This window comes from Osmerus eperlanus, chromosome 1 (assembly GCF_963692335.1).
Source record: "Osmerus eperlanus chromosome 1, fOsmEpe2.1, whole genome shotgun sequence".
In the NCBI taxonomy this organism is placed as follows: domain Eukaryota; kingdom Metazoa; phylum Chordata; class Actinopteri; order Osmeriformes; family Osmeridae; genus Osmerus; species Osmerus eperlanus.
This window is the reverse complement of record NC_085018.1, coordinates 3857986-3929825: the sequence shown is the minus strand read 5'-3', so window position 1 is coordinate 3929825 and position 71840 is coordinate 3857986. Positions and strand designations below refer to the sequence as shown.

General features: G+C 41.9%; 4 protein-coding genes and 2 long non-coding RNA genes across 6 annotated transcripts; 2 read left to right on the top strand and 4 right to left on the bottom strand.

Annotated features, from left to right (window-relative positions):
• The first annotated feature begins 28391 nt into the window (after positions 1 to 28391).
• LOC134011376 (uncharacterized) lies at positions 28392 to 29412 on the top strand. The gene is made up of 2 exons (XR_009928423.1): positions 28392 to 28779; positions 29289 to 29412. It is a non-coding gene; the product is annotated as an uncharacterized LOC134011376 (long non-coding RNA).
• Positions 29413 to 32138: 2726 nt separating this feature from the next.
• Positions 32139 to 33835, bottom strand: LOC134011441 (uncharacterized). Its single transcript, XR_009928490.1, has 2 exons — positions 33531 to 33835; positions 32139 to 33021 (listed from the first exon to the last, which is right to left on the bottom strand). It is a non-coding gene; the product is annotated as an uncharacterized LOC134011441 (long non-coding RNA).
• Positions 33836 to 36270: 2435 nt separating this feature from the next.
• On the bottom strand, positions 36271 to 40093 carry trim107 (tripartite motif containing 107). The gene is made up of 2 exons (XM_062486443.1): positions 39717 to 40093; positions 36271 to 38572 (listed from the first exon to the last, which is right to left on the bottom strand). Exon 2 carries the CDS (start codon positions 38565 to 38567, stop codon positions 37029 to 37031), a length of 1539 nt encoding a protein of 512 aa, XP_062342427.1. The 5' UTR covers positions 38568 to 38572; positions 39717 to 40093; the 3' UTR covers positions 36271 to 37028.
• A 149-nt stretch (positions 40094 to 40242) lies between these two features.
• Positions 40243 to 55210, bottom strand: LOC134038770 (phosphatidate phosphatase LPIN2-like). Its single transcript, XM_062484372.1, has 20 exons — positions 55093 to 55210; positions 51517 to 51717; positions 51349 to 51444; positions 50983 to 51245; positions 50379 to 50483; positions 50110 to 50221; positions 49111 to 50014; positions 48803 to 48896; positions 47023 to 47210; positions 46094 to 46187; positions 45234 to 45303; positions 44792 to 44884; positions 44567 to 44640; positions 44345 to 44483; positions 43950 to 44098; positions 42954 to 43040; positions 42585 to 42737; positions 42340 to 42454; positions 42108 to 42211; positions 40243 to 41398 (listed from the first exon to the last, which is right to left on the bottom strand). Exons 2-20 carry the CDS (start codon positions 51706 to 51708, stop codon positions 41251 to 41253), a joined length of 3180 nt encoding a protein of 1059 aa, XP_062340356.1. The 5' UTR covers positions 51709 to 51717; positions 55093 to 55210; the 3' UTR covers positions 40243 to 41250.
• Positions 55211 to 56673: 1463 nt separating this feature from the next.
• Positions 56674 to 62330, top strand: myl9b (myosin, light chain 9b, regulatory). Its single transcript, XM_062450056.1, has 4 exons — positions 56674 to 56790; positions 60407 to 60609; positions 60837 to 60998; positions 61316 to 62330. Exons 2-4 carry the CDS (start codon positions 60426 to 60428, stop codon positions 61489 to 61491), a joined length of 522 nt encoding a protein of 173 aa, XP_062306040.1. The 5' UTR covers positions 56674 to 56790; positions 60407 to 60425; the 3' UTR covers positions 61492 to 62330.
• LOC134039909 (homeobox protein SIX5) lies at positions 61703 to 69656 on the bottom strand. The gene is made up of 3 exons (XM_062486117.1): positions 69321 to 69656; positions 67555 to 67808; positions 61703 to 66451 (listed from the first exon to the last, which is right to left on the bottom strand). Exons 1-3 carry the CDS (start codon positions 69337 to 69339, stop codon positions 65078 to 65080), a joined length of 1647 nt encoding a protein of 548 aa, XP_062342101.1. The 5' UTR covers positions 69340 to 69656; the 3' UTR covers positions 61703 to 65077.
• Positions 69657 to 71840: the final 2184 nt, after the last annotated feature.

Genomic DNA, 71840 nt, shown 5'->3' with positions numbered 1-71840 from the left:
TAAGATTGATCTTGTTTTAGGAACACAACCTTCAACCAACCCTTAACAACATCCAGTGATCCACCATAATGTGCCTTTTAACATTTGTTATAACCTACACTTTTAACGCTTATTACCATTTCATTATATAGTCATTCCTATGTCCCACTACCGACAATGTTTTTAGGTATTGGAATCCATAGGTATTGGATGGTAGTTACATGATAGTTAATGTAATCGTGCCAAACCTTTTAGACTAATGTTTTTTATGGATGTGCAAATTCATTTCAAGTATTGGCTCATACTATGTGTGTGTGTGTATATATATGTGTGTGCTACCCTATAACGGAGCCATTGCCATTTTATGTAGCATATTTTTTTAGATACCTTTTGTTTTACTTGTTTTAAAACGTGTTTTAATTTTATCCTATTGACAACAGCTGCTGCTTTTAACGATTGCATGAATCTATGTTGAAGTTAACAGGGAAAAGAGTAACAATGTGGAATAAGTTGTGCATCGTCAGACTAACTATTTCAACAATAAAAAAAATTCTGATATCAGTCTTCAATTTATCGTTGAACAATCGAACTGCCAGGTTGACAAAACTACAAACACTTCAAAGTTGGTAAAGGTTTTTGTCAACCTGTGTTATGGTCTATTTGCAAAGACCTTCAAACCCTTTGCATGTCAACAATTCTAACATGAAAAGATGAAAACTGGTAACTATGTTCCAACTAGGAAAGGTCAAGCAAGGACCTTTTGAGAGCTATTATGAACGCTATTTGTTTATAGAACTATCATTAGGACATTCTAACTAGCATTTAAATTAGTGCTGTCAGTTAAACGCGTTATTAACGGCGTTAACGCAAACCCATTTTAACGGCGTTCATTTTTTTATCGCGAGATTAACGTTCTTTTTGGCCTAGCAAACTTTGTAGGTTTTTTCACATGCTGTTGCAACGACTACTGACGTTAGAAAAACTACAACACCACACCGAATCTAGCTAGACCAGAAACAAAACAACAGGCACGCCGGCTAAAGGCCTGCGAGCCGGCTAAGAAGTAGTGGGGCTAACGTTACGTTTTGAGTGGATAGCGAGCGCGAGACGCCAAAATGGATGCTAATTACATTCTGAATGGAAAGGTTACTTTTAAAAAGTTGTCAAATGGTTCCATTGACAAGACCAAATTGATCTTTGTGTTGTCGTTGTGAACTGAGCTATCATCGCAGCACGTCCAGTCTGAAATACCACTTGATGGCCAAGCACACAGCTGATTGCAACATTGCCAGGCGAGTTAACTATGACATTAATGCGATTAATCGTGATTAAATATTTTAATCGTTTGACAGCACTAATTGAAATACCTTCAAATCACTGCCACTTGAAAAGTTTAGAGGATAGATAAAACCTTGACGTTTAGTGTAATATGTGAAACTGGACAATTTATTGCATTTGTGATTTATGTTGGTCACAACAAGCTGTCAGAACTCTCCTAGACAGCTTTTTAAAATGTATTAATTATTAAATGCTAAAATGATTTGTCAATCATTTAAATTACATTCTCATGTACTCAATGACAGCTGATATGCTGAGGAGGGGACTTCTCACTAATAAATGGTCTTACCTGAAGACTGGGGAGCTAGACAAACTTTGTATTGCGATCAGACTTTGTCTCCTTGCCGGCAAGCATTAAACTATTGTACTTTCTTTGAATCCAACGACTCTGCGCATTACTTGATAAAGAAATTATCCTAACACAGGCTTACAGCGCTTTAGCTTCTGCCTGTATGCAGGAATCAGGTGGACCATGGCGTGGTCAGAGTGAACAAGTGCTGCTCGGGGGACCGCATGGTATGCTTTGCTGATTGTAAAGTAGCAGTGATCCAAGGTGTTTCCTTCTCTGGTAGGGCATTTGATGAATTGTCTGTATTTGGGGAGTTTTTGAGTGAGATTGCCTTTGTTAAAGTCGCCTAGCACAATAACCAAGGAATCCGGATTTTCATGCTCCACACTAAGTATCTGGCTGGCGAGCACACGTTGAGCCTCGTTGAAGCTAACCTGCGGAGGCATGTAGACGCCAACCAGAATGAATGATGCAAACTCTTGTGGCGAGTAAAAAGATCTACAGTTAATAAGAAATGATTCCAGATCAGGAGAACAGTGCTGCAGAATCACTGTCACATCTTCACACCAGCCACTGTTAATGTAAAAACAAATACCACCGCCTTTTGTTTTGCCAGAGAGCACAGGGTCACGATCCGCTCTCAGCAGTTTGAAACCTGCTAGCTGTAGCGCAGAGTCTGGGATCAGTTCACTCAGCCATGTCTCCGTAAAGCACAAAACGGAAGTTTTTTTCCACACCAGTAGCTGAAGTTCATCCAGTTTGTTTCTCAATGAACGCACGTTGGAGAGAAATATCCCCGGTAACGCTGTGCGTGCCCCACGCCGACGGAGTCGCACCAGTGCACTGGCTCGTTTGCCTCTCCTACGATGCTTCGCTGCTAGGACAAAGCCGAGGGTGGCTTTGACTATAATTCCCACTAATTCTGCCGCTGGAAGCAGAAAAGTGGGAAATAAATCCACAGGAGTTGTAGTCCTGATGTTTAGAAGTACTTCTCTTGTTAGAGAACCCTGGAAATCTTTGCAGAACACTGAATTAACAGACAAAACAAGACAAAAAAAACCCTCCCTGAGTCACCACCTTACCGCAGTGGAGGGGTTTGCGTGTCCTAGTGATCCTGGAAGCTATGTTGTCGGGGGCTTTATGCCCCTGGTAGGGTCACCCAAGGCAAACAGGTTCCAGAGGAAGGACCAGACAAAGCGTGGCTCAAAAACCTACCATGAAGAAAACAAACAATGGTTCTCAATTGCCCCTGCCCGGAAGCGGGTCACCGGGGCCCCCCCCCCCCCTGGAGCCAGGCCCGGGGTGGGGCTCGATGGCGAGCGCCTGGTGGCCGGGACTTTTCCCATGGGGCCCGGTCGGGCACAGCCCGAAGAGACAACGTGGGACCCCCTTCCAGTGGGCTCACCATCCGCAGGAGGGGTCATGGGGGTCGGGTGCAGTGTGAGAAGGGCGGCGGCCGAAGGCGGGGGCCTTGGCGGTCCGATCCTCGGCTGCAGAAGCTAGCTCTAGGGACGTAGAACGTCACCTCGCTGGCGGGAAAGGAGCCGGAGCTGGTGCGCGAGGTAGAGAAGTTCCGGCTAGATATAGTCGACCTCGCCTCAACGCACAGCATCGGCTCCGGAACCAGTCTCCTTGAGAGGGGCTGGACTCTCTTCCACTCTGGAGTTGCCCTCGGTGAGAGGCGTCAAGCTGGGGTGGGAATACTTGTTTCCCCTCGGTTCGGCGCATGTACGTTGGGGTTCACCCCGGTGGACGAGAGGGTAGCCTCCCTCCGCCTTCGGGTGGGGGGACGGGTCCTCACTGTTGTTTGTTCTTACGCACCAAACGGCAATGCAGAATACCCACCCTTTTTGGAGTCTCTGGGAGGGGTGCTGGAAAGCGCTCCTCCCGGAGATGCCCTCGTCCTCCTGGGGGACTTCAATGCTCATGTGGGCAACGACAGTGAGACCTGGAGGGGCGTGATTGGGAGGAACGGCCCCCCCGATCTGAACCTGAGCGGTGTTTTGTTGTTGGACTTCTGTGCTAGACACGGCTTGTCCATAACGAACACCATGTTCAAACATAAAGGTGTCCATATGTGCACTTGGCACCAGGACACCCGAGGTCTCAGTTCGATGATAGACTTTGTAGTCGTGTCTTCGGATCTGAGGCCGAATGTCTTGGACACTCGGGTGAGGAGAGGGGCGGAGCTGTCAACTGATCACCACCTGGTGGTGAGTTGGCTACGATGGTGGGGGAAGACACCGGTCAGGCCTGGCAGGCCCAAACGTAATGTGAGGGTCTGCTGGGAACGGCTGGCGGAATCGCCTGTCAGAAGGAGCTTCAACTCCCACCTCCGGGAGAGCTTCGATCATGTCTCGGCGGAGGCCGGGGACATTGAGTCCGAATGGGCCATGTTCCGGGCCTCCATTGTTGAGGCGGACGCAAGGCGGTCGGTGCATGTTGCGGCGGTAACCCTCGGACCCGGTAACTGTGGACCAGCTCTATACCCTCGGCAGGGTTCTGGAGGGTGCATGCGAGTTCGCCCAACCAGTCTACACATGTTTTGTGGATTTGGAAAAGGCGTTCGACCGTGTCCCTCGGGGGCTCATGTGGGGGGTGCTCCGGGAGTACGGGGTACCGGACTCCCTGATCGGGGCTGTTCGGTCCCTGTACGACCGGTGCCCGAGTTTGGTCCGCATTGCCGGTAGTAAGTCGAACTTATTCCCGGTGAGGGTTGGACTCCGCCAAGGCTGCCCTTTGTCACCGATTCTGTTCATAACTTATATGGACAGAATTTCTAGGCGCAGCCAGGACGTTGAGGGGGTCCGGTTCGGTGACCTCAGGATCGGGTCGCTGCTTTTTGCAGATGATGTGGTCCTGTTGACTTCATCGGGCCGTGACCTTCAGCTCTCACTGGAGCTGTTCGCAACCGAATGCGAAGCGGCTGGGATGGGAATCAGCACCTCCAAATCTGAGGCCATGGTTATCGACCGGAAAAGGGTGGAGTGCAATCTCCGGGTCGGGGAGGAGATCTTGTCCCAAGCGGAGGAGTTCAAGTATCTCGGGGTCTTGTTCACGAGTGAGGGAAGGATGGAGCGTGAGATCGACAGGCGGATCGGTGCGGCGTCCGCAGTGATGCGGGCTCTGCATCGGTCTGTCGTGGTGAAGAAGGAGCTGAGTTGAAAGGCGAAGCTCTCTATTTTCCAGTCGATCTACGTTCCTACCCTCACCTATGGTCACGAACTGTGGGTAGTGACCGATAGAACGAGATTGCGAATACAAGCGGCCGAAATGAGTTTTCTCCGCAGGGTGTCCAGGCTCTCCCTTAGAGATAGGGTGAGAAGCTCGGTCATCCAGGAGGGGCTCAGAGTAGAACCGCTGCTCCTCCGCGTCGAGAGGGGCCAGTTGAGGTGGCTCGGGCATCTGATAAGGATGCCTCCTGGACGCCTCCCTGGTGAGGTGTTCTGGGCACGTCCCACTGGGAAGAGGCCCCGGGGAAGACCCAGGACACGCTGGAGGGACTATGTCTCTCGGCTGGCCTGGGAACGCCTCGGGGTTCCCCAGGAAGAGCTGGTGGAAGTGGCCGGGGAGAGGGAAGTCTGGGCCTCCCTGCTTAGGTTGCTGCCCCCGCGACCCTACCCCCGGATAAGCGGAAGATGATGGGGATGGGAAACAAGACAAGAAAGAGCGCACCTAATGACCGAGGCAGCCTTCATCGGCGCCATCTTCATCGGAGCCATCTTGGAGTTATGGTTACTATAAGCTTGAACACCTATGTCAAGGTTTGTGCCTATGGGAGAGGCATCAGTCAGTTTGGGGTTTCACACTGATTTCTAAGTAAGATGTCACATTATACTGCTAATCACACTTACATTTAGTCATTTAGCAGACGCTCTTATCCAGAGCGACTTACAGTAAGTACAGGGACATTCCCCCGAGGCAAGTAGGGTGAAGTGCCTTGCCCAAGGACACAACGTAATTTGGCATGAACGGGAATCGAACTGGCAACCTTCAGATCACTAGCCCGAGTCCCTAACCGCTCAGCCACCTGACGCCCCACACTTGGGGCCCTATCTTGCACCCAGCGCAATTGACTTTGTACAGCGACGCATGTATCATTCCTATTTTGCACTCAACGCACAGCGGACTTTTCCCTCCACAGACGCCAGTCTTGCGCTCCCGGGGGCGGTTCAGCGAAAAGAGGAGGCGTGTTCCAGCGCAAACGTTCCCTGGTGCTATTTTACAGTTTCAGAAAACAATTCCGCCACAGACCTGGGGGGTGTTCCATCAACGTCGCTAACGCAAGTCGCGCTTACCTGAATAAGTCTCACTTTGGTAAACGTCAAGTTAGACTTAAGCCTCAAGCCGTTCCACTAACGTTCCGTTCCACTAACAATCAACGCTAACACAAACCAGACTTGCTTAATCTCAAACTGTGGACGCGCACGTAGTATTTAACCCTCGTGCTGCCTTCGGGTCACATGACCCAAAGGTTCATAACGAACCATCGTTGTGTTTACCCAATTTTACCCAATACAAAAACAAATTAAAATAATTTTCTTTTAACCTTCGCAATGTGGGGGGTCTGAGACAGCCCAACGGTTAAAAGAAAAGGCTTCACTTTGTCTTTGTATGCGGTAAATCTGTCGCAATACGACGGTGGGTCACAATGACTGATGGGTCAGAATGACCCGAAGATAACACAAGGGTTAAGCAGCCCAGAACAGGCGATCGTCAAAAGAAGAGAAATGGTGAAAAGAACGGCAGACAGCCCGAACTGATGTTTTTTCCATTGCAGAGCAGACATTTTTAATGCAACTATATCAGGATTATCGAGACGTCATTGTCAAAAAGGGTAATAAGGCAATTATTAATAAAGCAAGGGAGGTGGCTTGTCAAACCATTGCTGACCGACTTGCTGTAGGCCTAATTATTGGGCTATTCTCAACAGCAGCCACCTGAACACTCAAAAAAGGACTTGGCAGCAAGTCAAAACTAAATATAAGAACATTTTCCAGAGTGGTAAGTATAAGTAGCCTAGTAAATTCAAATGTTAGTGTAAAGTGTTCTGTAAAATTGCACCCTTTATAGCCACTAAAAAGATGGGTGCCACTATTGCGACTGGTGGGGGACCACCTTCAGAGAGCCTCACACCTGCGGAGGAGCTGGCCTTAAGCCTCAACCGGGGGTGCCCTCTAGTAGAGGGAATAGAGGGTGGGACCTCTTCCGACGTCCTTCCCCAAGGTGTTCGGGAGAAATATGTTCAAGGTATTTTGACTGCTATACCTTTCCTCAAAAGGTATCAGTCTCTCTATGGTAAAATTAACAGGCCTATCTTTCAGTGACTGGAGATAAAATATCCCTTTTGGATCCCACTGAAGGGGCCCAAGGCCATTACATTGATCCCGTAAGTAGTCCTTTTATAAAGGCTGTGCATGATTACATTATTATTTGCCTTTTTAACTGCTGTGCTCCATTTGCAGGGAGAAGGTACTAGCATGTGTATGGCCCTTGATGAAGAGACCATTTCTGCCATGACAGAAATGCCAGAGGTAAGAATGCCAGAGGTAAGACCAAATAATGTTATTGGATGTCTATTTTCTTTTAAATTATGTTTAACCATACACCTTGCTGCAGGAAATGGCAAGAACATTGGCAAGGAGCGAAGTAGGTAACTATTAATATTGCTATTGACGACATAATCGGCTACTCTGACGATCTTCTTTTTCACAGGATGTCCGGGCAATATACACGAGGCATTTGCTTCTTGATATTGAGAGCAAAAAACTCGACATGGAGTACAGAAGATAAAAAAAAAAAAAATTGCAGTTGGAGATAGAGTAACTGGAGAAGGATGTATATATACATTTAAAACACTGCAGAAGGTCATGTTTGGACTTTTTAATAACTTTTCTTTTTTGTCTTCACAGCTTGATGAAAATGAATGAATAAATAAAATGAAGTTGCAATGTGTTGTATATTCTGTTTTACATGCAATGTCACAGAGACCTTTACATATGCCCATAGAACTGCACCTAAACCCCCCCTAAACCCTCAAGGAAGACAAGGAAAAACTTCCCTCTTAAATGAATTCAAACCAATTTAACTGAAATTCTGAGCTTTGAAATAAATAAATGAATTGTTAAAACTAATTCAAACAAAGGTGACCGTGACTAAAATGGGTTAACTGAAATAAGTATTCTTGTAAAGATCCCGCACGGTTCTTCCATCTCTGTCCTGAAGGGCTGGTTTCAATTCTTCCCATTGCTCCTCCGGCAACACTCTGGGCAGTCTCTCACGGCGTAGGGTGGTGATGTTGTGCAAGACTGCACAGGCAACTGTTATGTAAGCCCTATAGTAACAGCATGCTCTTGCCTTGTGCAAACCTCTGTGAAAGAGATGATGCTCGAAATATTCGGGAATCGTGGACAGAGCCGGGCCATTTTGCCTCAATGTTGGAGATCAGGCAACTTGCATTGCAGCTCATCTGACAAGATAAGTGTGTTCAATTATGGGGCACACTGCTTTAAAGAACGTTAATTTGAAATCGCTAGGCATGCCTACAGAAATACATAATTAGCTCTATTGTAGAAGGGCACATTTCATCCAATCTAATTAATACTTTTTTTCCCCTCAAGTGTATGGACAACTGTCCTCGGCTGGTACATACCTGTACATTTAGGCTATGGAAAGATTTCCGATTGACAATAGTCTGCCTCCACAGGTTCAGATGGGTCTTGGATTCGCACACGTGTACAGGAGAGGAGTCAATTAATGCTTGTCAACCTGCAGACTTCTTGAAAAATAATACTGTCACATACCTGCAATTGAATAAAAGTCTCTTTGACTCATATCTCACGATGACCAGGAAAACAGACGTAGATATTCAGGTACCGCTTTAGAGCAAGGTATACCGTTCTTATTTCCCGGCATACAGTTGCCTTTGCAAGACGTTCTGTGTCCCCAACACTGTACAAGAATGTCCCACAAGCAAAGAAATGCAGAGCTATGCAGAAGACTGGACAGTGGTCAAAGCCTGGCTGCTGTGTTTTTTTTTCTTTATGTGCGGCTCCAGCAGACTACATAGGTAAACTATGCTGGGCCTGCTGAACCGATACCTCTCCCACAGATAGTCGTCAGGGAAGCACAGTGGATTGTTTCTGAAGACCCGTGGGGCTGGTTGGGTTAACGCTCTTTGAATGACCTGTGTATCTTCGTCCACAGGGTTGTCGATGAATGGACACGCCATGATGGGTCATATTAATAAATTATATTTTGATGCACTGCTTTTATAGTTTAGGCTTATGTCAATTATCCAATGACTTTTGAAAACGGTTTAACCCTCGTGCTGCCTTCGGGTCACATGACCCAAAGGTTCATAACGAACCATCGTTGTGTTTACCCAATTTTACCCAATACAAAAACAAATTAAAATAATTTTCTTTTAACCTTTGCAATGTGGGGGGTCTGAGACAGCCCAACGGTTAAAAGAAAATGCTTCACTTTGTCTTTGTATGCGGTAAATCTGTTGCAATACGACGGTGGGTCACAATGACTGATGGGTCAGAATGACCCGAAGATAACACAAGGGTTAAGTGTCATAATTTCTTAAGTGGTTTATTTCGATCAGCCTAATAATATATCATTATTTATTAAAAGATGAGAGAAACACGGCAATTAGCCTAATTCATACTGGGTCATTGTGAGAAAAAAAGGTTTAAACTTACATTTACATTTAGTCATTTAGCAGACGCTCTTATCCAGAGCGACTTACAGTAAGTACAGGGACATTCCCCCCAAGGCAAGTAGGGTGAAGTGCCTTGCCCAAGGACACAACGTCATTTTGCACAGCCGGGAATCGAACTGGCAACCTTCAGATTACTAGCCCGATTCCCTAACCGCTCAGCCACCTGACCCCCTTATGTATAAAAGGTTCGTCTTGGTAGCGATTGCGTTGCTTCTATTGGAATTTACGTTCCGTTGCATGGTTTGGGCTTAAGTTAAGTTTTTGTGGCGAAAAGTGAAGCTAACGGTGGCTAATTTGCTAGCCACTGTCACTGACGTTACTAACGTCACTACGTCACTAACGTCACGAAAACACGCGTGACTACCAGAACAGAACATTCCTTTCGCATTTGTTAACTTGGGAGATAGCTAGGCTAACTATAGCTTTACTGCAAGGCAGCTGCAGAAACGCCACAAGCAAAGAGGCCAGGGTGATAACTATTTACTCATTTTACTTTGTGATGTGAAACACAATTATGAAATGTAATGTACAATATTAGCTGATATTATTAAGGAAGTAGGCCCACATCTACTTTCGGAAACGGTAGTCTACTATTTCACTGAAGCATTAGCATGACATTAGCCTCTGTTGCCCGGGCAACACATACCACAGTGGTCTATGATGCATCTGTTTTCAATCGTTAAAATAAACATTCCTCACAAATACATTTTCTTTGTAGGATTTATTATGACATTACATTACAAGTAAACGATTTGTGGGTGAAATTATCATTACCTGTCGTTTCAAACCAGTGTAGCTCACTGCAACGCTGTAGCCTACGCGAGACACTACAAAAACATCTACACAGGTGTTTAGAAAGTCAAACGGCAACAGAACATGTTCGGCACTCCCCTTACTTAAATCAAAAGTCTATCTAACTACTAACCTGAACTTCATTGCCACAGCCTAAACTTTGTCAATCTGTTCATGAAAATAATTAATTTCAGCCTAAACCATACAACGGAACGTTAAATCCAATTCAACCAACACAATCGCTACCAAGACAAACACAGCAGTAGTCTAGTACTGTACCGTAGTAGTACAATTTACCGGGGCAGCTTCTCGCATTTTGCGTTGTTACTGACGCTTATTATGAACTTGCGATTTTCCACTAAATAAATGTCAAGCTTATTTACGTTTTGGGGGGCATATTTTCAGTTAGCAGATGGTACTGTTTGAATCGCAATTCCATCTTCTAATCTACAGTACTGCCGGTAACGTCGTAGAATAATATTCAAAGGGGGTTCTTTATTCATGAATTAATGCAATGAGTAGGCTAAATGCATGAAAATATCACGAGAAGGGAAAAACTTAAAAGGACGTTTACGTCATAGAGATTAGGTAAATTTTTACACCGTCTGCCAAATTTATTCGTTTTGATTCAACGATGAGGATGCCATTTGCAGGGGAAATGAGAAGATCTATTTCATTCTACACTTCACTCGTATTTTCAGTTGTAAATGAGCAGCAAAAAAAAAATGCTTTTAAATCTATGTAATCTTTATAAATAATAAGTATGCATTTTTATATAAAATATACAGAAATATCAGTTTTAAAAATGTCATTCAAAAACGGACCCCTGTGCAACCGACGCAAGCAAGCACACCCTACAATTTCTGGGGAAATTGTACCCTCTCTAGTTGTCTATGAATTCGTATCAATTAGATACTCTTTGGCCTTGTTTTTATCTAGCCTACTTATTCTGAAAGAGTTGAGATCATTATTTTCGCTAGCAAGATCTCATTCGATTATTAATTTCCATTAAGCCTATACCAGCAGGCACAATTAAAGAAATGTGATCTGATTGATTGGGGTAATGAGGCACTTAAGATGAGCCTATACATAGGCTCTATATATAATACCTATATATAATTTTTCCCCAAGCTGCTTGTCTTGCTCTGGCAGCGGTGGCGGTGTTTGACTTAGCCATGATAATATGCTTATTGTCTAGAGACTCATTATAATAGTTTGCTCGGATGGCGAGAATAGCCTATCACCGCTCTCTCTTTCGTCTTTTCCGCCATCATACCGTTAGAAAATCACGGTTTTGGTGATTGACCTTTCCTGCCTTTTGAAGTAGGACGTGCACGTGCAATTTCCCTGATAAGTTTAGCCTGATTGAAATTAACCACATGATTTGGATGCGGATCAGCCGTTGACAAACCGATATTTGCTGTTCTCACTCATCTCGCTAATGTTAACGGGCTAAAGGGACAATTGATTAACTTAGCTTCAACCCTTACGACGAACGGGGCCCAGCTGACAGGTTAGGCTCTCCCTGTCAATACACATGCTAGAAAGAGTTTTGGCTTGCTAATGTTGTTGCTAATGTTGCTAATGCTCTGACATTCTGATTCCGCATCGGATGCCATCAAGCGGAAGCTCTGGTCGTAGTCAGTCCTTCACTAACCAATCAGCATTCATTAGCAGAATGCTAGCGTGTTATGGGCAACAACGATTCACCCTGTAAGAAATCAAAAGGACATAAGTACTCGTTCATTCAACTTTCGACCAATAATCCAGGTTGAACATGCAAAAACTACAATTACATCGGAGATTTCTCAACGACAATCAGGCGAAAGAGACAAATTTAGCCGTTTAGCTCCATAGACTCCCATTCAACATGCACTCGCTCGCGATCACCCCCAGTGGAACTCTGGTGGAACTGCAAACAAATTCGGTACAATGGGGCTTAATATGGAGTGGCAAGGCTCTCCTTAAACAGGCTCTGGCTTGACTTTTAGCCTGACACGGATCAGGCTAGTTCCGAAGTATAAGTTACCTTGGTTACGTAGCTAGAACTAGAATAAGCCACCTTAATGGAACGGAACTCTCGCTAAAGTAAGTGAGACTTGGAGAAATAAGTCTTGCTTTTCCTTAATCGACGTTGGTGGAACACCCCCCCAGGAAAAACGTAGTCTAAAGTTGGTGACGCGTTATTCAGATGCTATTTTAAGGGTGCATGCTTGGCCCGTGCGCACTGCTGGCGAGGCCAGGGTCTTCTTCCTGCGAAGCTGCGTTACATTGTTTTGATTTATTGTATGGCTGTGTTACATTTCTTTAATGTCAATGATTAAAAAGATTTTCATGAGAAATCTCTATGTATGTGAACTTGATTTGTAACAATTGTGGCAATTTCCTCCCATGCCTGTTTAACCGAAGCTAATTTGGGTGGGTTTCTTCTCCCATCCCCATACAATGTCACTTCTCTGTCTTTTACGGCCTTGACGAGAACGTCGGTCTCCTCGGCTGTGAACCGCTCTTGGCGTGCGCGTGGCAAATCCGCCACTATAATAGCAATCCGCCATGAAACAAGCGCGCCTGCTCTTAAAGGGAATGTGAGATGGCGCTCTGATTGGTTTATTGCACGTTACGCCCAAACCACACCTATGAGTAATGTAGCTACTTCAGACCAACCCATTTTAGATTTGCGTCAAGCGCAAGAGTCATTTATCCCGCCGGTATAATAGCAACAGCGCCGGAGTCCCGCCTACAAAGTTACTTGCGTTTCAGATCGTTAAAATTGGGCCCTTGAAGTGCAAGTAAAAATATATAAATTGTAGACCAGTCAAGTGTTGAACCTTCTTCCCACACATAATGAGCTGCTGTAGTAAGACATTGCACTAGCAGATGCAAATGAAATAAAAATAAAACATATTGATAAAAATGGATTGTACAGCATACAGCTATAATATGTGTGGCGGCCTGTGGAAACCCTTCACATGGTGAAAATGTGACTTTCTGGGTATTATACATATTTGAAAATTCTCCTGAATACAAATCTGTTTAAATCACTCAGATATCTTTGTCACAACTGAAGTTACATCATTTTAAAGTTGACCTGTGTCAAAAAGTGATAAGGGAGAAAACTGCATTCAAAGATTACACCCCATTTCATAATTAGACTTGACATGACCATAAAATCTTGCTAGCTAACATGTCCAAAACCGTTGAAATTAACTGTTTTTCATAGGTAATCATATACTTGTTGTACATTACAATGAAGTTTAGAGTTTTAACTATACAAAAAATCCAAAATCTCAATTTTGACAGAAGACGATTTTCGATCTTTTATGGCTTATAGCCAACAATGAGCGGCCGCGACATCCGACAGGTTTCCGCAGGCCGCCACACATATAGGCTAGTCGACAACACTTAATTTCCGGAGCATTTAAAATCAATAACCTCGCATTCACAATTAAGAGTAGGAGACTAAGATCACGGATACTGTCAAAACTCAAAAATAAGAGATGAGTCAACACAGTTTGTCCACCAAAAGTACGCTAGGTGAGCTTAAACAAGTTTGTCCAATAAACTGCGCATTATCGCTGTTTCATATAAGTCACCAATGAGATGATAACGAAACAAACTATTAATTGAAAATCAAAGTAAATTGATTATTTGTATTTGTTTTTGAGAATATTCAAAAGCAAAACAATTGAACATGTTGGCGCAGCTGTGACTGAAGTCACTAGTTATCATAGGGGTTGGCCGACCTCTTCTCACAAGATCCAGCTTTTCCTGAAAGGTCTGTCTTGAAAATGGCATGGCAAGTATATCTGCAACCAAATCTATCTCTTCTCCTCCTTCAGCCATCGTGGGTTAAACAAATATAACAGCAATAATAAACAGCGATAGCAGTTGGTAGATAAAAGATCGATCTCTCTCGCTAACGGATTGCCCTCTTTCAGGCTCTCACGAGTGCTTATCCAATCACAGGACGCGTACATGTCAAGTTCAGCATAAGACCAGAGCCCGTTTACGGAGAGCCTGTCGACTCACTATTAAGCCCCATTGTACCGAATTTCATTGCAGTTCCACGGGAGGTGATCGCGAGCGAGTGCAAAATGAATGGGAGTCTATGGAGCTAAACTGCGAAACTTGTCTCTTTCGCCTGATTGTCGTTGAGAAATCTCAGATTTGATTGTAGTTTTTGCATGTTCAACATGGATTATAGGTCGAAAGTTGAATGAACGAGTACTTATGTCCTTTCAATTTCTTACAGGGTGAGTCGTTTTTGCCCATAACACGCTAGCATTCTGCTAATGAATGCTGATTGGTTAGTGAAGGACTGATTACGACCAGAGATCCCGCTTGATGGTATCCGAAGCGGAAACCAGAATGTCAGAGCATTAGCAACATTAGCAACAACATTAGCAAACCAAAACTCGTTCTAGCATGTCTATTGACAGAGAGAGCCTAACCTGTCAGCTGCATTGTCTATGCCTCGAGAGAAAAAAAGAAGTGACCAGAGCTTGCCGTAAAGCAGTATCTCTGGTCGTACGATGTGTATGACGTCATTGACATTTTAAAAGTTTTTTTAATACAAAAAAGCGACTTTAAAAAAATCTGTGCCTCCTCTTTCGAATTCAACATTCAAATTACTAGACAAAAAATTATATCCCGGGAAAAGTGGACTTTGAGGGGTATAGCTCCATAGACTCCATTCATTCTGCACTCGCTCGTTAGCACCCTCATATGGAACTAGAATGGAACTGCAACCTGTTCAGAACCCGGAAGTTTCTCGAGTCGCAGTTCTCCCCATATTAGACATTTTCTGGTAAGACCTTCTAGCTGGCCTTGGTGTCGCAGACTCGAGATCTGATTGGCTATTGGAACTGACTGTCTCCGTTCACTTACAGCACACGGGAGCCTGCTCTGTTCATTCTGAAGGCCTCAGGCAGATTTCATAGAACCTGACAACACAAGCTAGCTGAAATATGATTGGATAAAAACTACCATAATATACAACACTGTCAGCAGCTCAACCAAGTGGATATAATATGACATGAAGAGAACAGACTGTGAAGACTGTTTTGTTTAGTTATTTATGTCAGTGTATTTATTAAATTACATTAAGATGGGGGGAAATTATGAAGAAAACATATATAACCGCAACATATTAATTTAAATAATTAGATTACATATTTACAAAAAACAAATAAAACATTTAATTTAGTTTAGGCCAGCAGAGAAGGCCTTGCTGGCCCTGACGGCCCACCACTGCATGAAGCTCACAAAACAGTATTTTTGCTCAAATGGCAAGGCACAACCTATATTCTCTCTGATTATATATTTATTGGGTGTGCTCAAGCCTTCGGTGAGCACAACCATTGTTCTCTCTCATATATATTATTATTATTACTTTCCCACCCCTAAGGATTCCTCAATATTTGGACAACATAGACAACGTCTGTGAAGACTTTGTTTTGTTTAGTTATTTATGTCAGTGTATTTATTAAATTACATTAAGATGGGGGGAAATTATGAAGAAAACATATATAACCGCAACATATTAATTTAAATAATTAGATTACATATTTACAAAAAACAAATAAAACATTTAATTTACTTTTCCGAGTATGTTTAGGCCAGCAGAGAAGGCCTTGCTGGCCCTGACGGCCCACCACTGCATGAAGCTCACAAAACAGTATTTTTGCTCAAATGGCAAGGCACAACCTATATTCTCTCTGATTATATATTTATTGGGTGTGCTCAAGCCTTCGGTGAGCACAACCATTGTTCTCTCTCATATATATTATTATTATTATTACTTTCCCACCCCTAAGGATTCCTCAATATTTGGACAACATAGACAACGTGGGTGTCAAAATGTTCGTCTTGGCCCCAATTGTGTTCTATAGACCAATTATTTGTTTGTAAACATTCGGGATGCGCACGCAATGTGGTTGCAGAAAACCGGGAAAGGATAGCCTTTATAATGGCTAGAGAAGTACACAGATTATACAAATAGTTTGATTTAAAAACACCAAAAAGGTCAAGGAGGACAGCCTTTAAGAGAGAAAGCGATTCCCCATTGATCTGTCAAATCAGAATTTTGATTTGGGTCACGAAAGTCTTGAAATTTGAGTGAGAATATCGCCCGGTAGACCGCATAGTCTTAGGCAGCAGCCATGTCTTCACGTCATGTCACAAAGTTCATAATTTTACAGTTTTACAGTCAATTCTACACCTAAAAAGTCGAGCAGGGCAGCTTTCAAGAGATATGGGAATTCTGCTTTCAGCCAGCTGGTCCGATTATTTTTGTGATTTGTGTAAAACTGGCAATCTGAGTGAGACTGCGTCCCCGTTACACTGTTTTGACGTTGTTAGCCTCAGTTAGACTCGGGTCGCTCACTGGCAGTGTGCACAATGTTGTATTTCACTCCATTCTACACTTAAAACGTCAGGGAGGACTGCCTTTTATAGATACAAGCCTGCTGAAGATAGCCAGGATCTCAGATTTCTTTAACCGAGCCTGTTTCATTCATCATTTGCCTGAGAAAGCGACCTCCGTTAGCCAGGCTAGTTTTGCCCGATCACTTGGTCAGGCTATTTAAAGGTATCGGGGTCAAGTGACTTTTGTGCATGGACAAATGAAACGTAAATGTACTTGTCCAAAGGACAAGTGCCTCAAAAAGTTAATGTCAAGCCCTGAAATCCAGTGGCCAGAGATATATGATGACCTGATCGACACTCCAAGTGTATTATACCCGGGAAAAGTTCGTCTTTTGCCTCCGACATGCGCAGTTGAGCATGCTTGACAGTTGTGTGACGTAGGGTGATAATTGGTCTACTGGGAATTACGTTCCGTTGCACGGTTTAGGCTTGAATTACGTTTTTGTGGCCAAAAGTGCCTTATGTGCACCAAGGGACCTCAGTGCTAGCCTAACGTCACAACGTCAGCACACGTTAGCCACGACGCATAGATACGCCGTTCTAGTAACACAGACAGCGATATCAGCTGTCGTGGAAGTTTTTGAGAGAATCAATCGTTTAAGCTGAAGTCGGGTGAAGTACAGAGTTAATGTTTATTTGACGTAGATTTGAACATAATAACGTTATCAACATAACATCGACACACAAACATAAGACAATAACACAAAGACAATTCTATACAGCTCCATCTAGCATTCTAGAATGGAACCGGGAGAATCCAGCCCACCAGCACTACCCAGCTGATGGCCCTGAACCCCCCAGAACATTCTTCAACAGACCATTTTATAGATACGACAGTTCTCAAAAGTCATTGGTCCATCCTACAGACATGCAGCTATACCAAATCTCTTCTGTCATTGGTTAAATCCTTAGAACAATACAGTTTCTTTCACACAGCGAGCCCTCAGCATTAGTACCGTAGCTAAAAGTCTAGGAAAGGTGAGGCTACTTTTCGCTAGGTACCTACTATGTCTTATTCTGCTACATTCTTTTGGTGAGCAGTCTCACGAGCACTACTTACCCGGCGTTATGGAGCCGACCAGCTCAATTGTTATTTAGCACTAATTGCTACCTGCATATACCTACAGCTGGCAGCTGTGCTCCGTTTTGCTCCTAGATTCAGACCTAGCCCCAGTAAATTGTAGAGATAGATAACTACTAGACTTCTGCTGTGTGGGAATCGAGCAGGAGCTAACCAGTCCAAGCATACACAAATACAGGGTGTTGATATTCACAGCCTGGAAACATACCCATCTACAACCGACGCACGCAAGCACACCCCACCATTTCACCAGAAATTGTACCCTCTGTAGTTATTGGGTGTGCTTTGCCTTCGGCAAGGGCACAACCTTTGTTCTCCCACATATATATTATTATTATTGTTTGTATTATTCTTTTTGCCCCCCTAAAACTCAGTCAATATTTGGCCTACATAGACAACCTAGGTGTCAAAAGTTTTGTCTTGGTAGCGATTGAGTTGCTTCTATTGGGATTTACGTTCCGTTGCATGGTTTAGGCTCAAGTTAAGTTTTTGTGGCGAAAAGTGAAGCTAACGGTGGCTAATTTGCTAGCCAGTCACTGACGTTACTAACGTCACTAACGTCACGAAAACTCGCGTGACTACCTCTAGCAGAACATTAGTTTAGCAGCTCGTTAACTTCTGGGAGATAGCTAAGCTAACTGCAAGGCAGCTGCAGAAACGCCACAAGCAAAGAGGCCAGGGTGATAACTATTTACTAATTTTACTTTGTGATATGACACACAATTGTGATGTGTAATGTACAATATAAGCTGATATTATTAAGGAAGTACATCTACTTTCGGAAACAGTAGTCTACTATTTCACTGAAGTATTAGCATCATGACATTAGCCTGTATTGCCCGGGCAACACATACTACAGTGGTCTATGACGTATCTGTTTTCAATCGTTAAAATAAACATTCCTCACAAATACATTTTCGTTGTAGGATTTATTATGACATTAGTAAACGATTTGATTGTGAAATTACCATTACCTTGAAGGATTCAAATTCTTTGTGTCTATTCCAATATGTAATGATGGTATTCAATGACACAAATCTGTGTTCTAGAAAGAGTGGTCTGGAGTCTCAGAGGTCCGATAATATCAGCTTTAATGCAGCAGTTGGAAATCAACAAGTACAGAGCTCTGGGGTTGTCTACGTTTCCCTACCCGCAACAGAGTTTGGGCTGGTTCACGAAGTCCAACTGGCTATCTTTCCCTGCCCCAGCATATCATATACAATGCAATTGAAAACACAAGTATCAAAAAAGGGTTGAGCTTGTTCTCTCGTGCATCAGGGAGTTGTTCTTGCCTACGCGTCCCACCTGCTCGGGTGCCGTCTCCACCCGGTTTCAAGGTTGTTTCTGAAAAGAGAGAGAGAGATAGACACAAAGAACAGCCTGCTTCCCACACCCAGTGTGAGACCCAATGTTTAAGCCTGAGCACACTTCTAAGTTCATAACTTTAATAAGCACAATATATTCTTTAACCTGTGGTTTCAAACCAGTGTAGCTCACTGCAACGCTGTAGCCTACCCGAGACACTAGTGAGTAGCTAACAAAAACATCTCCACAGCTGTTTAGGAAGTCAAACGGCGATAGAACATGTTGGGCACTCCCCTTACTTAAATCAAAAGTCTTTCAATAGGTGAAACTATCTGACTACTAACCTGAACTTCATTGCCACAGCCTAAACTTTGTCAATCTGTTCATGAAAATAATTAATTTCAGCCTAAACCGTACAACGGAACGTTCAATCAAATTCAACCAACGCAATCGCTACCAAGACGAACACAGCAGTAGTCTAGTACTGTACCGTAGTAGTACAATTTACCGGGGCAGCTTCTCCACACAGGGCTATATGGCATTTTGCGTTGTTACTGACAATGATCGCTACCAGTGAGCTTTTTATGAATGAGCGATTTTCCACTAAATACATGTCAAGCTTATTTACGTTTTTGGGGGCATATTTTCAGTTAGCAGATGGTACTGTTTGAATCGCGATTCCATCTTCTACTGCCGGTAACATTGTCGTCTTCAAAGGGGGTTCTTTATTAATGAATGAATGCAATATGAGTAGGCTAAATGCCTGAAAATATCACGAGAAGGGAAAAACTTAAAAGGACGTTTAAGTCATAGAGATTAGGTCAATTTTTACTGCCAAATTTATTCGTTTTTATTCAGCTATGAGGCTGCCTCTTGCAGGGGAAATGAGAAGACATCTATTTCATTCTACGCTTCACTCGTATTTTGAGTTGTAAATGAGCAGCAAAAAAAGATGCTTTTAAATCTATGTAATCTTTATAAATAATAAGTATGCATTTTTATATAAAATACACAGGAATATCAGTTGTAAAAATGTAATTAAAAAACTGACCCCTGTGCAACCGACGCAAGCAAGCACACCCTACAATTTCCCCAGAAATTGTACTCTCTCTAGTTATTGTTATTATTTATTTTCCCATCCTAACTTGTCCTTCAGTTTTTGCACTACACAGACAATGTCGGTGTTAAAAGGTTTGTCTTGGTCACGATTGCATTTCTGGTATTGGATTTTACGTTCCGATGCACGGTTTAGATTTTATTTAAGTTTTTGTGGAGAAAAATGAAGCTAACAGTGGCTAACTAGATAGCCACAGTCACTAACGTCATTAATGTCACAACTTCACAAACCCACGTGCGATTACCAATAGTAGAACATTAATTTAGCTAGGCTAGCTACCTAAAACAGCAAGACAGCTGCAGAAATGCTACAGGCAAAGGCCAGAGTAGCTAGCTATGTTTCCAGGCTGTGATATCAACACCCTGTATTTTTGTACTCTCTTCGACTGGTTAGCTCCAGCAATTCCCACACAGCGGTAGTCTAGTAGTTAGCTAGCTCAGCTGTATAACTTACCGGGGGTGAAGTCTGAAACTAGGAGCAAACAGAGCACAGCTGGCTTCTCCAGGCAGGGCTGTAGGGTCTTTTTGTTACTGACAATTATCGCTTTTTATATTAGCCAGTTTTCCAGAACCTTTCAAGCTTAGGCTATATATGTTTTGGGGGGCATATTTTCAGTTTGCAGGTCTTACTAAATTCGCGATTCCAGCGAAGATACTGCCAGGGACAACATTGTTAGAATCAGCTTGTTTCAAAGGGGGTTCTTTATTAAAGATGCTGTAAAGTGGAATTGAAAATTTGGTTTTAAGTTCATCAGACCACAGACGAATGTGTCGTTAACTACCCATCCAAATTCAAATGAAAAAAAACCACAGACAAGTATGTTAAATTCGGCTTTGAAATTGTGAGAAAATCAAGTCCTTTCTGCTTCAAACTGGGGGGGCATGTTGCCTGAAGGAGCTGAAGCTCCGCCCCCTCGACTTTATTGAATTTAGCAACAACAGCAACACTAACTAAAACAATTGCAGATATCAGAACAGACCTAGCTGCAGTCTGAGTGTTTTATGTGTTAATTACTTTGTCTTTGCATCGTACCAGCTGAGTAACAGAATGCTGTGGTCTGACATAGATAGGTCACTGTGACGTAGATAGGTCAGGGTTTTGCCCCGCCTATACTAAACCTGAGCTGAAAACGGGACAGAAACTGTTCAACAGTCTAACTCCACATTTCAGTGCAACAAAGTTTTTTTACTTTGCACATGCTTTCAGGAATTCATTTCACACGTATATAATGTACTGAGAAGCAAATCATGGAATTTGCTTTACAGCTTCTTTAATAAAACACAATATGAGTAAATGTTAAAAAATATCACTAGAAGGAAAAAACTTGAAGGGAAATTTAAGTCATGATATAGGTTAGGACCATTTTTACACAGGATTGCCCAATTTCTTTGTTTAGATGCAACTGTTTCAACTATGTGAGGCTGCCAGAAAGCCTATCACCATTACCTCTTGCACTAAGGAAAATTATAAGAGAACCCCGTTTCATTCTACACTTCACTCAAATTTACACAACTCGGCACTATGTTGTGGATTTTTACATTTAATGTCATTACAATTTACAGCATTTTTAGGCAGCTCAACATTACTCAACGTAGTCCCACACTGTGCAGAATATAAACACATGTCCTTCTCAGTTAAGCTTGACCACATGATTTTCCCTACAGGCAGATCGTTGCTCACAGACATGAAAGATTTACTTATGACAGCCAGCCCAATGCTGCGCTGTTGTAGTGTTGCCCCAGGCTCTGGTACGACGCGCTAGGCGGCTATTGGTTTCTTTGCTCGTCTTTAATAAGTCCAAAGGCCGGCTAAGGAGATAATACCTTTTATTCCAGGATGGCTGGTGAAAACAAGACATATACACGAGACAATACTCCGCCGAAACGGTCAAAACCATTTGCCCTTCCGGGGTCAACACCTGGCTCTACCTGTCTCCCCCTGGCTCATATAGCCGAGCCAAACAGCGCCACCCAGTGTACAGCCATAACCATTACAATACAAATATTTGGCTCTTACACACCGGCCCCTAATTGGCATGGTAAATGACAATTCTCAGTTTACCAAACAAAACAACAAAAAAAGAGACAAAATATGCAGACACAATAAACCTTTAGCACAGTACTGTTAGACCCCATGTACCAAACAAAGCTTGGAAATTGGCCTCTATTACGTTGGATTTAGTTTTTAGTTTTACTGATCTCACCAGGCCATGACTGCCTGGGAACACCTCCAAAAGGATCCCCGTGGAGCAGATGGATCCATAATGGCCACAACATCTCCCACAGCCAGGTTCTTCTTCTTGTCGTTCCATTTCTGTCTTTCTTGAAGCAATGGTAAATATTCTCGCACCCATCTCTTCCAAAAGAGATCAGCAAGGTACTGCACCTGCTTCCATCTCCTCCTCCCATACTGATCCTCTGGATCGAAAACTCCAGGTGGAAATGATGGCTTGCCTCTCAGCAGCAGCAAGTGGTTGGGAGTAAGGGGTTCCAAATCTTGTGGATCTTCTGACAGTTTAGTAATAGGCCTATCATTTAAAATTGCTTCTGCTTCACACAACACTGTGGTCAGCCCATCATCATCCAGAGTTTGTTGGCGGAGCACTGAATTGAGAATCCTTCGCACCAGGCGGATCATCCTCTCCCAAACACCACCAAAATGGGATGCAGGTGGGTTAAATGTCCACTCGACTCCTGCCTGCACCAAATGTCCCTTTATTGCCTCCTGGTCCAGCGTAGCAAGGGCTTCTTTCAATTCCCTTTCCGCTCCAACAAAGTTTGTTCCATTGTCGGACCACAGATGTTTAACTTGTCCTCTCCGGCTCATGAACTGCCTCAATGCATTTATGCTAGCATCTGTATCCAGAGTAGGCGCTACTTCCAGATGAATGGCTTGACTTGCCATGCAGGTGAAGATCACTCCATAGCGTTTACAGCAGGATCTTCCTCGCTTGACTTCAATTGGACCAAAGTAGTCAATGCCAGCGTTGGTAAATGGAGGACTGTCCGGTAAAACTCTAGCTGCGGGTAAGTCGGCCATTTTCTGCTCCAAAGGTCTTGCATTGTAGCGCCTGCAGATGCTGCATTCTCCAATGATATTTCTTACAGCAGAGTTGCCCTTGACAATCCAAACCCTTCTTCTCACAGAGGACAGAGTGTGAGTCCTGCCTGCATGTCCAAGACTTTCGTGGGCGTCCTTCAAAATCAGACTGGATATGTGCTGATCTTTTGTGAGAATCAAGGGATGCTTAGCGTCCTCTGGCATGGCACCTTTATTCAGCCTGCCTCCCACTCTCAGTAGTCCATCTTGCAGAACAGGATCCAACACATGGATGGGACTCAGGCTGCAAATTCTGTTGTTTCCCATCAGGGCTTCAACCTCCTCCGCGAACCTCTGCTGCTGACAATATTGAATGATGGAGAGTTCTGCGGTTCGTAAGTCGTCCAATGTCAAACCACCCTTTCTGGAGTCAGCAGGGGTACTCTGACGGCCTCTGGTGTTGTATGCCACAGGGTGTTTATTCAGCGAAGGGTTCAACAGCTTTTTTCTTTGATATTTCTCTTTCATCCAGAACTTAAATTGCAGATACCAAGCCACTGCTCTCTTGAGCCTTCTCCAGTCTGAATAATATGCGACAAGCTGGTCTGTGGGGGTGAGAGCGTCAATTTTGACAGTGTTAGACGCAACTTCATTTTTCACCTCCTTGTCTCCTGTATCCAATGAGACATCCAATGTGATCTTTGGCCATTTTTCTTCCTCTTTCAATAGAAACTCTTGTCCCTCCAACCATTTTCTGGCACTTAAGAAACCTGCAACCTTCAGCCATCTAGACGCATAATCAGCTGGATTTTCCTTCGTACTGACATGTCTCCACTGTGTAGGGTCTGACAGATCCCTAATGGTGGCTACTCGATTGGCTACGAATGTGTGAAATCGTCGGTCTTCATTGTTCACTTACTTCAACACCGACGTGCTTTCAGTCCAAAACACCGTTTCCTGAAGAGGCACACACATCTCTACCTTAATCATAGCATCCATTTTGGCAGCAAGGACGGCTGCAGATAGCTCGAGTCGAGGAATGGTCACCGACTTTAGAGGCGTTACTCTAGCCTTGCCAAGGAGAAAGGCTACATGGATATGGTCTTCTTGATTCACCATGCGGATGTATGTAACAGTCCCATAGCCTTCTTCGCTAGCATCGGAAAAGTGGTGTAACTGTGCTTGTTTTACTGTTCCGAAGTCAGCAGGTTTGATACACCGATCCACACTAAATGCCGCCAGCAGCCCCAACTCCTCCAACCACTTCTTCCACCTCTGCCAGATGTCCTGTGGCAAGGCATCATCCCATCCACAGCCTCGCTTACACAGTTCTTGCTGCATCATTTTTGCCTGTAATGTCACTGGCGCCAAGAATCCCAATGGGTCATACACAGAACTGTTCACAGACAGCATGCCACGCCTGGTCAGAGCCTGATGCTTTACTTCCATTTTAAACTTAAAAGCATCCGTTTCCACACACCACTGGAGACCAAGAGCCCTTTCCACTGGAAGCTTGTCAATATCCAAATCCAAAATCTTCAGCTCTTTGGGATGGCTTGCAGAACAACCTGACTGTTGCTTGTCCATTTTTCCAACACAAAAGCCTCCCTTTCCACACAGACCGATGAGATCATTTATCAGCTGAATAGCTTCCGTTTCAGAAGCTGAACTCTTCAGACAATCGTCAACATAAAAATTCTGCTTTACAGTTTCACTGACCACGGCTGGGAACTTCGACTCATTTTCTTGTGCTGTTCTTTTCAAGGCATATGCAGCACAACATGGTGATGAAATTGCTCCGAATAAGTGCACTGTCATTCTGTAGGGCACTGGCTCTTGTGCTGTGTCGCCATCTAGCCACCAGAGAAAGCGAAGGAAGTCTCGATCCTCTTCTGGCACACGCACTTGATGAAACATAGCTTGGATGTCACCCATAAAGCCTATTGGCTGTTGTCGAAACCTCATGAGGACACCCAGCAGCGTACTTGTGAGATTTGGCCCCTGTAACAGTTCATTGTTCAGGGACACACCTTTGAACATGGCGCCGCAGTCGAAGACAACGCGCAGTGCCCCTTTCCTAGGATGATGCACCCCATGATGGGGAATATACCACACTCTTCCATTGCTTTTGTTCACTTGATCTTCAGGCAAGCGTTCTGCATAATTACAAGAAACAATGTTTTTCATGTACTTTACATACTCTTGGTGGAACTGTTGGTTGTGCATGAATCTTTTCTTCAAGCTTTGGATTCTCTGTTTGGCCACAGCAAGATTGTTTGGTAAGGAGATCAAATCAAATTAATTTGTATAGCCCTTTTTACACGCAAGCATGTCACAGAGGGCTTGAGATGTTCTTATTTTTGAAAGGCAAGTTCAAACAATACTTAAACAATACACCCTGTAGCTTTGTGGACGTGTCCATAATGCTCAGGAACTTTAGATCTTCTCTTGACATTTCTTGCTTGTCTGCTTGTTTATCCCTGAAATCATGATTGTACTGGTTCATGAGCAGTTCTTCCAGTTTGTTGACAGAAATTATGTTCACTGTTACACTTACAGCTTCTGGATCTGCGTTTCCATCCAGTGGGCCATTTACCACCCAGCCGAGCACAGTTCTGGCCGCATATGGCCCACTTCCTTGACTGTTGATGACCTCCCATGGTTCCAGTAGCTTGGGTGCATTGGTACCGATCAACAAGTCGACCTCAGCACATTTGGATGGCATGTGAACCTTTGACAAGTATGGCCACTTAATAAGATCTTCAGCCTCAGTAGTGACGGGCATTTGTTGTTGTGTGATGACTTCTGGGAGTGGATAAAACTGTGAACTCCCTAGACCGGCAACCTCTAGATCATAGAGAAAAGGCGGAGAACTTCTTTGTTTGACCCATCGTTCGCAGCAAGATTTGTATACGTTTTCCAGTGAGGTTAACTTGCACAGGAAGAACTGATAGCATTGTTCGGTCCTTGCCGTCCGCTGTATGGCCACATGTGGTGTGAGAGACTGGCACTGGTGCAGGAGTTTCTATTTTACGTTCTATAGCACTTGTTTGTCGCTTTATGTGCAACACTGTTGGATGATTTTGGTTACAGATTTCAAATGTAAGCCTTGCTTCGCAGTCACGGCTGATGTGGCCTTGTTGCAGGCAACCAAAACACACTCCCCTTTTTTTCAACAGAAGTACCTTATCCATGTGTTTTTTCATTTTGAATTGCTTACAATGTTCCAGTGAATGTTCCATGGGGCAGCAAACAGTGTTCTTTCTCGTTCTGCTTTGTGTCTGAGCGTAACTGCTCTCTGTCTTCGCCCTGTGCATCCATGGTGGTCACTGTACTTGCCACCACATTTCCCCTCATTCTGCTCCCAGGCTGTGGCTTAGGAGCTTGGCTTGTTGTATTGGTGCTATGTTCATATAAACCACCAAAAAAGGGTTCAGAGAGGATTTTTACATGGCGCTCAATGAACTCCACCATGTCATTGAATCCAGCTCTGTATCCAGTAGATTCCATAATGTCATACGCCCTGCTGCGCCAACGCCTCATGTTTACCGGCATGTCCAGCTCCTGCACGTACACCAGCTCCTCCATGATGTTACAACAGCCGCGCAGAAAGAGGGCATAGCTCTGGAGTGCCTTTGTGTCATCTGTTCGTATTGTTTGCCATGACAGTGCTTTGTTAATATATGCAGTGGCAGTTTTATATGGATTCCCAAAGTGATCCTGCAATAGAGCCTTGGCCACAACATATCCACGGTCTGGGGGCATATGTTGGCAGCTGCGAACCAGTTCACGGGGTTGTCCTTGAGTGAATTGCTCCAGATAGTACAAACTGTCGTCTACAGGTGCTTTTGTTCAAATGCTTTCATAAAGGTTCTGTAGTTCAGAGGATCACCATCAAATATCGGAATGTCTCTTGGTGGGAGTGTCATTGATCGCTGCTGATTCATTAAAGCTGCTGTGATTTCAGTTTGCTTGCTCATGACGTTGAGAAGTTCTCCAGGCCACTGTAAACTGCTCAGTGACCGAGCTTGATTATCATTTTGTTTAGAATGCACTTTCATTTCCACTCTGTTTTGATTGAGTTCCACTTGGCGGTGCTGTTGAATTGATATGCTTTGTACCTTTGGTCTCACGTCCATCGATTTACCATTTATTGCAGTACGTTGGATAGTTTCCCTTTGATTTGTTTGTTTGTCATGAGGGATGAATTCTTGGGCACCATATTTTAAGATGTTAATCCCATTAATTGCACCTTTAATGTCTGTTTCCTTAGCATTTGAATGTGCTTGTGACTGTCGCTCTTCATTGGCATCATAGATTTCCATTTTTGCTTCAGATGCCGCCAGTTCAGCCTCCAAGTCCAACATTTCTCTTCTTCTTCGTAGCCTGGCTTCCTCTTCCTCAATTGCATGTCTCTCCTTTAATATTTTGACACGAGAAAGAACTGCAGCCTTTTCTGCCGCAAATTTTAGCTTAGCTGCTGATACACTGGACCTGCTGCTTCTTTGACTGTAATTGCTTCCTGTATTTGACACACTGTCTGATGGATTAACCTCCTCATTTTCATGTTCAGTTTCAGTTTGAGAGAGCCACTTGTTGACATTAGACAAACACTCATTATTTGAGAGCATTTTAGCCCTAAACCATATTTCATGTTTGTCACCCTCTTCAATTGGCAATAAACCCAACAACGTTTGATGTAAACATTTAGCATCATCACAAACAGTTTTTAATTCATCCAGAGCATTTAACACCTTTGTTTTATCACCATTAAATATCAACTCTTGTATGTCATCTCTAATTTTACCAGCTTTGTTTAATTTAGATTTTCTGGTATTTTGTAAACGGTCAAGCTTTTCAGCCAAACCCTTTTCAGTTAATTTAAGTGCGTTTTTTAATTTCCCCACCAATAGCACCCTGTTCAATATCAATATTGTTGTCCATTTCCAAAACCTGCACATCCATAGCAAGGGTTCAGTTATATGGAGGACCAAACCTGCCAAAATTAAAAATAAATAAATAAATGTATAAATAAATGTATTTATACATAAAAAAATGTAAATATATAAAAATAAATGTATGAAAACATCTTAATTACGTATTTATTTATTTACATGGCCATTTATTTCTGTATTTATTTATTTTTGTATTTATTTATTTCTGTGTACATTTATTTCTGTATTTATTTATTTCTGTGTACATTTATTTCTGTATTTCCTTGTCCTTAAGCTAATGAGGTAAGCTGTCAATCAATGTATGTCACGGTGTCACCTTAACCCCATTGGTTGATCGGTATCAGAGTGCGAAGATGGACTTTCCATGCCTGGGTTTGCTATGACTACCTTAGTAAACAAAAGACTGCACACACGCAATAGATAGTGAGATATGAGACTTTTGGCTAGCTAACCTTGCTAAAAAAAGTGCTAGTCAAGATGTTTAACTTTTTCGCGTTGAGGCTCTGGATACCAATTTGTACCATTTAGCTGCCTGCAGAGTCATAAAGAGAAAGAGTTGCGTCAATTGCCTTTACGTTCATGGTACTGTACTGTACTGTACTGTACTGTACTGTACTGTACTGTACTGTAGGCTAGTTAGAACTAGAGCGAGCTAGCATCAGTTTCAAACACAGCAGCATCGTCGTTGAGGAACAGTTGTACTGTACTGTATGATGGAGTTGTGCCAAGGTAAGAATGTGGAAGTTATTGGCCCATTTTCTGGCATCTAGTACATTTAACATTTCAGTATCTTAAAGTGCCGAGATTTTTTGATGCTAGCTAGACATGTAGAAGCCAGAACGTAGCAAAAACAATGTGCTACGAAGTGAGTGATGACCTGTTTATGTAATGTTAAGTGTAGCTAGCTACACTTAACTTAGTGCACTATTTATATTTATTGAGAAACTAATGCCTACAAACAAGTTTGTGTGAGAGGAAAGCTGTATGTAATTATTAATCCGTAACTGTGGTCGCTTATTTGCACCATAGTCTGGGGGTTGGTACAGTAAGAAATTGGATGATATTATACAGTGTCAAGGAACCATCAAAGAACACAGTACAACATGGTTAATCTATTCATAAAGTGAATGTTTACTAAGCAAACTATGAGTTAGAGACCATTGTAACATTCAGTCCATCATGTGATTATCATTACAGCTTACTGTCTGTTTATGTGTGTGTGTCTATGGCCCTTGCAGTCTGGCATTGCTACTGATGTTGATGTGAGCTGAAAAGGAGGCCCAGTGCCTTGGAGGTGGATGTCAGACCACTGGACGAAGGAGCGCTGGATGGGAGACCACTAGTTGAAGGAGCGCTGGATGGGAGACCACTAGTTGAAGGAGCGCTGGATGGGAGACCACTGGATGAGAGATTTCTGGAAAGATTAAATAAAGATGCAGAACAAAGTACTTGTTTCCAAGTTACATTTAATGACAACACATGAAGGGTATGAAGAGATTCTTAAAGAGATTCTTCTGACACACGTCGATACGAGTGTGGATTGCTATGGCATAATGCTTGTCTGAACGTCCTGCCCCGATCCCGCCCTGATCCCGCCCCAATCCCGCCCCCTAATTAGCTTAAGGATGAAGAAATACAGAAATAAATGTACACAGAAATAAATACAGACAGAAATAAATTACGTAGAAAATAAAAGACTATAGTAAATTAATTGTAAAATTATTTCTATGTATGCAATATATTTATTGATAGATTTATTTCTGTGTATTTTTTTTTCTGTATTTATTTATTTCTGTGTACATTTATTTCTGTATTTCTTCATCCTTAAGCTAATTAGGGGGCGGGATTGGGGCGGGATCGGGGCAGGACGTTCAGACAAGCATTATGCCATAGCAATCCACACTCGTATCGACGTGTGTCAGACGGGTCAAACTAAGAAACTTGTGTAAATGAATTTAGACGTAGCTCTAATCATTTTGATTTTAATCCAGTGTTGTAACATTACATAAGTAGCCGGGTAACTTCCCTAGCAGGTCACAAATACATTATGTAGATTGCATATCATTGAAATGGTGCGGTCTAGTTTATAAGCATGGTTATACTACTATACTCTGCAGTTAGACTGACACAGGTGAATCTCAGTAAATTAGAATATCATGGAAAAAGGTGAAATTCATATATTATACAGAGGCATTACACACAGAGTGAAACATTTGAAGTGTTTATTTCTTTTAATTTGGATGATTATGGCTTACAGCTAATGAAAACCCAAATTTCAGTATCCTAGAACATTTGACTGAAAAAGTTAAATATTGTAGACTCATGATGTCCTACTCTAATCAGCTGATTATCTCCTGTAACGGTTTCCTAAGCCTTTAAATGGTCTCTAAGTCTGGTTCAGTAGGCTACACAGTCATGGGGAAGACTGCTGTCCTGAAGACAATCATTGACACCCTCCACAAGGAGGGTAAGACACTAAAGGTCATTGCTAAAGACGCTGGCTGTTCCCAAAGTGCTGTATCCAAGCATATTAATAGAAAGTTGAGTGGAAGGGAAAATTGTGGTAGAAAAAGGTGCACAAGCAACAGGGATAACTGCAGCCTTGAGAGGATTGTGAAGCAACGGTCATTCAAGAATTTGGGGGAAATTCACAAGGAGTGGACTGAGGCTGGAGTCAGTGCATCAAAAGCCACCACGCACAGATGTATCCAGGACATGGGCTACAACTGTCGCATTCCTCGTGTCAAGCCACTCCTGAACCAGAGACAACGTCAGAAGCGTCTTACCCAGGCGAAGGAGAAAAGGGAAAGGACTCAGTGGTCCAAGATCCTCTTTTCAGATTAAAGTAAATGTTGCATTTCACTTGGAAATAAAAGTCCCAGAGTCTGGAGGAAAAGTGGAGAGGCACAGAATCCAAGTTGCTTGAAGTCCAGTTTGAAGTTTCCAAGTGATGATTTGCAGAGCCATGTAATCTGCTGGTAGGTCCACAGTTTTATCAAGTCCAAAGTCAATGCAGCCGTCTACCAGGACATTTTAGAGCACTTCATGCTTCCTTCCATTGACAAGCTTTATGGAGATGCTGATTTCATTTTCCAGCACGACTTGGCACCTGCCCACACTGCCAGAAGTAACAGAACCTGGTTTAATGACCATGGTATCACTTGATTGGTCAGCAAACTTGCCTGACCTGAACCCATAGACTCTATGAGTATTGTCAAGAGGAAGATGAGACACCAGACCCAACAGTGCAGACGAGCTGAAGGCCGCTATCAAAACAACCTGGGCTTCCATAACACATCAGCAGTGCCACAGTCTGATCGCCTCCATGCCATATTGATGCAATTATTCATGCAAAAGGAACCCAGACCAAGTATTGAATGCCTATATGAACATACTTTCCAGTCGGCTGACATTTCTGTATTAAAAATCCTTAGGTTTATTGGTCTTGTGTAATATTCTAATTTTCTGAGATACTGAATTTTGGGATTTCATTAGATGAAAGTCAGAATCATCAAAATTAAAATGAACGCTTGAAGTATTTCACTGTGTGTGTAATGCATCTGTATAATATATGAGTTTCAACTTTTGAATTTACTAATCAAAATAAACAAACTTTTCCACAATATTCTAATTTACTGAGGTACACCGATACTCATAGTTCAAGCAGTGCATTTGTAAGGGAGCGTGCTGCACATGTCATTATCAACAGGATTTGGAAAATCAACCGATGCAATAGGAGCTGTATTCCAATTTAAGAATGTCTTCAAGAATCTCTTTAACCCTTGTGTTATCTTCGGGTCATTCTGACCCATCAGTCATTGTGACCCACCGTTGTATTGCGACAACTTTACCGCATACAAAAACAAAGTGAAGCATTTTCTTTTAACCGGTGGGCTGTCTCAGACCCCCCACATTGCGAAGGTTAAAAGAAAATTATTTTTATTTGTTTTTGTATTGGGTAAAATTGGGTAAACACAACGATGGTTCGTTATGAACCTTTGGGTCATGTGACCCGAAGACAGCACAAGGGTTAAGAATCTCTTCATACCCTTCATGTGTTGTCATTAAATGTAACTTGGAAACAAGTAGTTTGTTCTGCATCTTTATTTAATCTTTCCCTACTATATAGTATCATTTTATGCATGTGTAGTGCACAATGATTAAACCTCAAGGACTTGGTTGTGAAAGGCTACAGTACAACTACATGATAGTCAACATGACTATTCAAATATGTACACATGTTATTTTAGTCTCTGCTATGAAAAGAGTGTAAAGGGTGACACAATAAAGGTAACGCTTTTGTCTACACCGCGCTGTCTTGGTCTTGCACCTAGCATCTTGGATTTCATAATGGTTGGGTGTGATGCATGGGGATGTATTGCATGCTCCAAATAGGGAGTCGTGATGTAGGCTACGGCTTCCCAGCTGATAGTGAGAGGAGAAAGAGGTGGTTTGCTAAAGTCAACAGGAGCAAACTCAATAACGACCACAATTAACCCTCGTGCTGCCTTCGGGTCACATGACCCAAAGGTTCATAACGAACCATCGTTGTGTTTACCCAATTTTACCCAATACAAAAACAAATTAAAATAATTTTCTTTTAACCTTTGCAATGTGGGGGGTCTGAGACAGCCCAACGGTTAAAAGAAAATGCTTCACTTTGTCTTTGTATGCGGTAAATCTGTCGCAATACGACGGTGGGTCACAATGACTGATGGGTCAGAATGACCCGAAGATAACACAAGGGTTAAAAGCATAGTAATGACAAAAATACTGTGGTTTAAATATAAGACAGGCCACTCCATCACATTTTCCCTCATCCAGAAATCTCTCATCTAGTGGTCTCCCATCCAGCGCTCCTTCAACTAGTGGTCTCCCATCCAGCGCTCCTTCGTCCAGTGGGTCTGACATCCACCTCCAAGGCACTGGGCCTCCTTTTCAGCTCACATCAACATCAGTAGCAATGCCAGACTGCAAGGACCATAGACACACACACATAAACAGACAGTAAGCTGTAATGATAATCACATGATGGACTGAATGTTACAATGGTCTATAACTCATAGTTTGCTTAGTAAACATTCACTTTATGAATAGATTAACCATGTTGTACTATGTTCTTTGATGGTTCCTTGACACTGTATAATATCATCCAATTTCTTACTGTACCAACCCCCAGACTATGGTGCAAATAAGCGACCACAGTTACGGATTAATAATTACATACAGCTTTCCTCTCACACAAACTTGTTTGTAGGCATTAGTTTCTCAATAAATATAAATAGTGCACTAAGTTAAGTGTAGCTAGCTACACTTAACATTACATAAACAGGTCATCACTCACTTCGTAGCACATTGTTTTTGCTACGTTCTGGCTTCTACATGTCTAGCTAGCATAAAAAAATCTCGGCACTTTAAGATACTGAAATGTTAAATGTACTAGATGCCAGAAAATAGGCCAATAACTTCCACATTCTTACCTTGGCACAACTCCATCATACAGTACAGTACAACTGTTCCTCAACGACGATGCTGCTGTGTTTGAAACTGATGCTAGCTCGCTCTAGTTCTAACTAGCCTACAGTACAGTACAGTACAGTACCATGAACGTAAAGGCAATTGACGCAACTCTTTCTCTTTATGACTCTGCAGGCAGCTAAATGGTACAAATTGGTATCCAGAGCCTCAACGCGAAAAAGTTAAACATCTTGACTAGCACTTTTTTTAGCAAGGTTAGCTAGCCAAAAGTCTCATATCTCGCTATCTATTGCGTGTGTGCAGTCTTTTGTTTACTAAGGTAGTCATAGCAAACCCAGGCATGGAAAGTCCATCTTCGCACTCTGATACCGATCAACCAATGGGGTTAAGGTGACACCGTGACATACATTGATTGACAGCTTACCTCATTAGCTTAAGGACAAGGAAATACAGAAATAAATGTACACAGAAATAAATAAATACAGAAATAAATGTACACAGAAATAAATAAATACAAAAATAAATAAATACAGAAATAAATGGCCATGTAAATAAATAAATACGTAATTAAGATGTTTTCATACATTTATTTTTATATATTTACATTTGTTTATGTATAAATACATTTATTTATACATTTATTTATTTATTTATTTTTAATTTTGGCAGGTTTGGTCCTCCATACAGTTAGTCTAAACGCAATAAAGTAAATCCAAGAAAGCACAAACAATAGGGTCAGTTGGAAACAGCGCAAACGAGATAAGAGTTCAATCCAGGACAGCGCCAGGTGAAAAAAGTCACGTGATACGCCACAACAAACGAACGCGCAGAATTCCAATGTATTCCAGGGCTCGCGTTGATTTACCAATGCATTGGATTTAATATGTGCACACAAACTGGCCTTGTGTAGCGCTACACGTACTTCGATAGTTGGGCACCTTTGTAGTGATTCTCCGTTGTCCAGGCGATGATCTGCGGTGCTCAGGCTCCAGTAGGCTATCCTTAGCATAGCCCCACGTCCTGGCTCCAAACCCTTTCACAGCTCCATACAGCAGCTCACGCACAGGTCACACGTTTCCACATCTTCCAAGGCCATCTGCATAGTCCAATCGGCTAGGTTGACAGTATGACAGCCAGCCCAATGCTGCGCTGTTGTAGTGTTGCCCCAGGCTCTGGTACGACGCGCTAGGCGGCTATTGGTTTCTTTGCTCGTCTTTAATAAGTCCAAAGGCCGGCTAAGGAGATAATACCTTTTATTCCAGGATGGCTGGTGAAAACAAGACATATACACGAGACAATACTCCGCCGAAACGGTCAAAACCATTTGCCCTTCCGGGGTCAACACCTGGCTCTACCTGTCTCCCCCTGGCTCATATAGCCGAGCCAAACAGCGCCACCCAGTGTACAGCCATAACCATTACAATACAAATATTTGGCTCTTACATTACCCACATTTATACACAAAGAGAAGGGCACATGGTCAAAGGTGGCAAGTTCATAATTAACCCTCGTGCTGCCTTCGGGTCACATGACCCAAAGGTTCATAACGAACCATCGTTGTGTTTACCCAATTTTACCCAATACAAAACCAAATAAAAATAATTTTCTTTTAACCTTCGCAATGTGGGGGGTCTGAGACAGCCCAACGGTTAAAAGAAAATGCTTCACTTTGTTTTTGTATGCGGTAAAGTTGTCGCAATACGACGGTGGGTCACAATGACTGATGGGTCAGAACGACCCGAAGATAACACAAGGGTTAATCCTGATGTCCTCAATGGAGTTATGAGCGTCACTTGTACACATACAATGGTGTAACCAGGAGGTTGTGTGCCACGCCTCACTAGTGTAAGTGTAACTGTCATTAGGCAGCAGCATCGGCACGAGAGAGGAACAGCCCATTGTCTGAACAGAAGTGTTTTAGATGATTAGCAAATATAGACCTATGGTCAGAGAGATCTGCATTCCAGTCCCCCACAATGAAGATGCTGCTAGACAAACTATCTTGTATGTATGCCATAATATAGGCCAATCTGTTTAGATATTCAAATTCATTCTCAGAGCTTTCAAATGGTGTGTAGATGTTCAGTACTGTGAACTTTGTATCCCTCAACTCAATAACTCTTGCCCAGTCTACACCCAGCCGAACCACTTTGATCATCTGATCATATTTTTTGTGCCACAACACCGCAACACCTCCAGGGATTCTGCCGCAAAGTAATCCAGTACTACAGTCAGTGGTAGATTCTCCTGCTCCATAAAAGTCTGCATGTATGGAGTTTAGTCTTTCCAAATCCTGCTTAGAAAGGAAGGTCTCCTGCTGTACTTGGACTGAGATTGAAAATTGTAGCTTTCCTAATTTCCCTTCAACACACTGCCAAATAGTTAAGCTGACTATTTGGCAGTTAAAACGTGTTTACCCAATGCAACTGAATATATAAAGCCACCAAAACAGGAAATAACCAAAGATGTTGCAGTTAACATCTGAAAGACAATGATTTGAAAATTTTAACTTAATTGGTCTGAGACATCTGACCGTTATTGCATGCAAAGAATATGAATAAGTGTTCAACTTGATTACTTAATTGTTTCCTGTGGTTTTCTTGTCACCACAGATACAAATGGTTCTAGAACAATACATTGCAATCAGCATCAATGTTTACATCCAGAACATACAGTATGTTCCAAAAATATGTAAATAAATTGGATAGACACATAAAATCAACAACAACAAACAAACCTTGATCCCTTTTAAATCTAATTTTATTCATAAAACGTTTTTGGCAAGCAGTGTGACTTCACAGATGCCTAAAATGTGCTTAAACCAACCTAAATAGTTATACATTTTATGTTAATCTTGCAAAACTATTCTGGATTATATTTTTGCAGCACTGAGTATTTACTGCATTCACATTGAATGTTTAACCCTTGTGTTCTCTTCGGGTCATTCTGACCCATCAGTCATTGTTACCCACCGTCGTATTGTGACAACTTTACCGCATACAAAAACAAAGTGAAGCATTTTCTTTTAACCGTCGGGCTGTCTCAGACCCTCCACATTGCGAAGGTTAAAAGAAAATGATTTTTATTTGTTTTTGTATTGGGTAAAATTGGGTAAACACAACGATGGTTCGTTATGAACCTTTGGGTCATGTGACCCGAAGGCAGCACAAGGGTTAATGATTTTTTTGGTTTGTTATAACAACTTAACCCTTGTGTTATCTTCGGGTCATTCTGACCCATCAGTCATTGTGACCCACCGTTGTATTGCGACAACTTTACCGCATACAAAAACAAAGTGAAGCATTTTCTTTTAACCGTTGGGCTGTCTCAGACCCCCCACATTGCAAAGGTTAAAACAAAATGCTTTTTATTTGTTTTTGTATTGGGTAAAATTGGGTAAACACAACGATGGTTCGTTGTGAACCTTTGGGTCATGTGACCCGAAGGCAAGGGTTAAAAGATTATACACTGCCATCACAGTTAGGCTCGACTATAAGCTCTCACGAACACACTGTGATGTGTGCCTTAGGTTGGCCTGCCATCATCCTGTAGGCCAGGTGCACTGGCTCCGTAAGGTTGGCCTTGAAGGTGTACATGTGAGTCTTCCCACTGCAAGGGCTCACATGGTAGAAGCTCAGTCTCTTGGTCTTGAAGCTGAGCCTGATCTCCATCCTGCGCAGCATTGTGGTCCTCTTCAGTGGAACATCATTGCCTTGCTCAAAGGCTCTGAGCAGGTTATCAACCCACATCAGGCACCAGGAACTGCGGCTGCTCTCCAGGGCACTAGCTAGCCCGCTACGTGCCAGCTTACTGCTGTAACACACACCTACAATCCAGGGGGCACCGTCTAGTTCCACTTCCCAACAATGCTCGCCTCCATAAAAGCTCTGGGAGCTGAGCACCTGGAGGAAACTGCTGAATCTTTGTTGCAGGAGTGGGTAGGCCTGTTTCACTGCACTATAGGTCACCGTCTTTAGGTCTTCTGATAGCACGAGGTTGGGATGAGCCGTTTCAAGGTCAAAGGTCAACTCTGAGGGGTTGAGGATGTTTCGTATAGAGCGCTGAGCCGCCCCAAGTCCGATCCTCAACTCAACATTTTTCCGTTCCAGCTCAGAACAAACCCGGTCTGGGTTGATTTGGGATTCAAGATTACCATCCCAGTTTTTCAATGGCTGAGCCATGAGCTCCGCGATGCGTGGCAATACCATCCGGAGTTCAGTGTTAAACACAGTTTCATCTTTCTCAGTCAATAAGGATTCAGCCTGGAAGTGTGCTTCGCTCAGATGCTTGGTTACCTCTACTGCTTGCTTCCTGCGACTTTCCATACCCTCCTCAATGGGTTTAAGTTCTACCTCAATCAAATTTGTCACCCCCTCGCTGTAGTTTAGCATTAACTCCATTATCTGCTCCAGCTGCCTGGCTGTCCTCCTTCTCAACTGGCTGTTGTGGGCCTTCACCTCCATCTCCCTAACCTCTTCCTTCTTCAGATGCTCCTCTGACATTTGTAATTTGTGTGTCAGCTCTGCCAATTGGGATGCTAGTTTGTCTTTTAGTTCATCCATTTCTGTTTTGGCTTTGGGATTATCTAGTTCATTATTTAAGGAGGAGCTGGATAATGGACCAGCAATATGAAAAGCCTGTTTGCCCCCCAGGTCTGAATCCTGTTGCCTTTTTTCAGGACACCTTGAGCTATCAAAATTAGACGGGTTAGTTGCTACCGCCACCTGGTGGACCACCTGAGGTGTAACTGTGTAGTCAGTGTCAGACATGGGTTCAATATTTGTAGGACGGCTTCCTGCTGTGGCTTTGTATCTCTCAATGATGCTACACATCTTGAAGTTCTTCATCAGGTCCTTGGTTCCTTGATATTCTGTCTGGCACTCAGGGCAGCGATGGTGGTCTGCATCCACTGCCTTCTGCAGGCAGGCCATGCAGTAGATGTGGCCACAGGGTAAAGACACTGGTTCCAAGAATAACTGCAGGCAGATAGGACAGCTCAGCTCCAATGCCAAAGGCCCGTCCATCTCACAATGTGACATGGTGGCTGATTGTGAGAAAAACAATAAAATGTTATTAAAAAAATTAATTGTTGAACTGTAACACACATTTAGTCGCTGTTGATTTGTCCCTGTCAATTTAGCTTCCATCTTTTCTGATGGTAATCTTATATTTTTTCATTATTTACAAATGGTTGGAAAATATAAATAGTATCATAACAGGTCTGCTCCAGCTCGTGTTTACTCGACAAAGGAAACTGTAGCCGAGGTACGGTGTTCATTTTAAGACATCCTCAGATCTCAGACTCAATTCTCAAACGAAAAGGCGTCAGGTCTCAGACCAAAATTCGTCAGACTCAGGCGAAACGGCTTCAGTCTCAGAAAAACCTTCGTCATTCTCAGACAAAACGCTGTCAAACCAAACGGCGTCAGAAAAACCTCTGTCATTCTCAGTCAAAACGCCGTCAAACCAAACGGCGTCAGAAAAACCTCTGTCATTCTCAGACAAAACGCTGTCAAACCAATCAAGCAGATAATGTGACAACAAGAAAAATTAATTATGACTTGCAAACTCGCCTTATTAGAAGGCTGCACACTCAGTAGAAAGTTTGGTAGGCAGTATGTGTCGCATCATGATGACGTAGCCTACATTCGTCACACACTTTTTTATGCTGTTTGGTTTGACGCCGTTTGGTTTGACGTCGTTTTGTCTGAGTCTGAGATCTGAGGATGTCCTAAAATGAACAGTAGGGTGTTCATTTTAGGACATGGTGAAGTTTGTTTGTAGTATCCATGGCAACCGGAACTAGCTTGCAGAAAAAAACTATTTCGTATTATATCAAAATAAGTTTTTTTGCTACTTTTGTTTGAGAAAGATTTTTTTTAATTTTTTCCTTTTTGGTTTTTCTGATGCCGTTAGGTTTGACGGCGTTTTGTCTGAGAATGACAGAGGTTTTTCTGAGACTAAGCCGTTTCGCCTGAGTCTGACGACTTTCGGTCTGAGACCTGACGCCTTTTCGTTTGAGAATGGAGTCTGAGATCTGAGGATGTCCTAAAATGAACACCGTACCGAGGCTACGGCTCATTTTTGATGAGTCATGGAACGAAGTCCAAGAGACGATTAATGTGGGCGTTACTGTTGGTAACTTTCGATTTCCTTATAAATTACAGCTATTAAATATATACACGTACCTTTACAAAAGTTACAAATCTTTGACGTTAGCTGTCCCGGGCGCTTGAAAAGGTAAATTCCCCCCAATTACATTTTGGTTACAGAAGCATATAGCAAGGTGCGCACCTGTCTCGAAAGTTGGGCGTATGTAGGACTAACGCTATGATTCCAAAAGTAGCCTTCAAGATCGAAAACAGCACAATGTTATGGCGTCACAAATATATTTAAAAAGTTTTTCCAGCGATGTACTACAATTACAGCGACGAACTACACATTTTGAAACACCTGTTACATAGCTACCTACAGTCTTGAAACAGCTGAGACAATGGTTCCTGTTCAAATATTGGCAGCTAGCATCACCCGAATCACATGATCTGGAAACGAAGAGCCATAAAAGTCAGAAGTCCTATATCGCCGCATAATTAACATTCCAGTTGCTCTTATTAAATTATATAAATTATCTATCCGCATGGTAATGGACGCAGTAATATACACACTTTCCACAGATGTGCGTGTCCTGTAAGTGTAATTTACACTTAAAACAGGACGCCGTGTTGTGGATTAGTGTTTCACTTTATGTTTGGAGAAATAAGATAAAAACACATACAGTAACAGTCACAACAGTGGTCCTCGTCCAATGCATGTTTAAAAAATATATATATAATTCATGCCATCACTTTAGATGAGATAACAAATCTTAAGAAAAGTAAATAAATAAAATATTCAATATTACCACAAAAGGCACCATGTCAGACCCAAGCATTGTCCTTTTCCATTAAACAACCGTGTTCAAACCTAGTCATAAATGCTCCACAATTTCACTCCGCATACTGCTCTGCTCAAAGCTACCTGGGAGTAGCTTTAGTTACTCCCAGGTAGGTTCTCATAAAACAAAAAGGCAATGTGAACCATCAAGTTCATCAAACATTGACATACTTTTTTTCATTTTGTGGCCATTGGAATGCTACTTCTAATACAGGTATTATATCTTTGCCTAGCTGCATGTGCAATTATTGTGATTGATTGCCAACATAGGGATGCTGAAACGACAGTCACCCAAAATAAATGAGGCATAGGGTTCCCTTGGACAATCAGGGTTTAGGTGTGAACACCTCCATTATATAAAGTCTTTGAAAGCATATACATTCGTTTTTGGTTCATGTCACAATGCTACAGTGTGGTAATAATAAATCAATATTGAGGGTGGAACATATATCTACCACCTGCAGTTTCAGATAGTCAGAGAAAACAACATTTTCCTTTCTCCAGTTGTGTAGCCTATGCCTTTTTGCTAGTAGTGTTGAAGTATACAAATGAAAATAATTATCACTTCCATTCATGATACCCAACTGCATGTCAAACATTGCACTATACAAGTATACACCGTATGTGCTTGTGCAGTTATCGCCATACTCTTGTAGCCTTTAATCACATTTCTAATCTAGCCTTTAGATCCAATTGGATATCGATTGCCTATACAAACATTTTTGAATTAATTCTTGAAGTTGCTTGAAAAGAAAAGATATTTGACAGAGCAGGAAGTTGAGTGTTGAGCTAGAGGAGGGATGACAGGTCCAGTGGAGGGAGAGGCGCTCTCCAGAAGGAGAAGTGGCTGAACTCTGGGCAGTCAAAAGAACATGACGATCCTTCTGTATGGACCACCGGGAAGAAGTGCTCCACTAACTCGCTAAGTTGAGCATACCTGGAAAACACACACACAGTACATGTGGTTACATATACTAGTGCACAGTGCAGTGTTTCCCCTAGGTTTACAGCTTTGGGCGGGGGGGTGATCTGGTACGATATAAAAAAAATATATAAAAAAAAGATTTTTTTTAAATTATTTTTTAATTAACTTGACCTTCCAGGGGGGGCGGGGGGTTCCGTTGGGAGGGCGGGGTGCCCCCCTAATATAAATGGTAGGGGAAACACTGCAGCGCCGGTAATACATTTGGTGAATAAGATGTCAGTGAAACACACAAATACAGATTACTTGAACTATAGTGTATATGGTGCCCATGAGAAAATTGGTGGCGCGCGCACAGTGCCAGCGATGATGTCGGTGACACACACAGATTTATGGAATTATAGTGTAGTGCCCGTGATGCAGCTGGTGATAAAATTTTTGAAATGCTGATCCGAACAACGTCAATCGTGGCACTGCACTCCGTTGGATTATAAAAAGGACACCTGCGACATTTCAAACTTTGCAGAGCGCCCGGTTCTCCAGATAATCATTGGAAACTAAATGCGTACACACACACACAGCCTGGAATTAATAGAGAGATACACGTACACAAACCTTCTTAAACATTCAAACACAAAACGCCTGTAGTGCATTCTCACAGACCAATCACACGCACACAGACCAATCACAAGCAGGAACACGAGTCTCTCGGCTGGCTACGTACGATGACTTGTTCCCTCTGGTGTTCTCCTGGATCAGCTCCCCTCTGGGGTTCACAGTGAAGATCCTAGTGTCAGCAACACCCACCTGCTTGTAGGCATATGCATCCTGCAGATGAAGGAGACAACACCACTCAGAACCATCAGGCTGTAGCTTGAAGATCTTTGTTTTTTATCATTAGCATAAAACATAGTATAACACAATAACAAGTAAATAAGCATTGTAGTGTAGGTTACATTGGTCCTGTTGCCGAAAGCTGCATAGAAGGGCTGTCTTTGGGGATTGAAAAGGTCCCTGATGTCAGTCAGGCAGGCAATCTTGAACACCTCTGGTTTCTTCTCTATCACCTCTCTGGCATGGGTCAGTGAAGGACACAAAGTAAAAGGTTGGAGAGTACAGTTCGCCCAAACATCTAGGTAGGTGACAGCAGACCAGTGAAGCCATTTTCCCGTGGTGTCAGGATAGTGTGGGGACTCTGTACCTGTGCAGGGCAGAGAAGAGGCTGCTGGGAGCCAGCAGCACAGGGCCCTTGGGGAGGACAGTGCCCTTGTCATTCACCCACTGCAGGTAGCCCTTGGTGATGTCAGCCATGCCGATGGCCCTAGCCGAGCAGTACAAGAACTTGTATCCATTTCTAGAGGGGCAAGTCAGAGGCAGAACGCAGCAATAGACTGTTGGTTCCAATTAGATTTGAGTGTCAACTTGTTTTATTTAAATTAGTCTAAAACAGTTTGGAGATTTTTTTTTTTCAAGATTACTCAAATGGAGATGTACCGCTAATAGATAATGTTAGGTAGTATCAGTTAGCTTTCTGTCATGGTTACAAAGTTTCAGAAATATTTGTACTTACTGGTGGATTTTGTGATAGAGTTTGGCAATCCCATGATGTGTCCAGTCTTTACCCAACTGTGGAAGAATATGTCCCAAGGCATCGGATCTGAATAAATCCAGAAAGAAATGACATATATACTCAGTACATGTACTCAGATAGTTGATGGCTTTGCATACACAACAGCCATCCACTACCCCCTGAAAGGAAACACACATCCCACGCAATTAAATGCCCTCCAGTGACAGAACAGAGGTTTGGGTTAGTTCTGGTTCTGTACTCCCAACACATTGGATTTGAAATGTGCACAAGCTGATACTATAAACTATACATTTCAATGTGGCTCTGTGAGAATTTAGCTGCAGAATAGACTCTTAATTATTCTGAGACAGTATAGAAACACAATTCCAGAAGTTGGGTGATTCTAAGGAGTCACTCTCACAATCTCAAAAGGATATGCAAGTATATAATTATACTAAAAATAGGACTTGCTACTTAATGTTAATCCGCTAATTTATATTCACAACAAACCAATTCACTAAATGGAAAAATCTATATACAATCTGCCCATCAACCTTTAAAGTTGCAATAGGCAATGTTATAAAATGAATTAAAACATGATAAATTAAAATGAGCACCCTACAATTTTTGCCTGAACTTCCTCAATTTCCTCTAGCTCTAGTTTGACAGTGGTTTCCCAAACTAATCTAAGGAGGAAAGCCCGACTTGCCAAAGGAACAGGATTGCTGCAAATTAACTGTCTGGAAAGTAGTGGGCCACTCCCACACACAATGTGAACTTGAGCTGGCACTGAGCCGTCTATGTTGCTAAACAACTCTCAGATGGCTTCATGTGTATAGGGGCCCAAAAGTTATTTTTATTTAGTATTTTTATTTTATTTATCCAAATGTACTATTGTACACAGCCTAAACAACAATACTTGTGTCAGTGTGTGGACACTACTAAAATGTCCCATTATAAACTATATTAGACAATGTCACATACACAAACACTTACTTAGTGATGGTGCCGTCAATATCAGAGATGACAACACTGTCATCCCAGTTCCAAAGGTAGATGGCGGCCTCACAGCGACATGTGCCCTGGTACTGAGTGGTCACGCTGAACACAACCTTGTTGGCCCCCTCACGAAGGTTCAACCGCTCCTGAACAACACAACCATAATGGTCTGTGCTCATTCACACGATCAAGATGTCTCCACTTTTGTTTTGATTGAGGAATTTAAGATGTAGGCACTGGCATTTGCAGTCAATATGTACAAGATAAAGAAGAATGTTTATGATCTTGGGAACCCATGTTTCAACACATAATTTTTAACCAACATCAGATGTCTATGGCACATAGTGTGCTCTGAGGTGAAAGGTGTGTTTTAGCTTGTGTGTAAAACTCACGATCTGTTCAGAGGTGAGGCGAAGGGACTTTCTGTACATCTGGCTGATGCACTGAGCTGTGGTCATGGTCTCTGTTGATAGGCTGGCTTGTCTACCCAGACCCGCCTCCTCATCGCTGGACAAATCATCGAGAGTGGCCCTAAAGAGCAAAACATAGCAACACATTTTCATCACAAAGTACAGTATGTTGCTACCATACTGTGTGTGTAGGTGGTAACTCACTTTACAGTCGTAGAAATAGACACAGAGCAGGAGGCTTCCGTCTGAGGTTCCTCAGGGCTCTGCTTTGAATTGGCCTGCAGAAAGTCAGGGTCAAGGCTTGTAAGCAAGCACATATAAGTACTTTTCCATGATGTTAAATTGTATCAATTAATTGCCCTACTGTTCATGTCCATGTGTCTGTAACACTACTGCTAGCCCTAACCCTGTGGTGATGGGCCGGTCTACCTGATTGGCGTCCATGTCCTTCCTCCTCCAGGAGAACCACCAGCGCCCAGACTTCTTGGGCATCTTGACCTTTACAAGCTCCTCTATGGTGTTCTACTCAGACAGGGTCAGAGGCAACACAAAAACCATTATCACTTTGTCTGCCTGATGAGAACAGTGGCATGCGGAATTGAAAGTATTCATCCGTAAGTTCTGTCAGTCAAAGTGGTTTATTTGTCCCATGCACTGAATAACCCAGCGTCATCAGGATGGTAAAATTCTCGCGACCTGGCATCTACGCAGTAGCATCACACACACAAAAAAAAACTTAAAGAATATATATGTATGTAGTATACAGCATCAAAACAAATATACAAAGAAGGGTAGAATTCTGTCCTAGGGTTTGAGATCTAAGGCGGATAACTGAGAGGAGGCAAAGCTGTCCTTATGAAACAGGAAATACCTTTGGCAGGTTCTTCTGGAAGGCTTGCATTGCCAGGACCATGGGGGCTGCCACCGCCCAGTTATAATACCTGAGTGAACAATCACAAGGAGGGACCTTAGGACTGTTGAGCCAATGATAAGCCAATGATAACAGTACCTGGCAAAAATAATCTTAAACCATGACAAATGCTCTTGGCAAAATAACCACAAGTTTATATTTTTCTTGTGCAATTTACGTCAGTGGATGTGTTCATCATATGGGTGGAATCATTAAATGGTCCTCTGGTGCATCATATGGACAGCAATTGGCCAGAGAGATGTTTCAGCTTTCAATTTTCAAACTAAGTTGGCACATTGATCTAAACATATTAAGTTCTGGTAATTGAACCTGAGCTTGTAAAAAAAACAAACATACATTTCTTGTTTCAACAAATACTGGCAAGGTACTTTAAGGTACAGTTTAAAACTGTTTAATTAATAAGTATAAATTAATTAATTATTATTATTTCTTATTAATAATAAGAAAATTACTATCCTAGGTCTACCTGTGTGTTATTATATACAGCTCTGGATTCATAAAAAAGTAACATTTTGAGTGAGGAACACTCAACATTGAAGGGTAAATTTAACTTTTAACTTAAATTTTACAACTTCTGTTCCTCACACAAAATTGTCCTTCTCAACTTCATTTTTTTTATGAAAGAAAAATGTGCAGTGGTCTTTTCAGAGCTGTATAACTTCACAAACACTCTCAATGCAAATTTGATCCAGAACCAGCATTACTTATAACATGAAAATTCAAATGGCCACTACAACACCCCCAAAGTGTAATGAAATTGAACATGATGAAATGATGAATTGCTTCTCTGCTGTACTTACTTTGAGTTAATGCAGATTACCAGGTTTGGATCATCAATGATTCCAGGGTTGTTCACAAAATCCTGATATGTCACAATGTGTTCCATGAACTTATCTGAATTGAAAGGCAATGAGATAAGTTTATGACTGAATAAACAACTAGTAGAATGCACCTCAAATTATGTGCAGACAAATGGTTAATTTCATTCTGATTTAAACTATCGAACTTCTCTATATGTACACTATTCGGCCAAAAGTATAGTATGTGTGGACACACTCCTTTAAATCAGTGCTGAAGTGCTTAGCTCTCAAACATCGTCTTCGGTTGCAACAATCACTACAGTAGCCTACAGTAGTAAACACAAGTTCGAAATGACCTCGGGAAGTAAAGTAGGTACAAGAACAGTTTGTCGGGAGCTTCCTGAGACGATCCCCTAGACACCGCAAAGCGTCTGCTGGAGTAATGCAAGTTTATTAAGACTCAGAAGTCCTTCAGCATACAATTACATTCTATACTATTTAATGCTTTAAACTTTGGGGCAACAGTTGGGGGAAGTGCACAAAGTGAGGTCCATACTGAAATTATCTGTCGAGATGAGAGCTGTGGAAGAACTTGACTGGCATCCACCTTTGATAACATTTTAACGTCAATGCAAGCTAGGCCTAATTTCTCCACATTGATGTCCCGACCTCACTAATGCTTTTCGGTCTTAAAAGTAAGCAAATCCATCGTCAATGCAATCTATTTGATAGTAGCGTTTCATAACAAATACATATTTTTGGAATGAGATGTTCGACAATCAGGTGTCCGAATAGGCTTCTTAGTAAGTCCACAGACTTTTGACCATGTTGTGTATGTGAGCAAAAGTCAATTTCCTCCCCTTTCCACCTGGGCATGTCACATTACAAACTGACCAAAAAACACAAGCCGAGCACACAGGAACACACACCTTTGTTGATGAGGCTGGTGTCAGAGACGCGTCCGCAGAGGGACATGCTGGCGTCCATGGTGTCAGACGTGGAGTCGGACAGATACTCTGTGCCGCTGTCCATGGCCCCGCTGCCCACAGACTGCGGGGACTGGGTCCCCGACGTGGAGCCCTGTTCCGGGCCCGGCCGCGGCAAGCCCTCCGTCTCACTGGAGAGATGAAAACACTCCTGTGAGATGCTGAACACATCACACCATTTATCAACCAAACGTGCTCCAAATACAGGTAGTTTGTTAAGCTCAACTCGACTGTGGATACATTTTTACACATGGTCCTTTGAAACGTCAGTGACTGTACTGAAACGGCTTCAGAATAGACGGACAACACTGGACAACAACCCCTCACTGGTATTCACTGGCACAAAGGGCTAGAGTGGTGTTTATGAAAGGCGATCAGGTGCATCTGGGAGTCAGGAGACTCCAGAGAGGACACGGGTAGGAAGAGCAAATGTGGCTCTAACTTGTGACAATAGCATACTACCATGGCAACTACCAAGTCAGGCACAGGTACATTCTATGCAATATGCTTGTGTGTAGATGAAGCATAGTACTTTTTTTTAAAAGGTTAAGTGTCACCCCAGAGTGACCTTTCAACAGTGAAATATGGTCAAATGGTCACACTTGAGCAAATTAAGAGATGAAGTCAAAAGTAGAAACTGTTTCTGATTCTGGTACTCTCATCCAAGTACTGCCGTATGAGTGTCTGGTCACTGTCCTATCCAGGCAGGGACAAATATTTTAAGATTACTCAAATGGAGATGTACCGCTAATAGATAATCTTAGGTAGTATCAGTTAGCTTTCTGTCATGGTTACAAAGTTTCAGAAATATTTTTTAAGGATCTTATACATCCTTGTGTGCAAATGTTTTAAGGAAAGCCGACACCCCTAGGTACATTTTATAAGGCATTAAACCTAGATCAGTCCTCTACTTCCTCTGTGGCACAGATAAGATAAGCCAACATTCTAACAACTACTTGGAAAAAGTGAGGGAAAGATCTATCTTGCTACATTTAATGCACTGTAATCCTTGACAGTACAGTACCTGATTACTCAGGACCATGTCATGATATAAATAGGGGAGAGGCCAAACATTTCAGGTAACCAAATATACATTCAACACATTACAAATGCACCACATAGATTCACTGTTGTTTTTGAACATTTCATGGAGGTTAAATCGACTTTTGTCTTCAATTGCCATTGACAGAGGGATTTTAGTTTCATGCATCTTTGCCTGATGACAATGTACCACTTGCCATCTGTTGTACATTTAAAATTCTAAAGCCTAGAGTTTCCATTTCCAAACATGTAATTGTGTGTCAGATGTTAGTGTTTTCAGTTTTTTAGGCCAACATGACACTAACAGTACTTTACATTTTGTGTACTTGCACACATTTTCAGTTATATAATCATTATCGGTGGATCATTGTTTTGGGAATATTTCTTTTTTAATAAAAGACTCCTGGAAATGTTACAAATTCCCACTAATGCAATAAGGTTTTACATTTCTGGTAACATTTTAACTACAGTATCAATCAGGACATATTGTTCCATTCTCGTTTTCAAATTTTCAGATGTTTAAATTAACGGATGCTAAAGGGTCACCATGTTTACTCGAAATGGCCGTAATCCAGTTAAAATAAAGGGGCAAGAATGCTGTTTAATTCTAAGACAACGGTACTATGATGTTTATGCCCAACAGCTTAGCAGTGGAAGTGACTGAGATAATTTCCTGTGTTACCTTTTAGGGAAGTAGAGAGCTGCCACTTTAGGGTTGAGGTTGGACAGATCATCCAAATAGATGTCAGAAGGTCCCAGGTGCTGGCTGCGTTTTCCTGCATTCCAACACAAAGCACTGAATGAGTACAGCACAACCATAACAATGGCCAAACTCTGAATTTGATAGTTGAAGAGATGATGACTCAGATATAACATTTTAACTATTGAGATTTACTGTTACTTACAATTACAAGAATCATTAAAATGATGAGAATTATAACATAACCATGTACTTTTTATAATATGTACTGTATGTAAAGATGTCTTCACCTTTAGTCTTATCCTGCTGTTCAGATTTTAAGGTTCCCTCTACCGACCGGTCCTCCCCTCCGGTTTCATTGGCCAGCTCGGTCACCCCAAAGCTCTCTGCAGTATGGTTGGTCAGTGTGGCCTCGGTAGTCATGTCCATCCCTGCCACTTCCTTGTTTTGGTTACATTCCCCAGTGCAGGGTTCATTCCTTCTGTCCGCCTCGGTCAAAACAACTCCTTTCGTGAGCCCTTGATGGTTTGGCTCCAGCAAAGCACTCTGCTGCACGGACTTCTCAATGTCAACGAGTGACTCTGAGTTAACGGAACTAGCTGCATTAGCTAAATCAGCAGTACTAGGTGATCTGATGGTCTTTGCTAAAGAGGTTGTGTTCGATCTTTGTGTCTCTTTAGATAAATAAGCAGTATTGGCTATGCTAGCTGTGTCAGATAGGCGACTGACATCCTTACTGTCGGTACATTCTTCGGTAACTACACTCGTAGCATTCTCACTATACACAACACAAACTGATTTGCCAATGACATTCGGGGACTCCTCAACCTCTAGGTTGGATGGGGTTTGCTTGACTAGTTTCAGCCCTGTCTGTGGATAATCTACCCAGGTTTGTTCAAGCACCTGGATCCTATCTAAGATACCCATTGCTAATGATGCTAATGTAGGTGGATCTTTTGTACTGGAGTGGAATGACTGAGGTCCGTCATCAAGAGTGAAAGGGATCCTTTCAATATACGGATGTTCTGAATCTGAAGACAGTATCCTGGGTTGGGGTCTAACCATGATCACCCGGTCTATGCGACCGCAGATGACCGTGGCCTCGGAGTCCGTGTCGAAAGAGTCCTGCCTGTGGATGGTGCGGAAGTGAGAGCTGCCTGAGGCGCGCTGCACTTCGGAAGGGGTTCTCTCCAACTGATAGGGGGAAAGGACAGAGTGTATTTTGTGATCAACAGTAAGTGTGAGCTCTAAATCTTGATATAGGTGCCTACGTGCGCCTGCGTGTGTACCTTGGGGAAGCCTCCCCAGCTCCACTGCATCTGTGGTCTGGAGGACTCCTGCTGTTTCACAAGCAGCTCAGAGTCACTCTTGGGAGAGGATGGGCGACTGTAGAACACAGTGCTTGAAGACAGAGAGAGAAAAATGTATAAAAAAGGGTATTAAGAGTCCGAACACGACAAGGGTACTCGTAACATGAGACCATTTCATGGTTAAACTTGAGAAAGTAAGTATCAGTTGAGAACAGGAAGTGAGAGAGAATCTGCCGAGGGGCTCTCACCTCTCTGAAGGAGACCACTCTCCATCTGAGTGGGGGTGAACGTCTCGGCTCTGTGTCTCACCCACTTCAAACGGCTCCTCAGCCAGAGAGTAGTACACCGACTTACTGATAAGATGAAGGACATTTTACAAATGCTATTTACCGATCCCTCCAACCACAAAGGTGTATTGGCTTTAACCCTTGTGTTATCTTCGGGTCATTCTGACCCATCAGCCGTGTGACCCACCGTCGTATTGCGACAAATTTACCTCATACAAAAACAAAGTGAAGCATTTTATTTTAACCGTTGGGCTGTCTCAGACCCCCCACATTGCAAAGGTTAAAAGAAAATTATTTTTATTAGTTTTTGTATTGGGTAAAACTGGGTAAACACAATGATGGTTCGTTATGAACCTTTGGGTCATGTGACCCGAAGGCAGCACAAGGGTTAAAGCAGCAAGTTCAACCATTTGCGACACAAATGGGTATTGAACTGCACTCCCCAAATTCTGAAATGGCTTTAAGTGAAAAATGACGATGTAGAGTCCTAATGGCTGAAGATTACCATTTCAATATAAGAAGTAGTAATGCACAGGAATAGCCCTCTAATAGGTTCAGCTCTGACCTGGCTAGTATGCTCAGAGTGGGCACTTTGATAGGGCTCTCCAGGTCTGCCTGCTCCCTCTCTCTCTCTCTCTCCCTCTCCCTCTCCTCAGATGAGGAGCTGCCGTCCTCCCACAAGTGTGTGTCTGAGCGCATGCGTTTGCGGCGGCGTTTTTTCCGACGCCAGCTTCCCCCCACGCTAGCCAGAACCTCGGCAGTGTCCTCGCTTCCCTTTGGGAGTTCCATGGGGATTGGGGAGGTGCAGAGGTGTGCTGGCACTCTGGACTAGAGGGAAGGAGAGATTCGATGAAAACGTGTTGAGTCTTGGGCAATAAGTCTTCAGCTGCTGTAAAGGCAGTATGTTTGAACCCAATGTGCCTCACCCCACCTCCAAATCCTCATTTTCCTCCACAAAGAAAGCTTCTCCATTGTCCCCTAGCTTCATGTGTAACTGAACGGGTTCCCCATTGATCTCGATGTCCACCTGCAACACAAAGCAGCTATTAGTACTTGAGAAATGCCTCGAGTAAGTATGTGTGTGTACAAGTATGCTCACCACTTTCTCCTTGGACCGCAGCACACCTAATTTCCCAAAACGCACATGGAAGGGGGAGCACTGGAGTGAACCATCAGGCTGGCGCACCACAATGACATCAATCCCTCCGGTGAGTGTGGCGGGATTGAGCCCACGGTACAGCTCCTTCACCGTCACAAACACCGTCTCCGCCAGCTGACCCACGTAGTTCATGGTCTGAGACTGGAGGGAGACAAAGGAGAGACAAAAACACCTTGTCACTTTCCCAGCCTCATTAGTGTATTACAAACTTGCTAAGTATGAATTAGGAAATTCTAAAATGGATATGGGAATCATGATGACAACCATTGTGACTGTGCACAGTTCAGAGAGGGTGGAGATTTGGAAGGCAGATCACAGTCTTCCTTGTATTGGAAAATCCCTAGTCTCACTAGCCAAAAACAACTTCACTGGTGAAATCAACACATAGGCCAACTGCCATCAATAAGGGCAGGCCATTTGATAATTTAGCTTTTAACCTGCCTTTTTCAATAACAGAACCAAGTAATACAAGCTAAAAAAGCATATACAAATATGTATCCATACTCAAGAAGGTTGACAGTCTTACCAGGATGTGTCTTGCTATTCTTGAAACGTCTTGTCACCCTAAGCTGAGCTGTATGTTAGAAACAACCTTTATTGACCTTTGGAACGAGTCATGATGAACAATCTGTTTAGGGGCCAGATCAATGGCTTTGTAGGGAGATCAAGGTCTAAAGTTTCTCTTTAGCCCCTCATTACAAAACCTAAACCTCATTACCCCACGTGAGGTAAAAATCAAGTCTAGAATTGAAGAGGGGTTTCCCTCACTTCATCTCAGCCAGGGACAAAAGCAAGACTTCAGGACACACCTTGTCAACACTGGAAAATAACACGCCTTGCTCACCTGGTTGGTTTTTCTAATGCAGAAAATTGGGATGTTCCTGTTTGCTATTCTCTGCATAGCTAGCACCCAAATTCAACGTACTTATTAATACTGCCCTTATACTGATGACCTTAGGAAAGGCCTGATTTATGCCTTTCCAACTAATTTCACAGTGCTTTATTTCCTCAGCAATGGAAATAGTGCCTTTCTAATGAACACAGTTTCTACCAGCTACAGTGCCAAGAAACTGGTGCGGGTTGACCGTTTCAAACTTTAACTACAAGCTCAAGTATACTTATTCTTAGTAAGCACAAAGCTTCAGAGTACTAAGGACAGGAAAAAGAAAACAGACAAAGCCCTTAAGTTGTAGGCTAACAAACATGCTAAAGGCCCAGAGTCTTAGAGAAGAGTTTAGCTCTTACCCACAAAGAAGGGTGAAGGTGTCCCTTCCCTAAAAAGTCTTGTTCCCTCGACCCCCCCGCCATCAGCTGCCCAAATGTCTTTCATTCCCCAGAATCCTCTGCACTCTTCATTGGAGTAGGTCCACTTTACCCACACACATAAGGCTACATTTTAAGCAGTTGTAGTAGGCTAAAATTAATTAACAAGGAAAGTTCCAAATAAATTATCTGAAGTCTACTCAATCAGGTACACCTGCTCTACTGTTTTAGCAGTAGTAGGCGAATACTTAGTCTCTAATACTTATGTGTGGACCTGTGTGTTCTGAGCTGGGTAGGGCTACAGCACTACTCATTTACGCTCGACACTGCTCCCTCAAATCACTTACACATACATTAAAGGCACATTCACACTCAACCCACTCTCACACACCCATCAAATTCACACTTCCCCACTCGTGCTGCACATGACAGCCAGGCCAGCAGTTTCTGAAAGGCTGAGGTTGTTCTATTATTCACCAATGTTTTGCACGGGATACATACGCACACACACACACACACACACAAATCAACTAGTCACCTAACAGCTTCTGGGCTTCACCACAGTTCACTTTTCATTCAAAGATGGAGGACATTGCTGTGACCATCAACACCATATTTACATTGGAAAACAGTCTGGATGACACACTTTTAAGGACATTGAGGAAAAGAACAAACCCCTTGAAGGTAAAGAAATGTTGGCAACAATACATGCGGAACACAAGATTTGTCTAGCACTTGACTTTCAGGGATAGCCTCTACAGACCTACATTGACGGTCAAATGAAGAGTTCTAACTGTTTTACTGGAATCTGGTCAGATCAGGAGAACTAGTCTATCTACTGTAATGGGCCACTGGAAAGGTCCTGGTGCGCATTGACTAGTGTGTAATTGTTTCTTTCTTTGCTCAGTCAGGATTTTCCAGACTAGATGCAGTTGATTTGTATTTGGGGAAGGGAAAAGGCTCCACTATTTTGTAATGGAATCTGCAAGGTCAGCAGTTTTTTAAACTGAGCACAAAGCCTACAGTAGACAATGTGGGCCAGCGTACTGAGACAAAAACTAAAGAGATTTGGACCGTGGGAAAGGATGGGAGGCTTATTAAGTGGGGTGATGAAGGTTGAGACTAAATTAAGAATTGGTCTTAATTTGAATCTAAAGAGAAAGGGTAAACCCTAACCTACATAGTGTTTTGTAACACTTATCTCTGTCTTGGTTATGTGGGAAGCTGTGTGCCAACTGTACTATGGTAACAATATTTCATAACTGCACTGAAGAATCAGCCAAGTATGTTCACAAGTGCCTTTACCGTGATGGGAGAGTAGGGCTAGATTAGCAGTAACTTTTGTGGTAATTAGAGTATTTTACCTAATCTGGGGGGGGGGGGGGGGGGGGAAGTAACAGACTGACTTGAAGTAACTCAAATTTAAGCCTAATTATTCTATAGTTGATTTATGTTGGCTTGTGTCATTTTTCCAGTTGGGTGTCAAGTAGTGAGATGGAGTCTTGAGCAAATTAAACCAGTGATAAGATAGATTCAGTCAAGAAAGCCCAAACGCCAAGGACGTTTTATAATTTTCAACGTCAACCTTATGCATCTCTGGCGTTAAAGCTTGGTCTGATGTCGACAATAATAACAAAGCGCATGATTTCTATTTGTTTGTCTAGAACTGATCGAGGATCTTTATGTTAACTAATATTAATAATATTAACGCTCCAATCTTGTGTCTACCTAGTCATTTTTACTTAGCTTAACATATGGTACAAAACACATTTGGTTTCAGTTGCACTGTCTGTGTTGTTACTGAACAACTATATCGCTTCAAAGTTAGGCTAACATTTTAGCGATGTAACCAATCGAGGAAATCACTATAGCTAGGCTAGCTAGATCTCGCAACATTGTTTCGCGTTCAGTAACAGCTCGAAAAGAGCATCGAACACAATAAGCCATTGAAATGACAAAATCACACATTTTCTATATGGCATAGCTAACACGGTAGGCTAGCACTACCATGCTTAAAAATGTTTGCAAGCTGCTAGCTCACTGTAGGCTATGTCAGAAATCCTCAGTATGGAATACTTAATGCTAACTTCAAGTCATCCTATTTATTTGGCGACGTGGCTGGGAATACATAACAAAACAGTAGCGAAAATACCTCTACACACCACCTGCCACGTATTTGCATATCTACATAAACAAGATAATACAACGAAGAAGTTAGTTCAAACACCATTTGGGAACTTTTATTGTTCTCACCTTGTTGATGAAGTTACCCAAAATTATTCAAAGATGCTTCTTCTAGCTAACATCCTGCGCTTGCGCCGCAAACTGAACAAGAGGCACGTCACACAGCATTTTGACAAATGAGAACACAAGGAAAGCAAAAACATGCGTCTTGTTTGTTATGTGTTCAAAGCTTTTATCGCAAAGTGATTCTCGATTACAAATAATAAAGTTAGGCCTATAGGCCTACATATATATAATTTAGCGTTTCGGTTTCTGAAAAGTCTCCGACAAAGGCCATACATTTTGTTATTTTTAATTGAAACGACACAAAAAACGACACCTTCACATCCATAGATAGATGGTGAATTAAACAACATTTAAATTAATCTAACCTACTGAAAGTTAAATGAAGGCCAAAATACCTGTATTTTATTTGTAAACCTAAGGTGAAGTATTTAAATATGTATAAGAGAATAAAAAGCTTATTGAGTCCATCCATCAAGTAGCCTCATGAGAATATAATTTTACCAACAGAGGGCATACTTTAACTACTAACGGAATTATGAAGTTGTCCTATAGGCCAGGGCGTGATGTAATTGCGAAATACAATTCTATAATTATAAATATTATATATGTATTAATGATATATAATTTATTAAATATAACCTACCTAATAATTTTCCTTAAAATCTCAAGTTTTTCAGGATTAGGGAATCATATTTGATATATTTGAAATGATTCTGAGATAATTTCAGCACTGGAATAGCACAGCTATTGATTTACATTAAGAATTACATTTACGAATACAAGCTATGATTATGAATGATAACATATGGAGTATCACTTACATCTCTCATATAGTAATAAGGAGTCTGTGTACCTCTGGAAATACATTCCTTTTCAACTTGATATTTGGATATATAGATGATATTTCTCTCAGTACCATGAAAAATATAATGGAAATGTTTAAATACTAATCAAGCAAATAATACTTTATTATATTTTATACTAAAAAAATGTTTTTTTATACTAAATTCTAAAAGGTTCTGGAGATTATTACCAAAACCCAATAATGTATGACCAGAAACATTTAAATGGTGGTTGTAACTAGTACACCTACATTTATTGAAAGGAAATACAGTCTGCTTATTTTGTTTAAATATATTATGGCAGATAATTAGTTTATGACCATACAACTGATGCTGCAACCTTGACATAGCAAAATAAGTTCCCTTAGACTCAGACACTAGTCAGTCAGAGCAAATTGCCTTTTTAAGTAGTCCCTTCAAGCTTCATAAACAAGCAGGGATCTCCGGCTTTAAAACACACCAGCCACTGGTATCGCCTCCATCCACTCCATCCTGAGAAGCAAACAAGAGAAAGCTCCTTTGAACGGCCAGGCCCTTCCGATATTTCACTAAATAAGGCAGGCTTATCGGAGTTCCTGTCATTTCATTCTCCTTCCCAAACATCCCAAGCTGTGCTGTGGCAGTTGCAAGCCTCAGCTTGCACATTCTTTTCCCTTGTATGGGTAAATGCCTTGAACTGGGACGGCTCTGTTTGGGACAGCCTGGTGAGGTGATTGGCTGCAGCAGAAAAGGGAGGGGCATTCACAGGCTGATGCTTTGAACAACTTTTCAGTGGGACTGCATGCATCTTCCTTCTGTAGTGAAAGACCAAGAGAAAAGGTTTGTAAAGGAACCCCAAATACAATTACCTGAAGCCAAGGTGAGATGGATTAATATTATTGTTTGTCTTTTGTAGTACTTTAGAGGAAGAGAAAAAGCACTGCGTTAAAAAAATAACTTTAGGTAGTCAGGGTCTTGCAAGTGAGTCAGTAGTGAGTGGCAAAGGAGAGATGGAGTTAAATAGTTCACCCTCCTCTAAGCAATACCTAAAGTCACCACCCCTGGCCTTAGAATCAGCTGCTGATCAAGGTAGGGCTCCAGGATTCTTAAAATGTGGGTGGGAAATTAAGGCTACACTCAAACTCTTATCATGGTAGATTAGACAGGGGTATTTTACCCATTCAGATACATTTTATTTTGCTCTCTTTCTCTTGTTTGCAATCACACATTCTGAATCCTCATTTGTAATTCACTTGTCATTATGTAAGCTTTTTGTTTTATTGAAAGAAGTAATTACATTTTAGTGTTTGGTTTTGGCATTCTTTGGGTTTGGCTCTGGAGTGTGCGGAGTGTTGATGCGTGGTCAGTGGTTAGGGTCAATAGTGATGTTCTGATGACATAGGTCTATGTGCACTTATGTGTGTGTCTGAACCCTAGCTGACAGAAGGAAGGATATACAGCTTTCAAACGGATACAAATCAGGCAAAGTACAAGTCATGGTATTTACGAGCCAAATGTTCAATTGAGTGATACCAAATCGAGTTCACATTTAAACATGAATCACTGGTCAGCCAAGGACAGTACATTTCACACCAGGAGCTTGAGTTATTAAAAATACAGCAGTAGCTGTCAGAGTGAGATTATGTCTTATCTCTGGAAACACATACTCTAAACATTCACAAAAATAATGATATTTTATGAGAGAACAATACATGAAGGTAGACTATGTAGACATTAACTGTAATTATAGTGAGTTTCTAGATAAAAGCATGGAGCGTATGAAAGGGGCCAGGGGACACATTAACAGATCTCTTAAAGAGAGACTCAAACAGTCAATGGTAAACAAATACAAATGACAAAGAACTAGCAAGTGAAGCAAATGACAACTCTGCCATTGCAGACATTAAAAGAACAAGTATCCGCCTGGTGTAGATATATATTTATAGCCTTACATTATGGGTGGAGGACATCAGCGCAATGTTGTACAATATGGAAATTGTCATCTCAGTTCTTTTTGAATGCACATAAAAAAATTGTTCTAAGGTTTCACACTTTGTGGCTTTATTCTTTAATGTCTTACGGTACAGTTTAGTAGCTGATAACTCTACACACTGGACTGCTTTGCATTGGAGATAGACCTAGGTGGAATTGTGGCCTTGTATTGAAGTAGACGTTTGATACTTGATTTGACGGATAGCACATGGAGAAAGACTGGCCCTTTGTATCAAACAAACCTGATAAAGAACTATTAGTCAAACAAGCTTGCACATATTTACTTTAGGTACAGCATGTGAATCTTTGTAATATCAAGAAGACCCTAACCATTATTATTTGGCAGAGGATCAGTCCACAAAAGATGGTTTATACACTGGAAATAAACCTTTACAGTGTAAATAATAATACTGACTATTATTCAGTTGGAACAAAGTGGGTATAGAGCTTTCCATTTGTAAAGAGGGTAAACCATTAAATCAACCAGTACAACTATATTATCATTTGCCTGAGAAACCATATTTTTGTCTTCTATACTGAAGCAATACAGTGTGGACACAGAATTTGCTATGATTGAGGTTATTTAACTGTGAATAACATGATAACCAAGAAATCGGTAACTACCAGAAGGGGCAAAAATACATTTATAGCAATTGTTTTGTATTTCCTTACATACATGCAGAATTACAGTACATTTATCCTCCACAAAACATATTTAGCTGTGTGTGTAAAGGTCCCTCCAAGTGGATGCTCTAGATCACCAATGCCACAGTAACTTGTTATGAATGATATCATACTTTGTCATTGCTCTTTTTAGAACTCCAAATGACTCAACTGTAATTACAGTTCCGATGTATTCTGTCCGTCATCACTGAGAGAGCCTGAAGCTACGTAACACTGGGCACTCACATAGTTACTCAGTGACATGAGATCCAAATTTGAGTGACAAGCCTAATTTTGGCAGGTTCTTAAAGAAATACAGTAATGTTTTTACTTACTGTAGGTAACAGTTTCTACCAGATGTAGCCTGTCTTCAGTATATTGCTGAAGCAGGCTGAAGATCTAGCTATCGAAGTCTGGAAACAATACCAGAGTGAGAGAGATAAGCAATTTAATTTGTGGTGTAATATATAGTCTCATGACAAAATAGATACTATTTCTAATCATTAGATACTTACTTAAATAAGTGATATGATGCTGTGTATACTGTTAATCACTTTGTACTTTCAATCTCATCAGCAGTTAAAGCATCTGTGACATGCTACATGAAATGTTATTTTATGTCAGAGTTGACTAACTGAAATACCAATTAACTGTATTTGTTCAGAATTAGGCTTAATAACATCCTTAATACTGGGTAAATAAACACACACAGAGGATCCATTTGATAAGTTTGAAATACCTCAAACAAAATGGCTCAGCTGTGAATGCAGGTAGAGAGGAGTCTCAGGTGCTTCATACATACATGTTATCACCAATAACATCATCCCAGAAAAAGTTTTTTATTGTATTATAGTATTGTGCACAGGTATGTATGGGTGTTCAATCTTGCTGAAATGAACAAGTCCAGAAATAGATCAGCATCAGGTTTAAAGTACGCAGCTGTATTTCCTGACTTGAGCCCGTTTATATTTTGGAGTGAATACTTTCATAGGCATTGTGATAAGACACACATGCACTTACTGTAATTCATGTGCACAGTTGAATAATGAGTTTCATCTCACAATTGCTCTCTCCACCTATCCTTTCTCTTTAACTCAGACACAGTGACAGAAACACACTATCAAGGGGGGGGGGGGGGGGGGCTTGGAAGGTTTGCGTTTCATGGGTACATTTAGATTTTATTATAATATTTAGATTATAATATTAGCAAATATGGACCAAATATTATATATCAATAACACAAATAAATCATAATACATTTTTGTCAAATCATTTGAAATGTAATCTAGTGTATGAAGTACAAATCCTAAAACGATACATTTTATAACTGAAGATGAGTAACATGGTTGAACATACTTATTTGGAGAGCAATATTTAATAATTTGTGGTTTGATTATAAACACGAGGCAGACTGCTGACATGAGTGGTTCATACATTTCTAACAGTAGAAAGATTAACTGAATGTGTTGTTTTATGTAATCGCTCATACTCAAAGGCACTTTTCCTTGTTGTGACAAATTCTCCTTGTTATAACTCCTGAATGCAGACTGTATTACACATCAAGTTAACGTGAGGTAAGAAAAGAATGTCTAAGCCTGGAAAAGTCATGAAGATTTTTTTGCCTTGCATGTTTTAGGAATGCCTTAAATAGGAGTCTTTCTGTAACATTGAGTATCAGTATGGGACATACAGTATGTCCCATTGTTGAGTGATTTCTTTGTGATGTTTGGCATATTTTGAAATAAGTATTTTAATCGCTACTGTAACTAGCCAGTCCCTCGACAATTTTCACTGACTGTCCTAACTTTCAATATTATCTGACCTCTAACCTTTGTCAACAGATCCATCCAAACCGCCACCATGTCGAGCAAACGTGCCAAGGGAAAGACCACAAAGAAGCGCCCGCAGAGGGCCACCTCAAACGTCTTTGCCATGTTTGACCAGTCCCAGATCCAGGAGTTCAAAGAGGCCTTTAACATGATCGACCAGAACCGTGACGGCTTTATCGACAAGGAGGATCTGCATGATATGCTGGCCTCTCTGGGTAAGGCACATGTCAAGGGGCTACTATTCACCCTATTGACTTCACGAAAGTAAGCGATTGGTTAGTGTAGTAGAATCACCACAGGAAGTAATACAATCTTCCACACTAATAATACAGAACATCCTGCTGTAAAAAAAATATTATTCATACTTTCATTGTTGGTCAACATGAGCACCAAGACTGAACTATCAGACTAACTACTCAACACCATATGGGGTTCTTCATAGGCAAGAACCCTTCGGATGAGTACTTGGAGGGGATGATGAGTGAAGCACCGGGGCCAATCAACTTCACCATGTTCCTCACCATGTTTGGAGAACGACTCAACGGAACTGACCCAGAAGATGTCATCCGTAATGCCTTTGCCTGCTTCGATGAGGAAGGATCAGGTGAAATACACTCACAAATCCAAGTCTACATCTAGTTTATAGAATAGAATATCTTTGTCATTGTACAATGTACAATGAAATAGGAGGCAATCCTCCTCAGGTGCACTGAATAAATACACAAGTTTATAAAATAAGATAAAAATGTAAAAAGATTTGTGCAGTTAATGATCTGAGTAGAAAAGTGGGCAACCACTAAACAGTAAAGTTGCATGTTACTCTTTAAAAAAAGAGAGTACACTAAGAAGGGAAGGCTGTATTTCAAAACAATTTGCAGAGGGTGGTGGATCAGGAGGCTAACAGCTTTGCATGCTCCGCAGGTGTGATCCACGAGGACCACCTGCGAGAGCTGCTGACCACCATGGGAGACCGCTTCACCGACGAGGAGGTGGACGAGCTGTTCCGTGAAGCTCCCATCGACAAGAAGGGCAATTTCAACTACGCAGAGTTCACCCGCATCCTCAAGCACGGCGCTAAGGACAAGGACGACATGTAGAGGACACATCTCTGACAGCTTCACATACGTGAAGGTGCTTGAGCAGCTGTGACCCTAACCTCTTCAGTATAGACTCGGGGTCAAGTAATATTGGAAATTAGTCTGGTTTATCCTGGTCAGACAGGAGGACTGTCAGGGGTTCTACTTCTGACAGTATTCCATCATGCCAGGCAAACTCAGTCAATTGTATAAGAAAATATTTTAAATTGCCTTTTTAGTTTCGCTAAAATGTACAAAGTGTGGTCTATTGAAGCGTGGTGCATCATGTCTTAACATTTAGGTGCATTCCCACAACATAAAAACAAATAGCTTTTATGTATTCAAATATGCGTGACATTATGTGCCAAGGAAGCCAAGTTGACTATTGAAATACATCCAGAACCTGTATGTGGACATCAGTGGCCACTACTAATAAACAGACCTGCAATCACAAATTCTCCCTCTGCATCTATTATTGAGCTATATCATGTTGAGAAAACACCTATACATATGTATGTTTTGACGAAGCAGGTAATGCCATAATTTACCTTAATTGTGTGTATCCTTTCACTCTACTAAAATATGACTGTATGAAGTTTCTCTGTAATTTGTGAGATGCAGAATGATTAAGTACATTGACCAATAAGTAATATTGTGAAGGAAATCAAACAGTATTTTGTAAAGTCTGTTCATTTTCAACATTGGACCCATAACAGACAATTAACAGGTGTGAGACCAACATGGGCCAGCTCCTCACTTCATTCCAGATGTTTAAGTGTATATCCTGAAATATTCATGCATTCAGTACAACTGTCAAACTTTTATAATCCATGAAAGAAAATAAATATTTCCCATATGAAGTACTTCTGTATGTTTCAGATAATACAAACAATTGTCTTCAGGATGTCCTCCAAAAAAACAGAATAGTTTGAGGACTTAAAAACATTCAAGCTACAAAGCAACAAGACATGTTAAGATTTGTAAAATTGTTTCCAGAGCTGTAAAATTGTGAAGGCCACCCACACTTTGTCTAAAATGGCAACAGCACCCTAGCTTTACCTTCTTTGCAAATACTTCAAGGTGTCTAAAAGGGTTTGATAACACAAAAAGCAGGTGATCCTTGCTATGTGCAACATCACAATATTGTGAAGTGCCTTCTATTTTTTCCATTCATCCGGTGGGTGGGTTCTAGTCATGACAGTATAGCTTAATGTAGTTTTGTATCTGTCTACAGTAGAATAAAAGAAAACAAGTGGATAGACCCTTACTATGAAAAAACAGAACTTTTATTTCTCTGAAATGCATGTACAAAACACATTTAAAGTTTAAGGCATATATTGCACAGACTAATCAAATTCTATGTAGAGGGGGTATGCTCCCTTAATCCCCGGTTTAAGGCACAATAGCCAGTTATACTGTCCAAAGCACATCAGCCATGATTCATACAACCAAATGTCTAAATATGTCTTTAGAATGCATTTGGTCTTAGAGATGCTATATATTGCATTTTCCAAGACATTCATGCAAAAAAACAAAAATAGCGTGACCTTGATATTTACATGCGTTTTCACATTGGCATCTATGCCCCCGAGTTTTATTCTGCATCTAAAATATGTTTCAAACCCTGCCTTTTCTAAATATTATTTCACCTTTCCAGTCTAGTCACAGTGGCGTACATGGTACTGAAAACAGTTGATTGGATTGTTTGTGTTCTATACAGTATCTACCTAACATTTACAAACATTCTCTGCTTCGTGTACAGTATGACCCAAGCCTGAACCGTCCTTTCCTAACCATGTGAACATTGAGGTATATAAAGCACGTCTAATACTGAGTACCTGTGAGACCAGGCTTCCTCCTTATGAACAAAGGACTGCTCAATATCAAGACATGAAAATCAAATATGAATGAATATCTGCCTTCAGTCATTGAGGACAAGGTGATCCATGCTCGTTGTCTAGACAAAAAGTTACACAGGATTCCACCTTTCCCTCTAGTTTTACCAAGCATTAGATAATAAAAACGAATAAAAATGGGCCATGGTTGTCAACAACATGTATGGCACTGGTAAACAATACAGGTGCGATAGCATTGCAAGTTAAAGCTATTTTGACTGGCCTATAACGACAACATAAGAATCACAGCATCAATACAGTATACAGATCATGTCATACCTGGGCCTCCAACTGCAGATCAACGTAACCACTTGTGTGCACCTGAAGTATTGACATGTTATGTCGTGTGTAACCTTGAATATACTTTTTATATACTGTTAAAAGGGATGGTTGGGATTCTGAATTGCCTAATTACTTTAGATATAGTGGGCTCTCAAGGTTCCATTCCTTCAATACATAGGCTGTGTGAACAAAGTTTGTCAAGACACTCGACATATCCAAAACAACACCTATAGGCATTTCCTTAAGACATTGCGGTTTAAATCAAAATGAACAAATCATATGGTTCCAATGTTTAACAACGGGGAAAGTTGGGGACTGAATTGTTAGTAATTGGGTTGCATCCCTAGAGGAAATGACACTGAGGTCACTTCACAGCAAATCCCCAGATCGTAGCCAAGTGTTTTCCCCCCCCGTTGCCACTGAACTGATTTCTGCAACAGCAGCAATGTGACCTCTTACTTTATCACACACACACTCTCACAAATACAGAGTCCACATTATACATCCACATTAAATACACCCTGGAAAATCATACACAATGCATTAAGACAGCACAGAGTAACATATATAAAACATTCCTTTTTCATATATACATTGAGAATACTGCTTACCTGCTAATAAACTGTTTTGGAAATGGGAATGGATAACAAAACCACCAAGGTAGATTGTTGTCAAATATACAAGTGGGGTTTTTCTGAATCCATCAAATTCAGAATCCATGCAGGCTCCTGAATCACAGTAGCTTTAAGGCAAACAGAGGGGAAAGTCATAAAAATGGAGAGAGATCACAGACACTGGAGTTCACCTGTGCAGTGAGGCTAACTACAGTACAGCCAATTTCCCTTCCGCACGCCTCTGCCACACAATGAGAAGATGGTGTGGGGAATAGGGTGGCTGTGGAATGCTTGCAATTTAAAGCCAGGCCAACGAAAAAAGAAAATCTAAAGTGCACAACTGTACAGGAGCATGGCGCTGGAGTGTCAAATAGAAAATGTTCACAACTTCTGCTGCAGGCCACCTTTTTAGCCTTGAAGGGAATGGTTGACAGTCTTGTAAATTGTCCCCACTCTATTTAACCAAGTCCGATCCTGCTACTGAAGACGCTTCCTCTGCTGGTGGTGGCTTCTAGACAGACCAACTGTACATAAAAAGAAAGTGTTTGAAAAGTGGAATTTAAAAACCATCAAAAGACTTGTTGTATATACCATGTGTCGTACATCCTGGAACGCTACTTGATAAATCATGTTTTAATGTTTTACCCAGGAGTAGCCTCCTTGGTAAAGTCCTGATAAAATATGTCCAAAAAGTCCTCAAAACACAGTCCTCAAAACAAATGTTTTCAGTTTTGAGTTGTTGATGTAGGAACAGTTTGCCAGAATTCCGATCGCAGGCACAAGGTTTAGCCAGTAGACAATAGTAGTCAATCTGCCTCAGTTGACCGTTTCGCTGACAGCCCGTATGGTGTGCTGTGGCCCCCACACCGTAGAGATTGGCATCTGGACAGCTTGGGTGGGCTGTCGGACATCATTGTGGACCACGCTCCACACACTGGGGATGACCGGAGGGGGCCTCTGGCCGCTGCTGCTCGGCAAGGGAGCCAGGGGCTGAAGGGCAGCAGGAAGCTGGGGGGCCAGCCCCCGGAAAGGAGCAAACGCTGGAGCTGGAAACCTGGACGAGGCATCATGGGCTGAACTTAAGATGGGGACTGCTGCTGGGGTACAGGTGGAAACGTGCACTGGAGCTAGGGTTTGGGTCAGGGCCACTGTAGGAGCAGAGACTGGGCTTGTGGCTACAGTGGAGACTATGCTTTGTAACGCATCTTGGTCCAGGGTTGAAACGGAACATGTAGCTGGCAATGTGGCAAGGGATGCACTTGAAGCCGCGATTAACACTGGTAACATGGAGCTACAAGTTGTTGCATGGACAATGGTTGGGGTAGGGGATTGTATCTGACCCAAGACAGACATTGTAGTTGGCAATACAGCTGGCACTTGGGCAGTGTTCAGTTGCATCTGGTTCATGCATGAAATAGCCTTTTTCACTGGACTCCATAAGACTTCACTGAAGGGGATTGGAGACAGTGATTGTAGTGGCGTAACCAAGGCTGATCCTGGAGACTCTTTCACTGGAACTGAAACTGGCACCAGAAAAGCTTTCTCTGAAGAACTTGATTCTCTGGGAGAGTTGGTCCCTTTATTACTGTCCTCTGGCGGGGGTGTTAGTCCCATGTCACTGCCATCCACTCTCTGCACTTCCATGACCTGACTGGCTCTCGAAGCTCCTTCTGTAGCCGTGCTCTGGCTCTCCTGGAGCCTCTTCACGTTCTCCTGCTCTGCGGCCCTCTGCAGCGCAGCATCCACCAGCAACCTCAGGTCACTGAAGTCGTGCGTAGGGAAGAGTTCTGGAGGAGTAGGGGGAGGGGTATTAAAGAGCCCTCCCGGGTGGTTAGCTCCAGTCACCCCTTCACCATCATTTTTCAGCAGGACTTGCGTATCCATCCGCATCAGCGCTTGGACCGACCCTTCTGGGCCAGGGTAGCCTGCTCCTGTTAGGATGGCCGTGGCAGTGCTGCCCAGCAGACTCAAGTCCAACATGGGGCCAGGGCAGATGACAGACGGGCGGGGCGGTGGAGGGGCAGAGGACGGGCTTCCAGGTAAACTGGCTTCGCTGGCTCCTCCTGTGGAGGGGCGCCCCTCACCCCTGGAGGCTCGTCTAGAGATGGTGAACTGGGTGGGGTCCTTGCCGTCCTTACGGAGAAGGTCAGGAAGGAGGCGCCGCCGGGCATTTATAAACCAGTTACAGATCTGAAGGAAACAGGAAGGTTTAAAGATTGTCGTTGGTAAACATATCAACTGCATTTAATGAGGCTATCTGATAGGAATTAACCCCCAAAATTATTAATCATTTGCATAAATAATTTAATGGAAGTAGTACATTATGAAGCCAATCCTTAAATTTGAATTAACACAAGTGAACAGCCATTTTCTCTGCCTGAGCAAATTAGGAGTGTTGTAAACAACATCAGATCTCATTTTCACTAGTAATTAGCAGGGCCAATCACATAACTAAGGGTTAAAACCATTTTCATTTAAGGCTAGATCTCAAACAGCTTCCACCCGCACAGGTCTCCATCATCTCTGGATCCACTGGGCCTCCCTCTGGTGGTGGAATCTCCCACACAGACCTAGCTGAGGGGAACCTCAGACAGCTGGAAATATTGAAATCTCAGCAAAAAATACTGAGCCACCCAGCACAAGCAAAGGCATTCGACTGCACTGGCTACATCTCTGCCTGTCCTGCAAGGGGAAATCATGTCCATTCTGTGTGTGTGTAAAGGACAAAAGAGAAAATTACTAAATGTGGTGTGAAACGGGAAGGCTGGGGAAATATCATACTCAACTGTACAGTGAAGAGTAGTTCATGATATTTGAACACAGTTTTGTTCCTCAGGACAGCCTAAAGCTGAGATTTTATGGGAATCTTATGACATATCTCAATACATTTTCTTCCTAGTAGCAGATGTTTCTGCCAATTCAGGTAGAAAATATGACTTGCCAAGTCAGTCAGGCTGATGAAAATGTATATCCTATACACTGGAATAATGTAGCTCAGTCTGGGGAAATGTTTTGGCTATGATCACATGTTCTGCCAGCTTTCATAAGGGTTGCCCCCATAAAGAGTTCCACTGTAACTAGCAAACCTTGTGTTTTGATTTAGCCCTGTTGATGCACTTCAGTGAACTAGACTAAAACATGTACTATGCAAGTATTTAAAACAAATTACCAGATAATATACCACATAAGCCCAGCATCGAAATATAAACATGGTCCTCTGGGCCAGACGCAGTACTAGTGCAGCTTCCTATACTGAAGTACGGTACAAGAGGGAGGCTGAGTGCTCGTCTCACCTGGAGCACAGAGAGGCTAGTCTGGCCTGACAGGCTGACCTTCTCCTGCTCTGAGGGATAGGCGTTGAAGCGGTGCTCGTACAGCCAGCTGCGCAGCACCTGTACCGCCTCCTTGGGCAGGTTGCCGCGACGACGGCGCTTGGCAGAGCCCCTTGCTCCTGATAGGTCGAGGGGAAAGCCATCGTCCTCAAAGGGGTCGCTGTCCGACATGGTCCAGGAGAACTCCTGCTCTCGAAGACGCTCTTCCTCCAGAGCTGAAGGGGGAGATGACAGTGTGAGTAACTGCTGAATTAAATGATTCTCTGTAGATAATACACATCTGCCTGATATAATGACCACCATAGATCGCACCATCCAACTATAGCCTAAGCAACAGCCATTCCAAAGATGTATGCTGTACAACTCAGATTAAAAGAAAATCTTGTTTGGGTTGGAATTGAAGCAAAAGGTGCCATATCTTCTTGTCTAGAACTTTGGTAAATTCAAAATGGAGCATGCATCCTGGGGGGGCAGGCCAGGCTGTAGAATGCAGCAAATGTATTTTCCCTTGGGTGAAATCTGACCCCTGGGGCAGCCCCTGGTCGCACAAAGGAGATTGTGTGCAAATCACCCATTTCTTGCAGTCGGCCTTAGGAGTCTTGACCATGCAAGAGGGCTGTTTTCACATTGTTGGGGTCATTTAGCTCAGACATTATGGATATAATATAAGTATAAACAATGTATTCTTAGTTGGATCATTAATGTGATCATGTTTTTCCACGGTAATTGTGATATTAAGTTTAGCTATGAAAGTAATGTTCTGCACATACTTCCACATGTGACCAGTTTGTCCTGACATATTGGCTGGGATAAGAGTTCCTGTTACACATGCAAATCCAATTGAAAATGTAACTGCATATAATCTTGTTTCTATGAGAAATGATTGCCTACATTTTACACCTACTGAGCATCTTAAAAGGAGGCAAGTTCATTTCTCTAGTAGCAATTATCTTGGATTGCTAGATAGACTGACAAAAAATGATTTGTTTTGCGCGATCAAGAAAGAGAAAATATAGTGCTATGTTTCTGGGGAAAAAAAGCTATACTTAGCTAAAAGATCGCCATGCGTTGACACTCGTCAACCAAAGTTCTGCTTACTAAAAGTACTTTTCTGGATAAAGCTCAATCATATTGTGGATACTGTGGTCACCCCTAAATCACCATGATGGCTCGACGTGGTAAGTAGCTAGAACCAACTGGCTCTGAACAAAGTAATGACCAACCTCAAACTTAAAACAAGGCTAGCTAGCTAGCCAACACACAATGGCTCGAAATTCGAATCAAATTTCGACTCAACATTCTTTTCAGTTTCGCCTTGTGGTTTTCCGTGTACAACCTCGTTTTTTCCCACGGTATATTCATTCTGATTGATTAGCAAACAACAACAAAAAAGCCGCTATTATAACACCAAGTTGGGTTGCTGAAGTTCTGCAAGCAAAATCTTGAGTTCACATCGTGTTTGCAAGCATACAAAGAAACCCTGAACGCACGCCCTTGCACATGCATGACTGTTCTCTGTCGCTCCGCCAGATGGACACCATGCTTCCAAAGATAACTAGCTGGTTAGCTGTCCCTCCAAATTCAAAGACAAACACACGCTGCATTTGCTCGCAACAAAAACCACATTCCATTTAAAAACAACAGTCAGACACACTAGGCTCAGAGACAGGCTATGGCACAGCGATTATAAACCTCATAATTTAAAGCACTGCTAAATTTAAATATACCTCGTTTGATAGGTTTCATTCTTTGTTGATGGCTTGGTTGAAAACACGCAGCTGTCGAAGTTCCGTGTACAATGTGTGCCCCCTGGGCCAAACGTTGACACAACGGGATTTTATTTCCAGATTATCTAGGTATTGCACGCGGAGTTATATTTTCACTACTTCAGTTCCTCTTTCTTGTAGCATACATGTGATGTTGTTTGGTGGAGCAATTTCTTCCCATTGCGTTCCCTTTGTAGTCATATAAAATTATTTGTGTGTCGCTCGGCTTTTACCTGCACGCAGCAACACACTCTTTGCCAATCTGACAGTCGAAGCTGAATTGATCCCGCCTCCGGTTCACTCGCTAGCCAATGACGACGTTTTATTCCCAGTAGATGGGGTTGTGTCATCATTGCTGGTTGACTGACAGGAGAAGCATTTCATTCAAAATTCACTGCAACACTTGACTGAAGAATGTTAGTTTTCCGACATTGCAGAAATTCCAGGTTTAGACATCCGCGCTTTTGTTTTGACAACGTTTAAGGTTGACCATGAAAATCGTGTAATTTAATCTTCGTGGTCTAGTCGGCAAATGCGTTTATGTAACGGATACTGTATTGTTACATAAATGGAATAGAATACGAGCCATCAGAAAACGATTGTGGTGGATTACTTAATTAAATGTTACGGTAAATGGTAAATGCTCAAAAAATAGGGGAGCCCCAATGTGTTTTCGCACGGTCGCTCATTCTTCTGATATATACATTCTCTTTCTTATGCAGGAATTTACTCCTTAAAAAGAAGTGCCTGTGGGGGAGACAGCTTGTTCGGGTCTCAATGCATGAGACTGTATGCCCAGAGTACATTGTAAATGCAGCATTAATCATGGCTACTGTAAGAAAATGGCTTGCAGCCAAACGATCTACCATCATCACATGTCATGGAAAGTCCCTGAGAGTAAAATGTGCCTAGCATTTCAAGCAATGACCATGATAAACATCTTGAGAAAGTATTATGTGCATTTTATTGAATGATACTTCTCTTGATCATACATGATGTACATATTTGAACAAACAAGCTCTCAGAAATTGTATAAATAAATCTACAGTATTGTAAAAGATTAATTCTTGTCATTTGCATTTTGTTCTATTTATAGCAGATTATTTTGATGAGAATGTAGGGAATTAGGCTACATTTTTGCAAAATGTTCATGTTAATCCTAATAACATACCAGTTTACTAAACTTTTGTATTGCATGATATGAGTTTAATGTAACCAGAGTAGATATTGACTGGAGCCATCATGATTTTAGGAACAAAACATCCATTCATTCATATCTATCTCAACATTCTATACTTAACTGAAAACCCAGACACACAGTTTATTGATTCTTTTTACAACATTATCAATTGCAGATAAATCAATTAATCATCAGTAAAATATGTGCTTGTTTCATAAAATATTCATTATTATAGTAATTTTTGCTACATTTTATATCATAGAACATTGGTGCTCCTGCACCATTTCCCAAACATAATTGACATTATAGAGAAAGGCAGACAATACAGTAAAGAGAGACATCTTTTAACTAATCAAGCCAATGGACCAGGTACTCAGATGAATTGTTACCAATTAACAGATTTTTCTTCGGGTACATTACATATTAGACAACCCAACAAGTCACTTGACTTGGGCTAGCCGTCAGTTTGATGTACAATAGATCAATACAAATTCTCTTGTAATTGATTTACTTTCAAAAACTCCATATCAAGAACAAGTAAGAACTAATATTGGTTGCCCCTGTGTGAGTATGATAATTTAGATAAAATAGAAAAGGTAAAATTCAAGAAACACTAAATAACTATGTGGCTGATGGTTTGCCACATTAAACCTAATCGTCATCACATAATGAATCGGCAGAATCTTGGAGTTAAATCTGTTCTGCTACAAATTAAAGATAGCAGTGTTTTTACACATCAAAAGAGTAGTAAGACTAGTTAATGTTTCTGCATAGATATGAGACTTAAAACATGGAGAGTTATGGGACATATATTTTGACTCTAACATACCTTTACACCTCACAAAGCATAATGTATATCTAAATTCGAATTCAATACAGAAAACTGACAACCTTTTTTAAATTATTGCAACAGAAACTGATACTACTGATAGTTAAATTGTGACACTAAACCAGGTTAGACTTGGATGCTAAGGCTTTAGAGGAGTCAGCCAGTCACACCACTTACATGTCCTTCTAGTTAGTTTCCGAGCCAATCACATGGTTCAAACCAAGGCTACGGACTAATTTGTTTAGATTGAGCTGAGTTTCTAAATAATCAAGGACTTAAAATTAAGTTCCAGTGCAGGTACAAGAGATGTGCAATATCAGGAATGTGTTTACCACTTTCTCCACTGCTTTAATGTTCACCATGTCAAGTATCTTGATTCCTGGTAAGGAATCACATCAACATCAAGTTGCAATCCTACAACAGCCACGCCACCCACAGTCTCAAATGGTGGATGGAAGATGAAGATTCAGAG

What these genes read in the sequence shown, in the direction of transcription:
- myl9b (XM_062450056.1), top strand. Translation starts at nt 60,426, where the DNA reads ATGTCGAGCAAACGTGCCAAGGGAAAGACCACAAAGAAGCGCCCGCAG. An exon ending in TGATATGCTGGCCTCTCTGG is followed by an intron (nt 60,610 to 60,836) that starts GTAAGGCACATG and finishes GGTTCTTCATAG; the next exon opens with GCAAGAACCCTTCGGATGAG. An exon ending in CTTCGATGAGGAAGGATCAG is followed by an intron (nt 60,999 to 61,315) that starts GTGAAATACACT and finishes CATGCTCCGCAG; the next exon opens with GTGTGATCCACGAGGACCAC.
- LOC134039909 (XM_062486117.1), bottom strand. An exon ending in CTAGCCTCTCTGTGCTCCAG is followed by an intron (nt 66,452 to 67,554) that starts GTGAGACGAGCA and finishes TGTTTCCTTCAG; the next exon opens with ATCTGTAACTGGTTTATAAA.
- LOC134038770 (XM_062484372.1), bottom strand. Translation starts at nt 51,708, where the DNA reads ATGAACTACGTGGGTCAGCTGGCGGAGACGGTGTTTGTGACGGTGAAG. An exon ending in CTCTTCTCTGCCCTGCACAG is followed by an intron (nt 42,455 to 42,584) that starts GTACAGAGTCCC and finishes GACCCATGCCAG; the next exon opens with AGAGGTGATAGAGAAGAAAC. An exon ending in ACCAGAGGGAACAAGTCATC is followed by an intron (nt 41,399 to 42,107) that starts GTACGTAGCCAG and finishes TGTGTTTTCCAG; the next exon opens with GTATGCTCAACTTAGCGAGT.
- trim107 (XM_062486443.1), bottom strand. Translation starts at nt 38,567, where the DNA reads ATGTCACATTGTGAGATGGACGGGCCTTTGGCATTGGAGCTGAGCTGT.